The sequence below is a fragment of the Lagenorhynchus albirostris genome, chromosome 12 (assembly GCF_949774975.1).
Source record: "Lagenorhynchus albirostris chromosome 12, mLagAlb1.1, whole genome shotgun sequence".
NCBI classification, from domain to species: domain Eukaryota; kingdom Metazoa; phylum Chordata; class Mammalia; order Artiodactyla; family Delphinidae; genus Lagenorhynchus; species Lagenorhynchus albirostris.
The window spans coordinates 21,589,887-21,661,975 of NC_083106.1; the positions used below are offsets into that span (position 1 = coordinate 21,589,887).

At 39.7% G+C, this 72,089-nt stretch overlaps 1 protein-coding gene and 1 long non-coding RNA gene across 2 annotated transcripts; both read left to right on the top strand.

The window, feature by feature from the left end:
* The first annotated feature begins 20,614 nt into the window (after window positions 1–20,614).
* On the top strand, window positions 20,615–27,682 carry LOC132530729 (uncharacterized). The gene is made up of 3 exons (XR_009543870.1): window positions 20,615–20,710; window positions 26,814–26,858; window positions 27,565–27,682. It is a non-coding gene; the product is annotated as an uncharacterized LOC132530729 (long non-coding RNA).
* A 143-nt stretch (window positions 27,683–27,825) lies between these two features.
* Window positions 27,826–54,420, top strand: HIVEP2 (HIVEP zinc finger 2). The gene is made up of 6 exons (XM_060168073.1): window positions 27,826–33,120; window positions 34,153–34,307; window positions 41,382–41,557; window positions 44,931–45,032; window positions 45,811–46,706; window positions 51,960–54,420. The coding sequence occupies exons 1-6, from the start codon at window positions 27,952–27,954 to the stop codon at window positions 52,782–52,784; spliced, it is 7,323 nt and encodes a 2,440-aa protein (XP_060024056.1). The 5' UTR covers window positions 27,826–27,951; the 3' UTR covers window positions 52,785–54,420.
* Window positions 54,421–72,089: the final 17,669 nt, after the last annotated feature.

The following is a 72,089-nucleotide window of genomic DNA, read 5'->3' on the forward strand; positions in this document are numbered from 1 at the left end:
TTTCTTCTTTCTCTATGTAATATAGTTTTTTATCCTTAATAGTGGGTTTGGGTAGCAAGCCACTAGCATTAGGAAAAGAAAGGCAAGCAGTGAATTACATCTAAATACTATATTTTAGATACAGTAGATTTTTCTCCTTCATTACTACATGGCCAAGACTTGGGTGTACCATTCTTACATGAGGAAGCATCCCTGAAGTTCTAGTATGAGCATGGCAGAGAGAGGCTGGCTCTTCACCGAGCCTCTGTCCTGTTCTTCGGGGCTCACAGTTAGACTGCATTTCCCAGCCCCTCCTGCAGTTAGAGGAGCCGTGTGGCTGAGTTCTGGTGAATGGAATGAAGTAGGAAGTGCTGGTACCGCATCCATGCCTGACTCATAAACCCTCCCATGGGTGACCCTCCATGTTTTCCCTCCTTTGCCAGCTTGAGGCAGATAATCATGGTGGCCTTGCAATCCTCGTTTCAGATGATGAGCTGTAAGATTGAAGGAGCTTAGGTTCTTGAATTGAGGGGAACCACCCATCTGTCAGGACACTCGTTTTAGATGGCTACTGTGAACGAGTCGTTATGTGTTTTGGATGCTGTTTGGTACAGCACCCTGGAGTACATTAACAGATACAGATAGAATTCCTGCCTCCAAGGACCCCCCCCAACTCTAGTCTGAGACATACATACATCAAAACTATGGCACAGGGTGATGAACCATTAGTAGATGTCTATCCTGTGGGGTCACAGAAGAGGATCTGGGGTACCTTCAGGGAGGCAGGACATATTCAGACTTAAAGATGAATGGGGATAAACCAGACATGTCCCTAAATCCATGAAAGATCAAAATCCTATTAGAAATTGAGTCATGACACAAAAGGCCTGGGATGGGGACATCTATAAAACTGTGACTGAAAAGGGCCATGGAGTTAATATTCATATCTTCCAATGATTTTCATTTTATTATTATTTTCAAATGTATAGATTCATTTAGTTCTTAAAATAACTAAGGCAAGTAGCAGGGCAGGAATTACGGTGTCCATTTTATAGGTGGGAAAACAAAGGCCCACTGATTTGAAGTGATTTATCCGAGGATACATAAACAGGAGAGCTGAATTCATGTGCTGAGAGGCACCATGGCTGAGTGGAAATATTTGGGGTACTGGAGTAAAAGAGAATTAGCTTAAAATTCTGTGCCTGGTCTGTACTATCAGTGTGATCTTTGGCTTTAACATTCTCAGCTGTAAAAGTGTTAAGTTTCAGTATTATCATGAAAATTCAATGAATTTGGGTATTGTAAAGTGTCCTGGTACTTGCTTTAACGTAGCATTCTTTTCCTATTGCTATAAGACCTGTTACCTACAGCTGTGCCTCTTGTTCCTGCTTTTTTGATACTGGCCACTGCTTAACCTCATTCATACTCGGTAAGGCCCGGGGAAGACCCTCTCTTTTCAGATCTGTGGAGCATCAGAACAGGGTGGCAGGACAGGCTGGGCCGCTGGATAAGCCATCCAGCTCCTCTTCCCCGAGCAGGCTCTAAGTGCGCAGTGTTCTCCATGCCATGCACTGAGGGGGTTCCTGCCTTCCTCGGTCTGTTCAACATGTAGGGGTTTCTACACAATGATCATTATGTAACTGGTCTTTGTCAAGCAAAGCCAGCATTTACCCATTTACACCAAGAAGCAGCAAAGGATAAAATGGTGATGCCTCCAAAGCTATTGTCTGGTACCATTTGGATTGCCTGTCGTTAGCAGGGAGAAACACTCCATATTAAACAAGGATATTTCCAGTTTCAGCAAAGAGGACCAGTTCTTTTAATTATTTCCATGGATGTTAATACCTTCTATGCATTTTCAGGGATTCCTCCTCCTAAATCTTCCCAATTCTCCCTTTTTCTTCTGCTCATCATCTCTCAAGACAGTAAAAGGAAGCCATTTCTAAAATTTTATCTTCTGGTTTTACATTTTAATCTCTTTCAACAACTTGAAATCTTTCTCATCAACTAGATATTCTAAGTAGAAAATGTGTTGTTTTATAAATTTTCATACATAAATTTACTCTTGATGATCGCCATGCATTTCTTGTTCCTAAGCATATTGGGCGTATATAAAAATGAAGGCCGGATACTTTGAAACTTGAGGCGATTCACTTGGAATGGAAGCAAATTCTCATAAAGAAGCATAAATCAAATGAAGATGCCATCTGGCAGTTCGAGCCCTACCTTATTAAACTTGAATTCTGCACTTTGCACAGAGGTGCTTAATAAGTGTTAACAGTGACTCATATCATATCATGGATGTTAATTGAATGTTGATAAGTATCTAAAAATTGCAGTGATAGAGCCACACTGCAGTAGCTGAGTGCAGTGATGCTCTCTCCCTCGGCTTCATGCCTCAGTGATTTGCGAGCTTTGAGACGGTTTTTTCACACCAGTCAAATGCAGACATTTTCAGAGTTTTTTGCTGCCACCCAGCTGTACTGCAACCCAGGCACTAAGTCTGAAGTTAAGGGAAAATACATGCTGCTTAATCTAATTTCTGGGGGAGTTCTTGGGCAGCAATAAGGTTTTAAACATACAGGGGAGGGGGTGGGGTGTGGAATAGACTAGCAGTTTGACCTGCATTTGAAGAGAATCCGTTGTTCATCGGTGTTAAGTGATCTGTGGATTTTCAAGTACAAGGTGAGTCAGGTGAATTCCAAGCTAATCAGTGGTGCTGGGTCACTGTCAGGGGTGTTCCACCTCTTGCCAGCCTGCACAGGTGCTCTTTGCTCCCACTAACTGGATCTTAGCCCAGAGATTTCTCTGCTTTCTGATGTGACTAGTTTGTTCCTCCACCACCTAGAACTTTCATTACAGTTTCAGGTTGCATGATAGAAGTTAGCTGACAAAACTGATGTTGGGAACTTTAATAATTTGGGGGGGGAATTGCTTTTAGCATGTGCTAATTTTCCAAATAACTTGTCGACTTTGAAGCCAACTATTAATGACCAGAAATTCACTAATTTTTAGTCACTATTCTATAGGAGCAGAGGAAACAATAAATAGCAATATAGACATCCAGTTTTTCCAAGAAAAGATGATCCCTGATTCTCTCTCCCTCCTCCTTTTCTTAGCATTTTGACCTCTCGAGAGAGATGGCGTTCCTGAAATTGACAAGATACATATTCACATTTGCTTTTCAGGGATACTTAGATGTCCCTCGTGGGCTGCACTGGGGGGCCTGAATGGCTTTCCTGCTGACAAGCAAAGAAACGAGCTACATGTGATGGCTAGCCATTCTGCCATATGTATATATATATAAAAAACAGAAATGCTTACAACATTGATATTCTACTTAACAAGCTTTACTTTACAAAATACAGTTTTTTAAAGTTTGCCTTTTGAATATTTTCACGCTTTAAGTTATACCTGCACTGAGACAATATATTCACACGTGGTTGGACACAGGCAAAATTAAATAACCATTTTCAACGAATTTGATACATTTGTTATTCATATAGCTCAAATAGTAAAAGTCAAGTACCTACTTTTGTAAATATAATGTTTGCCTATATTTACAGCTGCTGGAAATTTAACTCTGATAGTATATCAATAAGAATGCCAGTACTTTATGGGTATTTTTAAGTGCTGGGTATTGTTCTGAGTGATTTACATGTGGTATCTCATCTAACACTTAACAACCTTCTCACATAAGAACTATCGTTAACCCCATTTTATAATGAAGAAGCAGATGTTAGTAGCATTAGTAATTTAACTAAGGTCTCACAGCTGGTGGGTATGTTAGACTTGAGACCCAGTTCTCTTCCAGAGTCCATGGACTTCATCATCCTGACACAATCTTCGTGGGGTCATCTGTGACCCTGAGCAGTCAGGAGCAGAATACTTTTTATTTTGAGAGAGTGAGACAGAAAATTGCAACCCAGGTGAAAGACTGTACACCTTTCTTTGGTGTCAGGCCTTCTTCAAGTTCATGGAGGTAGATCTAGGAAGTGGGAAACACCAGCCCAGGTGTTTTAATCATAGTATTTGTATAATGCCTTTGATAGCAAAGAACAGAGAACCTGACCCAACTCTCTACAACAAAAATGGAAACGTTATTGGCTCATGAACCTCAACGGTCCAGGGGTCGTGTGCTTTCAGGCTAGGCTTGATCCAGAGACTTGTGAAGCCTTCAGGATCTGGTTTCTGCTGTTGGGATTTTTTGACTGTGTCTCCTCTGTGTATCAGATTTGTCATTAGGCTCGCTCCCCTCATGGTAGCAGCAATGACAGACGAGATCCCTGACTTCCTCTCCTCACCACACAAATCGAAGGAAGAGACAATTTCTTGTGGCTTTTCAGGATGAAAATCTTTTGACAGGCACTACCTGCTATTACCTAGAAGCTCAATTCATAATTACTTATAACACTCTTCTTAACATAATATCACCACATTAGAAACAAAGGGAAGGATTTATTTATTTAGTTAGTTAGTTAGTTTTTGGCCGTGTTGGGTCTACGTTGCTGTGCGCGGGCTTTCTTTAGTTGCCGTGAGCAGGGGCTACTCTTCGATGCGGTGCATGGGCTTCTCATTGTGGTGGCTTCTCTTGTTGCGGAGCACGGGCTCTAGGCATGCGGGCTTCAGTAGTTGCAGCACGCGGGCTCAGTAGTTGTGGCGCACGGGCCTAGTTGCTCCGTGGCATGTGGGATCTTCCTGGACCAGGGATCAAACCCATGTCCCCTGCATTGGCAGGCAGATTCTTAACCACCGTGCCACCAGGGAAGTCCAGGGAAGGTTTCTTGAGGCACATATATGGTATTTGGTATTTGGGCGTACCAAACACATATGTACACAACGGGAAAACTGCTATTCCAGAAAAATAGCCCTTTGTTTACAATTTCGGATGACATTGTCTCCATTCCCTGTCTAGATGATTTGTGCCAATTTTCGCTTAAAGTCCTAATTGCTGTCTCCTTGAAGAAAGTATTTCAAATGTATTGCTTTTTGATGAGTTACAAGTATTTTCTTTGTTCCATGCAGGAAAGGGCTGCATGGAACAAGTGGAACAATTGGAACAATTTATAACTAAATGGAACAATTTATAACTAAATATTTCAGTTCGATGTTTGGATTCACTTGTGTAGGTCAAGTTTAATTAATGCCTAATGAAAATAAAAATACCAATTTCCCATCCAGAACTTCGAAGTATAACTATTTTACACTCTACCCTTATTTTGTATCTCATGGAAATTAAATCACATAGCAATATAGTCACTTGAAAATTTCTCTGAGATGTTTTTGTCAGAGAAAATAAGCTAACAAGAATATGGAAACCCTCCATTTATAGTAAACCCTTGGTGAGGAGGTACTATTTATAAATATTTTCCATATGATGTGCTTGTATTTTTTGGTTCTGAGTACTATGTCCGTATTATTTCTTTTCTCTTGCTTTTTTTCTTATGAGTAAGGAGTTCCACTCTCTGTGCCCCTTTCTCCATGAGGAGAAAAGAAAGGAAGATCTATTTTATGAAACAAGTCATGGTAGCAGGGAATAAAAGAAGGTTTTCCACAGGCTTATTTATTGCACTGTTTCTGCCCTCTTGTTCACACATCTTCAGGTTCTGAAAAATGGATTTTATTGTTAACAGATCTGAAGAGAAGGGACCGTGATAGTCAAAAGGGCCATGGTCCAAATATAGAAAAACATAAAGGGTGAATATGCCATGTGTCTGCAAACGCAGAGCCCTGTCCTTTTTATGGACTACATATCACTAAGCAGATGTGAATATTTCAGGGTTTTCAAGGGTATCAGTGACTCCCTACAATTAAAAACACTAGTGATCCTAGTGTTTTTTTCATGTGTCCCCTCCCATTTACTAAACTAAAGGTTGATGCTTACTGTAGACTGTGCCTGTAGGCAGGCACAGCTGAAATAATGCCGTTTTTAGCTTCTGGGGTGAAGATGTCACAGGGCCTGCACTAAGACGAGCCGTAAACCTCCTTTCACTGACGCATCTTCCCACCACAGCCCAGCAGGGCTCACGTGTCTGCAGCCTTTCCAGCCTTTGCAGGTCCTTGTCAATGGAATCTCACTGTTGGGTGTATGCTGAAGTCATTTCTCATTAATGCATAAAATGAATATAAGTTTATTGTTGGTAGATGCGTACAGAAGGTTTTGGCTGACCTTGCTTAACCATCGAGTAGTCACATTATTATGTAGAAAGCTTTCTGACGGGTTACTGTGTGTTGATAGAACTTGGTCAGGGCCATCAGGGAAGTAGGAAGTATTAGTTAAGTCTCAGGCCTTTTAATTTCTTCTGTTTTTGTTTCTTTACCAACAAAACTGATTTGCCCATGAGTATCAACAACATTAATATCTACTAGTCGGTGACTTAAAATTTTCATGTCACCGACTTTCACGTCCTCTCAATTTTTGACTCACCAACTGAGCGGTAGAAAAATGGGGCCGGCACCTTTATTATTCCCATTTTGTATATGAGGAAATTTAAGCTCAGAGAAGGTAAGGGAACCACACCCAAGGTCAGTCCATGGCGGAGGGGATCTTAAACCTATGTCTCCTGCCCACGAATCCCATACATGCTCTCTTAAAACTGGTTTATAGGATCTTCTGTGGTCCACGGAAGTAGCCTTGGGCTAGGAGACAGGAGGCCAGGTTTCTGCTCACTGATTTGAGAGATTGCTTTGAGAATTGCTTAACCTTTCTAAACCTCAATTTCTGCATGCTCTTCTCACCGTATAAGGAAATTATGAAGATGAAATGATAAGCTGTGAAAAATAAAATAATGTACGTACTCAAGACATTATTAAAACATTTTCTTCCCTATATTGCTAGTTATCAATTAAAAGAAATACTATAATCTACTTGTACACCCATGTTAAAACCAGAGAGCAGACGCTGCAGTAAAATTAGTGCTGGCACCTAGTCCAAGGCCTTTAATGAAATCAGAGCAAGCCTGATAAATTAGACAATATGATAAAATAGTTAATTTTGTAATCTTCTTTGTGTTTTTGTTTGCTTAATTGTTTTTGCTTATTTTTCTCTACTTTTGTTTGTTTTGATGAGAATCTGTGCTAATGAAGAATTCTTAATAAAATTTCTAAACAAGTTATTTTCCCTTCAGTGATATATCAGGGAGAATGAAAGTGAGATTCCAAATAACATCAGTATACGTGGAGTCAATGAATAATGTGTGAATTAAGACCATTTGTAGCCCTGCAGGTTTTGGCAAACGGCTTTAAAGCTGAAACCAAAGCATATTTTTCAAATTTATTATAATTTTTTTCAGGGTGAAGTATTGCTGGTTGCATTATTTAAATTGTGTTCCTCAGTCGTTTATATAAATGTGAAGAATAGAGAAATCAAGCTAATATGCCCATATTGGATACTGGTCAATGTTGACTGAAACCCAAAATTATGAATCCAAACACACATTCTCCAGCATTTAGATTTATTTGAAAACAAAGGGCAAATTAAATCACATATGATGGGCTAATCAAATCCTCACTGAAAATGGCTTTTATATTCTAACTTATTGTTTAAAATTTTAGTAACATTTATGATAGACGATGCTTTTACCTTTAAAGTAGAGGTTGATTTGAGACTTGAAATGCTTTCTGATCAAATGGATTCTAAACTTGTTAAAGTACATGTGTGAAAATCTGATTTTATACCCTATGGATGTTCAACAAATAAAAAACATTCATCCAACCCTTTCAATACTCTGCACAGGATCTGCGTGTAGAATCTGCCAGTGTAAGTTATCTGTGTCCAAGAATATGTCAGATGCATTTACCACGTCTGCTGCTGAGCCTTGACAGTAGCTGGAACTTTGATCATGTCTCAAAGATAATATAATTTGACCATATTATTTCCATATTATTCATATGCAATTCCTTAGAGAAGGAAAAGTAATTAATGTTTTTCTTGAGTTGTGTTATATGTACCTTTTCTGTTGTATTTATGAAATCCTTTCTCTTCTTGGAATCAATACAGTGGAAGGCTGAAGGAAAGAAAAATACTTGGGGAGTTTCCACATTACTTTTTATATACCTGGAACCAATTAATTTTCACAGTTGTGCTGCCCAAACACTCTTGAAATATACAAATAGATTCAATTTTGGAAGCAGTTCCCAGCTACATTTATTATGTCTTTGTAATATTCCTCATTATTGAGGTGTGTATGTGTATAAATTAGTAAGTGTGAGCATGAGACAGTAGAAAAGAAAGGTATGACTAGTATTTGAAGCTAGAAATGATGTTAATGATCAGAATACGTGCCAACAAGGCCTAGATACTTCCTAGAGAAAGGCCCCAGATTTAGATGTTTGCTTTCTAGCAGCCAATTTAAAAAGTGACACTACATAGGCTTAAAATGTAGTGTCTATAAAGTCAGTTTTCAGCAAAAATAAAATTCTTCTTAATACTGATACCAGATACATTTCTCTCATCTGTCTTCACTTTAAATAGGCAATTAAAACTTGTAAATTGCACAGCTCCTTTTTAATTGCTAAATAAACTGGAATAGACACCTTGCCTTGTCCACAGTAGCAAGCAATGCATATTTTCATTACCATTGAATTTGGAAACCAAAACGTGGCATAGAACCATCATCAATTTTCTTTGATGAATTATTGATTAAAACACTGAAACAAATCATCACAATCACTAACAATACCATAAAAGTGAATATTCAGGCCATCAATAAATATTTCCTTAATGTTAATAGAATAAAGCACAGCATGACTATTGCAATGTTCTGCTTTAGGTAGTAATATAGAATTATGAGATACGATATCTGTAGTTATTGTATTCTCTTCCTCGCAGGATTCCCCCTTAATCTTACTATCTTTTAAAAATTAATTTATTGAGTACCTACTGTGACAGACATCCAGTTACAACAACCCTGATTGGGAGGAATTATTGTTTTCATTTTCTGAGAGAAGAAAGAAGGATCAAAAAGGTTAAATAAATTGTCCAAGATTACACAGCTACAAGATATTAGAACTAGCACAGGGGTAGGAATTTCCTGAATCAAAATGCAGTATTCTTTTCATTGCACATTTTCTTCCTCATCACAGCAACTTTATGTACTTTTGTAAAACTGTGTTAAATTATTGTATTAGTCTGCTCAATTTGCCATGACAAAATACGACCGACAGGATGGCTTAAACAGCAAATTAATTTCTCACATTTTGTAGGCTTGAAGTCCAAGATCAAGGTGTCGGCAAGGTAGGTTTCATTCTGAGATCTTTTCTTGGCTTGTAGACGGCCACCATCTCACTGAGCATTCACACATGACCTCTTCCTTGTGTGTATGCAGAGAGAAAAACTGAGAGAGAACTTTCTGATGTCTCTTCTTATAAAGACACTTCAGTGTGGGAGGATATAAGCCCACTCTTATAAGCCCACTCTTTTTTTTTTTTTTTTTTTTTTTTGCGGTACACGGGCCTCCCACTGTTGTGGCCTCTCCCGTTGCGGAGCACAGGCTCCAGACGCGCAGGCTCAGCGGCCATGACTCACGGGGCCCAGCCGCTCCGCGGCATGTGGGATCCTCCCGGACCGGGGCACGAACCCGTGTCCCCTGCATCGGCAGGCGGACTCTCAACCACTGCGCCACCAGGGAAGCCCTATAAGCCCACTCTTATATGACCTCATTTAATCTTAACTACTTCCTTAAAAGCCCCATCTTCAACTGTAGCCACACTGGGGACTAGGGCACCAGCACGTGAATTTGGGGAGACGTGAACATTCAGTCTCTAACAGTTATCAATTAATGAGAAAATTTCATTAAGGAAGTGCGACCAGGCATCCCTTCCTCCTTCCTGTGCCCCTTGTGCATGATGATCTCAACCTAGACTCAGGGTCTTAACTTAGTACCAAGGCAGCTTGACTGAGTCATGGTCATCCAGTGCAGTTGCTTCACATTCTAGGTTGGCTCTACACCCTGGTACCATTTGGAATTGGAGTGACCAAGGGCCCGGCAAAGTCTCTGAGAGCAGTTATAACCCATAATAATAACAACGATAATATTTGCACAATTGCCACGTGCCAGACACTCTACTAATTGCTTTGGGTTCATTGAATTCAGTGGGTCTCATTGAATTCTCGCAATTAAATGAGGTTGATAGGTGATATTTGATATTATTACTTCCCTTTGTGCTAAGATTTTCATGGTCACATATCTAGTAGATGCTTCATTCATGATTTATTTGAACCTAGACAGTCTGATTGCAGTGCCTTAAATACTACCCCATTCTGCCCTTCTAGTTAGCGAGTAGACCAGCATCTTGAGAGTCAGTGAGGTAAATGTACGCTAAGACTGCAAAAGTAAAAATATTCATGACCAATGCCAAGTGATGACTTTTTATATCACGAGGGTCATTGATGTCAGCATTGCCTTACTCATCTTGACCACCATTCAGGGCAGAGACAAAAGTTTGTTGCTATGTTGCCTCCATGCTTCAAGCTCTAATCCAGGAACAATCTTTTCCCCTGGTTTTCAGTGACCTTCACATTTACATATTTGACATAAGTATACATAGAATCAGCTCAGACCTCACAGGTATTTAGCAGTTAAAATGACCACTCCAATCAGTAAGGAGACAGGAAAGAAAGAGTGAGAAATTGGAGAGAACAAGTTAAATTAATATTTTATTGTTTACATCTTGGGTAAAGAGATTTAAGCCTAACTCTTAATTACTTACTTTAGTTACTGTGTTGAGATGAGATTCTTAACAAAAGGTAGAGTGATTGGATGTTTAAACTTATTATTTGGTAAAAAAAAAATATATATATATATATATATATTTTTCCTACCTAAACTTCTAAATAACAAATAACCTCTCTGCACCTTTCAACATTTGCAAAAAATTTCTCTTTGTGTTTGGTAGCTGAAAAAGTGCCAGAAATTCTAAAACTAACCCTTTTTGAGGTTTTGGGATGCCCAACTTTCATGAAGTCCACTTAGGTCAGTCACTTAGGTCAGTCACTTAGTCCTGAGGGGTTTCCATGTCCTCAATTGTTGCACATGGTGGTGGACTTACCAAGATCCTATCTGTGTTCGATGTCTGAGGGTTTATGAAGCTCTTTTTCAGTCGTTAATCAAGAAGAGTGTTTTCTCAGGTGCTGGGCACACACACGTGGCATATTCACACTCATTCATTATTTCATTCATTTATTCATATTTATTTATTCATCCATTCACTCAACTGACAAATATCTATTGACTTCCTACTCTGCCAGCCAGTGTCCTATATCCTGTGGGACATTCAAATGACTTGTTTAACCTTCAGTATATTTCATATGTGGTTGCATATATGTAGTTAATTCAATAAGGTAAGGAATCTGTATCCAGATATTAACTAACAGTTTGATCTTTTAAACTCTACAACATTTCTACGATCAGTATAGATAAGTTTTCATGTTTATAGTAGAAGATCGCCACAGCTGTTCTTTTAAAGAAACAGTAAAAAAAAAAAAAGAGTGTATAAAGTTTTTTTAAATTGTTTTAAATCTACTATTCATAGATAGTGGCTTATATAGTTCATCATCTTCAGAGTTTTACTGAAAAATAAAAGATAAATTTATATATTTTATTGTATTATTAGATATAATTATGTTATTTAGATATATTTATCAACTTAGATAAGTTTTACATATATTCTGGTGCAAAATATTCTTTTAAATAGCCTAATAAGAAATAGTATTCTTCCTAAGCCTGTTAAATGCATTAAGTACTCAGGGAAAATAGCTGTTTAGACTCAGCAAGCCCCTCAGCGACTCTAGCTCCCTCACACCCATCAGATGACCAGCCTTCTACTTTTCTGAGCAGATTAAGAACATCTTAAGGGGAATTCTCAGTTTCTTTTCTATCTAAAAGGTCATCTTGCTTCATTATTCCTTCCTCTCCTCCAGTCTAAAACAGAAGTTTTCATTCTTTCTTCTGAAACCGATCCTTTAATTTATGCCTTTGAGTTCCCTTTTCTTTCCTACTTTTCCAAGAGTTTATTCCCTAATGACCTTATCACTTGTATCTTTTCCCCCTTAGCTTCAAGCCTTCTTTATCTTTTTTTTAAATAAATTTATTTATTTTTATTTTTGGCTGCGTTGGGTCTTTGTTGCTGTGCGTGGGCTTTCTCTAGTTGCGGCGAGCAGGGGCTACTGTTCGCTGTGGTGCACAGGCTGCTCACTGCGGTGGCTTCTCTTGTTGCAGAGCACGGGCTCTAGAGCACAGGCTCAGTAGTTGTGGTGCACGGGCTTAGTTGCCCCGTGGCACGTGGGATCTTCCTAGACCAGGACTTGAACCCGTGTGCCCTGCATTGGCAGGTGGATTCTTAACAACTGCGCCACCAGGGAAATCCCAAGCCTTCTTTATCTTAAAGCAAATTTCGTCTCAATCATGTTTCTTTTTCAGGTAACACATTTGTAGTTTGCCCAAGAAGGGATGGAAAGAGATGAGATATGTGTGAACTTTCTAAAATGTCTGATCATGGCAGTCTCTGATGGCAATCACTGTCTACCAAATGAAGTTCCCTTACCATCTGTCACCACCTTTCCTTCTCAGCCCTCACTCCCATTACCTCAGTATGCCAAATGTTCTAGTCACACCGGCTATTTCTTCAGCATCCCCTGCTCTTCTCTGTTGCACAGTGATATGTTCATATTAAATGCCTTTCCTCTGCATCTCTACTTACCAAATCCTAGCATTCTTTTAAGACCTAAGAGAGTGTAGCATGCCCAGTCTCTTGTTTCTGTACTCCCATAATATCATTTTATGCCTCTGTAGCTTTTACAACTTGTTGTTTATATGGTTTTCTCACACACTGGACAGCAAGCTCTTTGAAAAAAGGATTCTTGTCTTATTTATCTTTGAATTCCACACGTGTACATTATTTTGAATTCATACTTGGTGTCATTGAAATGGATATAAATTATTAGATGGATAACTGAGACAATAATATCTAGATTCAAACTCAAAGTAATATGAAATTTGATTTCCAATAATATTTTATTTCATTACATTAGTATATATAAGCTTTGGAAAAAATATCATTTGACTGAGTGAATGAGCCAGTAGATGAAATTCTGGAACTGTCTGACAGAGTTTGCCTATTAGGATATTATAAACACCTGCTTGAAACTTGAGCATTTTTCTAGCCTTAAACTTTGTAGGTGATGACATACTCCAAGATGAGGCTGAAAATATAAATGCCATCCAGAGTTTATCAAAGTGCCAGGGGAGTACCTGAATAACCACATAGCAGAGGTGATTATAAAGCTTTTCTGGTTACGTCATTTGGATGAAGCATGGCTTCCATGTGAACCACTTACCTCTATTGAGTCCTACCTGGTTGTTCAAACCCTTCTTGAGCATATGCTTTCTTAAACTCTGTTAATAACTGATATTCAGATTATTTGTTGTTTTCTAACTTTATGTCCATTTCTAAACTCTTGAGGTTTGGTACCCTGTCGTTTATTTAGCCTGTTGCCTCACCAATCCTTGGACAGCGTGTAATCAAGATTTGAGGCTGGGGCTTCCCTGGTGGCGCAGTGGTTGAGAGTCCACCTGCCGATGCAGGGGACACGGGTTTGTGCCCCGGTCCAGGAAGATCCCACATGCCACGGAGCGGCTGGGCCCGTGAGTCATGGCCGCTGAGCCTGCGCGTCCAGAGCCTGTGCTCCGCAACGGGAGAGGCCACAACAGTGAGAGGCCCGCGTACCGCAAAAAAAAAAAAAAAAAAAAAAAAAAAAATTTGAGGTTGTATACCTCTACACTGGCCCATGAGTCAATTTCCCCATTCCCTGTAAAGCTTTTCAAGAGAAGAGACAGAATTGATTATTTCAGCAGCTCCGTTCCTAACAGTGGATGGGGCCCATCTGATTAGGTTACACGAAATGCCATAGGCCTTGCCGTGATTTCTTTTTGAAGGATTTTTATTGTATCGTGGACCTAGGGGAGGGAGACTGAAAGCACTTTTTTTCATTACATCTGAGAATCAGTTGTAGCATGAAATATTGGAATGGAATTCAAGTTTTCAGCTGTGCTTTCATTACTTTTGGTATTATTTCCATTGATGTGGGAGGCTCTCCCCTAAGAGATGGATTTTCCTTCAGGCAAGGTCAGCCTGTTTTATGCATACTCAAGAATATAATGCATATTTTATCATTTGATTTCTTCATTCTCTTTGTTTACATACTCCAGAGTTAACATTGGCTTTTCTGTATGCTAATCTTGGCACGTCCAGGAGTAAAAGGAGAATTGGAGAAAGAGTTATGACCTTATTTAAGTATACTGAAATAGTAACCAACTAGTAGCCATAAGTGCCATAAAAGATAAAACTGGAGAAAACAATACCTTGGAGTTATGACTTTGTTATGTCATATTTCTCATTAGAGTATAGTAGTCAAATAGTCCTCCTTTGGTTTTATCCTCCAAATATCAAGTTAAAGAATAAATATTTAAGATAGCTTGGCAAGAAGGAGTTATTTACCTGCCATAATGTTATTAAGAGATAGAATAGAGGGAATTGAAAGGAAGGGAAAGAAAAATGAAAGTGAGAATATAAAAATAAAATGTATCACACATGAGAAAACAAAAAAAATTTTTTTTAATTATACAAAACGTCTAATTGGCCCTGTTCTTTTGCAAAAGCAAGTCAGCAAACACCATTCTGCAAGAGAAGTAGTACCTGTGGAGATGGGGTACCATATGTCTATAGGCCTTGTTGGTGAAATTTTGATTTTATGAACCGAAGGGCTTACCTCCATTGACTGTCGATGAAAGAGCTGTCCTTGCTTTGGGAATAAAAATTGATAAACAGTTTAATGGAACATTGGTTTTTAACTACTGTTATTTTCTGTTCATTTGACTGATTACCTTTAAGGTATGGATGATAAATGTCTTTGCTCATTCTAAGTTCAATTTTATTTATTCTTCATTTTTTTATTCCTTTATTCATTCAGTCAGTTTCTGCAATGGGGCCAGATTAATAAACTTTAAATAAGATAGTAATATGGATAATGGAAAATAGTTGACTTGAAAGGTTGAAGACCTAAGCTATAGCCCAGACTCATCTATAACCACCTATGAGTGCTTAAGCAAGTATTTTAACTTATCTGGTTCTCAGCTTTTTTTCCTCTATTATTTGGCTGATGGAGTCAATGATTTCTAAAATCTTTCACAATACTAAATACTCCCTATATGATTTAGAATAAGCTCAACAAGTAATTGTGATAGAAGTGGATGGTTATATATTTGCTCCTAAAATAAGTTAGTCTGATGTCAAATATGTGGTCAGGAAAAAAAAAAATCTCAGTTACAACCCTGATCTTAGAAAACTTGACATGTGTTTAAGAATACACGTGGGGGAGAAGTTCGCATTGCCAGTACCAGACAATCACAGTCCAGATGCAGAGTACGGAGCAGAGAGCACTATACGATCCTGAATCATCAAAGAAAGATTAAATTATGTTCAGGAAACTATAATTAACTCAAGGAGAAGGCTAATGTACTTTGGAAAATAATCACTAGCAGATGTTAAAACAAAAATTATTTCTCTGTCATCTTTACCTAACCACAAGGTTGTATTAACTAGAACATTCACCTTATTCCTAAGCTTCCCCATGAACCAACCTTTCACCACACTAAAATAAAGTGTATGCAACTCAGGAATGATAGTCTTACGTTTTTATTTCATCTGATAAATGTATTTATCTCTAAATCTAACACTGAGAACTGTGGACTTTAGTATATTAGCACACATAGTTTTCTTTAAAGACTTACTCAGTATCACTGCCTCTCTAAAGCCTTTTCTACTTCTTTTGGTAGGGTTGGCCACTTCCTTGTTTGTGCTCCCCCTGTACTGCGTTTATATTTTTCTCAAAGCGCCTAAAACACTTTGTTGCACTTATTTGTTCACAAATGTTTCCCTTCTAGGCTCTGAGCTCTTAACTATAGAGCTTGCCTTTTCCATTTTTGTATTTTGTAAACTTAGCTCATTTTCTGACAAATATGGACATTCTATAAGTTTCTAAAAGTATCATAAAATAGTCAGAAACCCTAGCTAAGGAGGCTTAAGTTACAATCACTAATTCACATGTACCTACTTTTTTGTGCTTTTAGTAGTTCTAATTTACTCAGTGCTTTTATTTTGTATCTTTTCTGTGCTCCAGCACTGAGGACCTGCTGAGAAGTGGCAATAGACCAAAGGTAGCTCTAAGATCATTTTTACGGCAGTTTCCAGAACCGGAACCCTAAACAAAATGGCAGAGTAGGCGAATTTTGACTCAGTTTGCCCCATCCTCCTCTTGTGAAAACTCCTTTTTCCCAGACACATTTTTGACTTTTCAAAGCCTTCTACTTAGTTGTCCCAGCAATGAATTGCCCCATGCTCCCAGATTAACACTCTTTCCCATTCCTACTTGTATCTCTTTAACCCTTTTTCATCTTCTTTACATTCCGAACTCAATCCCAACATTTACCTTCATATCATAAATGTTTCTAAAGCTCTGAGCTTATAATCAAATCATCATACTGATCAGGGTTTGTGTGCGTGTGTTGTATGTGTGTGTGTGTATGTGTTTGTGTGTATCTTCCCAGCCTATAACTGCCTTCTCTACCACCTCCTAAGTGCCTCTTACCTTGCCCCTCCAGATACTCCAGGTGGAACAGTGACCCCATTTAGAGTCTTTTTTTGTAGCAGGGAAAAGTTACCTCTTTTGGTACACTTTGATAAAGTGTATCTTTTTTTCTTTTTTTTTAAATTTTTATTTATTTTTATTTTTGGCTGTGTTGGGTCTTCATTGCTGTGTGTGGGCTTTCTCTATTTGCAGAGATCTTCGTTGCGGTGCATGGGCTTCTCATTGCGGTGGCTTCTCTTGTTGTGGAGCACGGGCTCTAGGTGCCCAGGCTTCAGTAGTTGTGGCTCGTTGGCTCTAGAGCGCAGGCTCAGTAGTTGTGGCACACGGGCTAAGTTGCTCCGTGGCATGTGGGATCTTCCCGGACCAGGGTTCGAACCCGTGTCCCCTGCATTGGAAGGCAGATTCTTAACCACTGAGCCACCAGGGAAGCCCTGATAAAATGTGTCTTGAGCGTGCATTTATCTTTCAGTACTCTCCTCCCATCTTTACCTAGTGCTTTTGAATCCCTTCTACTCCCTTCTATAAAAGAAGTATCTCTTCTCTAGTATATGTAGAGTGGTGTTCATTCTTTTAAATGTTCCTTTTAACTAAGAACTATAAAGATCATATCTTGTTTCCAGGTCCTATTTGCCACTTTTCCCATAGAGTTGATGCACATAATTATTACTTTTAATTGTGACAACTCTCATCCAAAGTGTAACTGGAATATCTTATTGGCTTTTCTACTGAAATTATGATCTAGTTTGTATGTGTTTAACCTCAGTAAAAGGAGTGATGAGAGGCACTTATATTTGCATGAGAAGTTTGCCAATAAAGCCTTAACCGTAGTAAACCATTAAGCCATAACTTGTCTTAAAATAATTTGGAAGAATAGAGAAATGAAATAATAAAGAATCTTACCAACAATGGATATTTTTAAAAAAATCTGTCTCTGCCTATCTATCTTCTATCTATCTACCTACTTATCTAATCGTAGCTCAACATGACCTTTGCTTAGCTTAGTAATAATAACCTGTAAGCATCCAAGAATAAATATCTAATGCCAAGGATTATTTTTCTAAAAATGGAAAGACTGAGAAACAATAATGCTTAAACTTTCCAAGTGTTTGTTACAAATAGTAGATGGAGTATTGGAAAATATTTTAAAGGCACTCTCCTATAAACCTGCAGACAACAGAAAAATCAGTCTTTACTTTGTTAGTAAAGTGAAGGATAATTTTCACCTCATATTTAGGAATGAATTTTAAATGACTTGGGGATATTTAACAAGATCTGTTAACACAATTTTCTGAAAACTTGTTAATTTTATTGAATATTAAGTTTTCATTGCATAGTGATTTCTTATGAATCTAAAAACCTAAAAGTAAAGTTTAAAAAAATGAAAAGTCTCTCTTTCCTTTATTCCATTGTTTAAAAAGTATGCTATATGAACTGCTGATTTCTAGGAAACATAAGCATGAGTTATAATACCAAATTCTCAAGAACTGTTTGAGGAAATATTTTTCTTTTATTTTGATGAAGAAACTGAGGCACAAAAACTCAATTAAAATTAATGCAAAAACAAATTTCTGAGATGGTTATCTCTATGTCTTTATTTTAATAGTAACAAGAATTACCTCCCTTGTAGAGGCCACTACTAATTCAACTGCAACAAAATGATTTGTGCAAAATCCCCAAACTTGGTGTCACATCTTTCATGTTAATATCATTTAGATCTTTGCTTTAAAATCACACTAATTACCTGGAAGTTTCTGTGAGGTAAAATATAAGTACAACATTACGACCACCGCTTTTTTGTTCTTCAAGGGAAAACCAATCATTGAAGAGGTCATGCATAGCAATCCAGACAACAGAAACAATTTTCAAATCCTCTGAGTGAGTGAAAAGAGGGATCTTCTAAATCTAAAATTCCAGGTATATGTGCATATCATGAGACAACTATTTTCTATTTCCAGGAGCCATAGTCCTGGAGATTAAGACTGGAAAAGTAGAGTCGGAACTGGGAACACTGCCCCTGACACAGCTTGTCTGGAGGACTTACGTGCTCTCTTTTGCCTGTGGAAGCTGTTGGTAGAAATGATGGTTTCTGGGTTAGGGAATGGTTGGGTGCTTGTCTATATTTGCAGCACAGCTGGAAGGAGTGGGTGTCAGTGCTAGCCTTCTGAGGATTAAGTTCTCCTTTTCTCTTTTAAGGCTTAGTTCAATGACTGTGGGACTGCCAATCATAGGTAGTCACTGAATACTGCAAGTTGTTGTTCCCTATAAATAGCTGTATCTATAGAATCTTGGCCCATTTATGTCTTGGGTGAATTCTGTTCAGAGTGCAAAATAGCTCAGTGATTTATTCTTTTTTTTTTTTTTTTTTTTTTGTGGTATGCGGGCCTCTCACTGTTGTGGCCTCTCCCGTTGCGGAGCACAGGCTCCGGACGCGCAGGCTTAGCAGCCATGGCTCACAGGCCAGCCGCTCCGCTGCATGTGGGATCTTCCCAGACCGGGGCACGAACCCGTGTCCCCTGCATCGGCAGGCGGACTCTCAACCACAGTGCCACCAGGGAAGCCCTGATTTATTCTTTTTTATCTGCGAGATGCCATGCTTTACTTTAGCTTAGGTCGTGTTGCTAACGTACAGTTTTGTTTTGTTTCTTTAGCATTTTGACTTGATTTTTTTTTCCAAAAGAGGTGCTCTTTTGTTTGTTAATATGGATGTGGTTAATTATCATATATATATATATATATATATATATATGAAGGACCCCACCACTATTCTCTCAGTGTTTAATCAATCATGTTCTTTGTCTTTGATGAAGCTTTCAATTTTGAGAATGGTAGAGCTTGTCAAGAGTCATTTAAGTGCCAGCAAATGGTTGATTTGAGGCAAGAAGAACAAAGTTAAAAAAGAAAATAAATCTAGCTTTCGCTTAATAATTTGCCCTTTGCAGCAACAGAATCTTATCTGACCACCCACATTCATCTGGCTGCTGACGTGGTTCTTGCTTCAATTGCAGAAGCTATTTTTGCACCTTTTGTGTCTTTTGAGGAACCGAGTGGGCCTACTTGCTTATAATGATTCATGTTGCAAAGTGCACAGGGTGTCCTGAAGTGCTACTGCAGTGATGTGCAGAAAGGAGGAGAAAATGAAAGCTAACTGCTTCCTTTAAGCATTTTGAACATTCACATGACGTGGTAGTAGATTAAGGCACATTTTAACTGTCCTGTCTTGATGCTTTAGTCCTTCCTATGAAACACAACTTGTCTGAAAGAAAGAGCAATGTTTTTAAAAATGGACAAATATACAATAGATATCTATGGATATGTAGTAATATTTTTATATGGGCCTTTTTTACCAGGAGATAAACCATCTTAAGATAGTTGACTGATTAATCTATTTGGATTAAGTACTTTGACTGACCTTCTATGCTTTTTTTTTTTTTGGATCAGACTTGAATAAATTAATTCTAAGTATGAGAAAGTTCCTTTCTTTGTTACTTTCCAGAGTTTGTTATGTCTCAGGATTTTACTTTGGTTGGTTTTGGCTTCCTATTTTAGAAATTAATTTTAGCACAGAACATAACATTACTGAAATAAACTATAGAAAAGAATTTTCTATGAGGTTCTTCATCCTGTGGAGTTTAGTTGCTGATGCACCAAAAGAAGTTTTGTGGGAATCTCAGCTTTAAGACAGAATTGTATCGTGGATTGCAGTGGCATAATTTCTAGTTCCAATACATCGTTTTAACTCTAGCGTTATTTTCCAAATTGCTTCCACGTTTGCTGTTACAGACAATTCTTTTATAATGCAAGTACTTATTCAAAAGATTTAAACTATGTGAAAAGAAAGGGAATTTTTTCTTGAAAGAAAAAGTCTTCTCGAGAGATCCAGTTCCAGATTTTCTTTTCTCATGGAAGGCATTTCTATGAGTGAAGAATAAGCATGTCTGTTAAATTCACTACAAGTGTCATCATTTAAAAACTCTTCTTGTTCATCTTTCAGATTCCCAGAAGTTGTGCATGAGTTCCTGTGGAGAGAGTTGGCATCGTGGATAGCAAAGACGGTTATGATGCAGTCTTTTGATACGAGGATAACAGGTTAATAACTAAAATTTATTGTTTTATTCTATTGTTTTTACATTGAACTTGAAAAGCACTTTTAACTTACTGCACAGCAGGATGTGAATTTACTTTGTCTTCCAGTCTGGGAAGAAACAAGGTATATGCTATTTGGAGAGAAATATAGTGAAGGTTTTGTTTTGTTTTTCATAATAGTCCAGTTGTAATTATAATTTGCTTAATTGAGATAGCCTCATTTAAGAGAATTTCTTTCTGGCACAGCTTACTTTCATGCAAAATTCTATGTAGCAAATCCTAATAACGTTTGTTATAGAATGGGGACACGTTGCACCAGAAGAGCAAAATCACAACTGTAAAAAAATTGCCAAGAAAAATTTATGACCAAATATTAAAATTAGCATGCTAGAGTCAAAATAAGTCACAAATACTCTGAACAGATATGCAAACTATACAACTATCTGCACTCATTGTAGCCAACATGGAAAAAATATAGTTCAGTTTTCCATTAGGCTTTAGATGTCAAATTAGATTTTAATGTATGTCCGCTTAGAGGGTGATCATCACAATCTCTTTACTTTTCTCCAGAAGTTCTCTGAATCGTTTGGCAGGGTTTTGTATCATATACAGTATCCTCCTCATACTGGCGACTTGCTCCGTTTAGGGAGAACTAAGGTTGTTATGGGAGTTTTTACTAATAAAAGAAGCATTTATAATGAATTTGGCTCTCAGGAAGGTGCCTTTTTTTAATCATCCCGTGTAAATAAGTCAGTATTCAGCTGGGCTCTGGCACTGGTCATGGTTTTTCGGTAGACCCTTGTTTCCTTCATCCGGTACTCATATGTGGTAGTGACTTGTGGGTCCGTCAGCATTAAAGCAATGGTGCTCCGAGATGCTCATGTATTTCCTAAAATATTTTGTAGTTGATCTATGGCATTTTGAAAGCAAATATATGGAAATGGCCTCTAGCTTTTTGTCTAGTAATTGCTATCAGAAGACATATATTTTTTTACACGTGTAATACCACCTAATTCTCAACAACAAAAACCCAAATAACCGTTTTAATTTGTTTGAAATGTTTTATTATTAAAACATTGGAAGCAGAGAAGTAGTGTTTGTTGCCCATCATTTTATACCATTATTATCTAGGATGTTATCATTTAATGCTCACTTGACTTTTGCCACCACTCAAGTAATGATTAATTTCCTGAGGTAAAGTTTTTTTCTGAGATAGTGTTTTTCTAAGCAAAAGATCCCAGATTGACAGCCCTGGATACTGTAGGCCTTTATTCATCTGCAGAGCTAGGCTGCCCTTCTGCCAATCCCACCCAGCTGTTATCCTGAAGAGACCTCTGTGGAGGTCTATAAGGGAGGCTGTTTCTGTGCCTTTCCTTTCAGGGCCTGTCTGAGGAGATTACTTAACTGGGTTCCAGATTTATTTGAGTGGGACTGAAGCGTGGCCAAGGGAGTGGGCACACTTTTAGAAAAATGGCAACTCTTCCAAGTAATATCATTTTCCTTTCTTCTGCTCAATTCCCTTATTTCCATTACCACTGAAATAGCCACGCAGAGGGTAGTGTCTTTTTCAATATTACCCCCCTCTGAAAAAGGCACTGAGCCTGCTAGACAATGCCTGCCTTTCTTTACCAACCGAAGGACTCCTATGGGCTGGAGCGTCATCCACAGGAAAGCTAAAAGTCATATCCTCTTGCAAAATATCCTACTCCTTTCAGAGCACTCAAAGGCATTAGGGAAAATCTTAAATGTCAATGTGAAGCTGTGTTTGGAATACCGTTCCGTGGTTGGCAATGGATGCCAACAATGAATTTGCGTGGGTTTGGTTACCATATAAAGAAATCTCAGAGAAGGAAATGATAACTGGCTGTTTTCTTTTCATATGAGGATTGCTCGAATATTGCATTTTTAGACATATCAATCAATTGGGAAAACCAGAGATTTACTTTTAACACACAGTTAGAGTATGAAAAATGAAATGAATCTACACAATCATAGAGAAGTAATGTAGCTGTAATGAACCACATTACCATGGATCTTTATAGCTCCAAGTAGATCTTTATTGAGAAAATTTTGGTAAAATTGCAGGTATATACAATAATACATTTGATGGTTTATAATAATATTCTGAGATCCAAGGAAAATATTTCCCTATCTTATAAGCATTTTCATACATTTAAGTAATACAGCACAAGCCCAGGAATTTACGCCATTGTTGGTAGAGTAAGATGGCTAAGTAAAAGTATCACCTAGCAAAAAAAGACAAATGTCATTATCAAACTTTGGCTTAAACTTTGAAAGCCTTATGGATTTTCAAGTGAATTTTTTTCCCTAAGTGTAAGTTGAGGAGAGCAGCAAAGAGACTTTGAATACTAGACAGACATGCCATGCCCAGGAATAGATCTATGGTGCAAACAGTCTGCATTGCAGAATTTTTTTCAGTTTCCAAGATAAAGCAACTGAAGACAAGAGATTAATGAAAAGAGTCCATGTTCTTATTGGTTCATGAATATGAACCAGTATCCCAAAGGACCCATTACTCCTGTTTTCTCCAATCTACCTTTCTATACGCCTCAGAAACTCCAAGAAGGAGAGTGATTTTATGGATAGAAGTTAGTTGAAGGCTGTCCAAGGATGGTGTTGGAGAGAATATTATATGCTCAGATATGTTTAAAATCTCATGTAAAGGGTTCATGTGAAATAGGAGTGATTTCCAATTCCCTAGTAATATTCTTAATTAAGCCTTTCACTGAAGTGAAAAGTTAGACACTGTAGTTCAGAGGAATGTAGACCAGAGGTGTCCCTGATACTTCTGGGATCTCCAGCTCAGACAGAAGGACAGAAGCTCTTCTCTAAACAGCAGTAGGGAGCATGGCACTGGGTTTATCTAATTTCATGATGAAATGGTAGGATATCTTAGGCAGGTTTGTCATAGAAATTTAAAAGGAGGAGGTTTTCCTGACCAAAGCTATTTGCATAATTGTCATTTTCTACTGGGATCAAAGCTGTGAATTTTAAAACATTTTCTGGATAATAAATGCTATTGGAATACAGGACGGTCTTCTGTTAAGATCCGCAAAATTGATTTTTTTTAAATAAAATAGTAGGTGTGACTTTTTTGACGAGCCCTTTTCTAAAATTTAAACCCATCAAAAATTAAATAACTATTTAGATAATTTTTGTTCTGACCATTAATTGTCTACTTTTGAATTTTATGTAAATCGCTTTTCTTCGTCTCTGATCTGTTCTTTAATAGCAAAATATTATTGCTTTTGCTTGAAGTTTATTTGGTGATTCTCTTTTTATGATATGTCCTTAGTGAATAAGAATTGTATATGTCTGGTTTAGGGTGTAATAGTTTTAATTTTTTACTATAAACCATAAAAATTAAATCTGATTTAAAAAGTTATTGCTTTGTTGCTAAATGAAAACACTACATTCTATTTAATTATTAAATATAGTATCCCAGTCCTGTTTTTTATAAAATTTTATGTACATGTTTAACTTGAAGTCCATGTTTTAAGCAAAATTATATATTTTATGTAAACCAAGGAATGGGAAGTGACCATATGCCTAATTTTCACTTGTGAGGTTCTTACTTTCCTTAAAAGTAATGCTTCTCAAAGAACAAAGTAAAACAGTTGTATGTCATGAGAATTAATCATGTTCTCACGAGGAGCTGTCTTCATTAATACTTTAATATAAAGATTTTGAACATCATTTACACTATGGGTTTGTTTGAAATCCATATAAAACTCAAATATTCTCCCAGGACCATGAAATATTCAAGCATTGGAAGTATTGGAGTCAAGTGAAAATATTTAGGAGAAAATATTCTTGAAGATGTATTATTTTACATTGTGGTAAAACTTAGCAGTGGAGCTGGGGGTGGCAGGTGCTAGTTGGGGAGGTGAGACCCCTTAGCCTTGGTGGTCTGCCAAACCTGGATTTGATTCTGGTTCTGACCCTAAGTATCATCCTCAACTGTATATATGGGTAATAACACCTGTGGCGTAGGACCGTCATGAAGCTCTATACCAGTATAACTCTACCAGTGCGTGTAGTAAGCACACAGTAAATAGCAGTCATCATCCTTGTTATCACCATCAACAGAACTGCATACATAGATCAATACCATGATAAGATAATAAATATGAAAAGCAACCTAGAAGTTATTCAGTTCAAGCTCTGACTCTGAATTAAGGAAAGATGTGCAAAAGTTTCTGACTTGAGTTGGAAATACACTGTACTTCCATTTTGGAGGGTGTTACCTCTAAAGGTCTGACAGAGGTTGTGTCTACGTGAACCTCAAGTAGGTAGTTCATTAAACAAAAATTCAGCCAATTTGGGCTTAACGATGCTTATTCTTCTTATTTGCATTGAAGTCTAACAAAGCCATCACTTCTCTTTCAGTGTTTGCCTCTTTACCTATAGAGGGATTCATAGGAAAATCACTGTATGGGGAAAAATGTAATTCAATAATAAAACGTTTTAGCAAACCAAAGTTAATATGCTTGTTGTTTAGTTTTCTGACAACTGCTTTACAAACCTACTGTGCTTCATGGCTATTAGCAGAAAGACTTTTTGATTATAGATACCTTGCTACAAATACGCGGGGGCTTCTGATTTCTCATCCAAAAGATTTATTGTTCCTGTGGGAATTTCCATGTTTTCCACCCTTTCTAAGTGCAACTACTATCATCATCAAAGTAGCATTCTATATTAGGGACCAAATTGGTCATGGAAATAAAATCAGTATTTGAGTTTTAGTTTGGAAAAATACAGTACGTTTACATGGTGGCATCCTTTTTCTTAACCAGTATTTTATTTAAAATGTGAACATGCCCGGGTTAAAAAAATAAGCAAAAATAAAGATTACCCAAAATCATAAGGTTAAAAGTAGAAATCCCTTCCTGTGTCCGTTCTTCTGACTCCCTGGCTCCATTTATGTGATTTAACCAATGTAAAAGCTGTTTGGCATTCTTGCAGAAATTTTCTGTTTATTGCTTGTTTTTCTTTTACACAAATGGGATTATAAAATACATTCCAGGGTGCAATAAACTTTTTTTTTCACATCTAATGTTACTATCTCCTGAATGAGCTTTTATATTAGTACTTATAGCTATACTTACTTTTTTTTTAATGGCTGAGTTTATGACTGACTTAATCCTTGTACATATAACTTTGTGCATTTGTGTACATCCATGAGGATACATTTCCAGAAATGGAATTTCTGAGCCAAAGGGTATGAGCTTTCTTACTTTGGTAAGCACTGCTACATTGCCTATCAAGGAAGTACCTCAGCTATCGTCGTAATTGATAGAGTTGAGCATTGAAGTTCTCAGAATCCTCTGGGTACGACATTGGCCATTCCCTTATGGAAATTGAGTATTCACTTAAAATCTGATAGTTTCTAAGTTGTCAAGTTTTCCTGAGCCATTCACAGTCATCTGGAGGACTCCTTCACTTTGCTGTCATGCAAATTTCCTGAAAAGGATATTTATACATTTAAATGTTTAAACCTATAGGTTGAATTTTTTAAAAACCCACTATTCTCTGGGATTCCCTGGTGGCGCGGTGGTTGAGAGTCCGCCTGCCGATGCAGGGGACACGGGTTCGTGTCCCGGTCCGGGAGGATCCCGCATGCCGCGGAGCGGCTGGGCCCGTGAGCCATGGCCGCTGTACCTGCGCGTCCGGAGCCTGTGCTCCGCAACGGGAGAGGCCGCAGCAATGAGAGGCCCGCGTACCGCAAAAAAAAAAAAAAAAAAAAAAAACCACCATTCTCAACTTTTTAATATCTAAAGAACTAGAACCAGGCTTATTGTGCCAAAAGTCTAAGATGTTTTAATATATTAATCTTATATCTTAGAAAATATGAATCTGAAGTTTAAAAAAATTTTTTCTCCTTGAGTTGTTTTTGGACACAGTGTCAATCAGTGTTAGGTTTACTGCTTTAGTGCAGTGTTTTCTAAAGCAGTTACCTGCTGATTTTTTAGAGCACATAACATTGTGAGCCCTACATATAATGAACGTTAAATTGACATTTGCATACAACAATGTTGTAGTTTAATGGAACAATCTTTCCTAACTGCATTTATTTTCTACCCAGGAAGCGTCAAGACAATCATGCCCATGAGAACTCTAAACCATTCAGGTAACCATTATATTTTCTAATTGTCCCCAAAATATGTTTTGTTGCCCATATTATGAAGGTTTTATAACTATTTTATTTAGATGCACTTTTCTGCCTTTTCCAAAGTTCTGTGACAATCTTTGATTCTTACAGGTTTAGTCTAGCTCTAATCACTCCTAATCACCAATTTTAAGCTGTAAAATATATCTATATTTTTATTAACATTACATATAATATATATGACATTTTATATTAACTGTTGTATTATATACTTATAAATTATATTATATTATATATTTAACATATATTTTATATTAACCTATGAAATATATCTATATAGAGAAATATGTAGTACACTTAGCATGTAAGTCATAAAACTTGGTTAGAAATAGCTCTAAATTTATTTTAATGAAGCCTTTTAAAAATCTTATGATTTTATAAATAATATGTATCAAAAGTTTTCCTTTAAATGCTTTTCTGACCAAAATTAAGGGGTATTTAAAAGGATGACCAAAAGTTAAGCATTGAGGAGATTTATGCTTATGACTTAATGCTGTTTGCAATGAATAACCTTTCATTGTGGGATTAATGTAACAACCATAAAAAGGATTTCTTGGAGTAAAAAACATTTCAATTTATCCAATTTCAGGCTGTTTATTTAGGAACGGTTTTGGTTTCTTGCTTGATAACTACTATGACAATCTCTTTGTGTTTCGTTCTCTTTCAGACCATTTTATCTTAGTGAAACTGGCAACTGAACTTTGCTCTAGTTGATGGGCAAAATTTCTCCTAGAATATTCATCACCCCAAGTTCACCCTAGTTGAAAATATTCAAATGCCGTAAGAGATCTTTATAGATTTGCACTTAGCTTTTGGATGGACATTTCTACAATGGAGAGAACTGTGTTATAGCCCTGGTCCAAGGACATTACCATCTAATGCCCATAGACTACGGTGTGGGTGTGGAAGGTTCCAAAGAGAAGGAACACTCAGCAAGTTTGCAGACACCCTGGAACATGGAAGCAAGCAAGCTTTGAAAGGCGCAGCTTTGAAGACACTCCATGAGTCTGCACGGCTTTCAAGCGAACTAGCACTTGAGACCTTGTGTAACAAAATGGACACTGGGGACACAGCTCTAGGACAAAAAGCTACCTCAAGGTCTGGAGAAACTGATAAAGCGTCAGGTAGATGGAGACAGGAACAATCAGCTGTTATTAAGATGAGCACTTTTGGCAGTCAAGAAGGACAGCAGCAACCACAAATAGATCCTGAGCATATCGGAAACACAGCATCAGCACAACTCTTTGGTTCTGGGAAACTGGCCTCACCTGGCGAAGTGGCACAGCAAGTCACAGAGAAGCAATACCCACCGCACCGTCTGAGTCCTTATTCATGCCAACATTCCCTCTCTTTTCCTCAGCACTCATTGCCACAGGGGGTCATGCACAGCAACAAGCCACATCAGAGCCTTGAAGGCCCTCCGTGGCTTTTCCCTGGCCCTTTGCCATCTGTTGCCTCCGAGGACTTATTTTCCTTTCCTATACACGGCCACAGTAGTGGTTATCCTAGAAAAAAGATTTCAAGTCTGAACCCTGCTTATAGCCAATACTCCCAGAAAAGTATCGAACAGTCGGAAGATGCTCACAAAAAAGAGCACAAACCCAAAAAGCCCGGCAAGTACATTTGCCCTTACTGCAGCAGGGCATGTGCCAAACCCAGCGTATTGAAAAAACACATCAGGTCCCATACTGGTGAGCGGCCATATCCATGTATACCTTGTGGTTTCTCTTTCAAGACAAAGAGCAATTTGTACAAGCACAGGAAGTCACATGCCCATGCAATTAAGGCAGGATTAGTCCCTTTCACAGAGTCAGCTGTATCTAAATTGGACCTAGAGGCCGGTTTTATTGATGTAGAAGCAGAAATACATTCAGACGGTGAACAGAGTACAGACACAGATGAGGAGAGTTCTTTGTTTGTGGAGGCTTCTGACAAAATGAGTCCCGGCCCACCCATGCCGCTGGATATCGCCAGCAGAGGTGTCTATCATGGGTCACTGGAAGAATCACTGGGAGGTCCGATGAAGGTGCCGATTTTGATTATCCCCAAAAGCGGGATTCCTTTACCTAATGAAAGCTCTCAGTATATTGGCACTGATATGCTACCAAATCCGTCTTTAAATACTAAAGCTGATGACTCTCACACAGTTAAACAGAAACTTGCACTAAGACTGTCAGAGAAAAAAGGACAAGATTCTGAGCCATCTCTAAACCTTCTGAGCCCGCACAGTAAAGGAAGCACTGACTCTGGTTACTTTTCCCGCTCAGAAAGTGCAGAGCAGCAGATAAGCCCTCCAAACACAAATGCAAAGTCTTATGAAGAAATCATCTTTGGAAAATACTGTCGGCTTAGTCCGAGAAATACACTCAGTGTTACAACCACAAGTCAGGAGCGCGCCACGATGGGTAGGAAGGGCACCATGGACTCATTACCTCACGTTAACACCAGGTTAGATGTCAAGATGTTTGAAGATCCTGTTTCACAGCTGATCCCAAGCAAGGGAGAGATCGACCCCAGTCAGACAAGCATGCTGAAATCCACTAAATTCAACAGCGAGTCAAGACAGTCCCAGACTATTCCATCATCTATCAGGAATGAAGGAAAACTTTATCCGGCCAGTTTCCAAGGCAGCAGCCCAGTTCTCCTAGAAGCTCCTGTTGACTCTTCACCCCTTATTAGAAGCAACTCAATGCCAACTTCTTCAGCAACGAATTTAAGTCTTCCTCCTTCTTTGAGAGGAAGTCACTCATTTGATGAACGGATGACTGGTTCTGATGATGTGTTCTATCCAGGGACTGTAGGAATACCCCCTCAGCGCATGTTAAGAAGACAAGCGGCTTTTGAGCTGCCTTCGGTACAGGAGGGGCACGTGGAAGCAGAACACCATGGCAGGATGTCAAAGAGCATCACGGGTCCATCCTTGAAGGAAAAGAAATTGATTCCTGGGGACAGGGTTGGGTATGACTATGATGTCTGTCGGAAACCCTATAAGAAGTGGGAGGATTCTGAGACACCCAAGCAGAGCTACAGGGATGTTTCCTGCATCAGCCCCTTGAAACACGGCGGAGAGTATTTCATGGATCCCTCGGTGCCATTGCAGGGAGTGCCAACCATGTTTGGAACTACTTGTGAAAATCGAAAACGCCGGAAAGAGAAGAGTGTAGGGGACGAGGAGGACACCCCGATGATCTGCAGTAGCGTCGTCAGCACGCCCCTGGGCATCGCGACTTCAGATTTCGAGCCCAAATTGCAGATGCAGGAAGGAGCCAGGAGTGGATTCGGCCTGGCTGGACAGGAAAACCCTTCTCATGGTCACTCGGAGCGCTTTGACCCGTGTCGACCCCCGCTGCAATCTGGAAGTCCATCGCTTGGGTCAGAGGAGTCACCCGCAGCTGCTGATTCAGACAAGCCGTCAGACGGAGGGGGCAGGAAGCCTCCCGGCAATGTGATCTCTGTGATTCAGCACACGAACTCGCTGAGCCGCCCCAATTCATTTGAGAGGTCCGAGTCCGCTGAACTCGCCGCTAGCGCCCAGGAGAAAGCCTCGTCACCTTCCGAGACCTGTGACAGTGAGATCTCAGAAGCCCCGGTGAGCCCAGAGTGGGCTCCGCCCGGGGAGACCACGGAAGGCGGGGGGAAGCCATCCCCTTCGCAGCAGGTCGCGCAGCCGCCCTACCACGCGCAGCCCCGCCTCGTGCGTCAGCACAACATCCAGGTCCCCGAGATCCGCGTGACCGAGGAGCCTGACAAGCCAGAGAAGGAGAAGGAGGCCCAGAGTAAAGAGGCAGAAAAGCCGGTGGAGGAATTTCAGTGGCCCCAGAGAAGTGAGACCCTCTCCCAGCTCCCGGCCGAGAAGCTGCCGCCCAAAAAGAAGCGTTTGCGGCTCGCGGACATGGAGCACTCCTCCGGGGAATCCAGCTTTGAATCCACAGGCACCGGCCTCTCCCGCAGCCCCAGTCAGGAAAGTAACTTGTCGCACAGCTCCAGTTTCTCCATGTCTTTCGAAAGAGAAGAAACCATGAAGCTTGCGGCACCTCCCAAGCCGGATGAGTTTGGGAAGCACTCAGAGTTTTTGACGGTCCCTGCTGGTTCGTACTCGTTATCCGTCCCCGGCCACCACCACCAAAAGGAGATGCGACGCTGCTCGTCCGAGCAGATGCCTTGTCCCCACCCAACGGAAGTCCCAGAAATTCGGAGCAAATCATTCGATTATGGGAATCTGTCCCATGCTCCGGTGGCAGGGGCGTCGGCATCCGCGTTGTCCCCATCCCGGGAGAGAAAGAAATGCTTTCTGGTGCGGCAGGCTTCCTTCAGTGGCTCTCCCGAGATCGCCCAGGGGGAGGCCGCCGCGGATCTGAGCGTAAAGCAGGAACAGCTAGAACATCTGCACGGCAGCCTCAGGGCCACGTGGCACCACGCCCCGTGCTCTGTGCTTCCTGCCCTTCAGGCAGAGGACCCAGGGAAGCAGGTGGTGGGTCCTTGTGCCCAGCTGAGCTCAGGACCACTCCACCTGGCCCAGCAACAGATCATGCACCTGGATAGTCAGGAGTCTCTGAGAAATCCCTTCATACAACCGACATCCTATATTCCAAGCAAGCACTTGACTGAACAGCCACATTTATTTCCACATCAAGAGACTCTTCCGTTCTCTCCAATCCAGAACACCTTGTTTCAGTTCCAATATCCTACCGTCTGTATGGTTCATTTCCCAGCTCAGCAGCCCCCCTGGTGGCAGGCACACTTCCCCCATCCCCTGGCTCCGCACGCTCCAAAGAGCTATGGAAAGCCTTCTTTCCAGGCAGAAGTTCACCCCAGCTACCCCTTGGAGCCCGTGGCGGAGCACACTGGAAAGAAATCCGCTGATTATGCGCACACGAAAGAGCAAACCTACCCGGGTTATTCAGGAACATCAGGGCTACACTCCAAGAACCTTCTTCCAAAGTTTCCGTCAGGGGAGAGCACCAAGTCAACAGATACTCCCTCCGAGCAGGTTCTTCAAGAAGAGTTCACCTCAGCAAACGCTGGGCCTTTACAGTCCTTACCAGGAACAGTGGTTCCTGTTAGGATCCAGACCCACGTACCGTCCTATGGGAGTGTCATGTACACAAGCATTTCTCAGATGCTTGGGCAGAACAGCCCTGCCATTGTCATATGCAAAGTCGACGAGAATGTGACCCAAAGAACACTGGTAACCAACCCGGCCATGCAAGGGATAGGATTTAACATTGCCCAGGTGTTGGGGCAGCACGCAGGCTTGGAAAAGTGCCCCATCTGGAAAGTACCTCAGACCATACCCCTTGGCTTGGAATCCTCGATCCCCTTATGTTTACCTTCCACCTCTGACAGCGTCGCCACCCTGGGAGGCAGCAAGCGGATGCTTTCTCCAGCCAGCAGCTTGGAACTCTTCATGGAAACAAAGCAGCAGAAAAGGGTCAAGGAAGAAAAGATGTATGGACAGATCGTGGAGGAGCTCAGCGCCGTGGAGCTGACCAACTCAGACATCAAAAAGGATCTCTCCCGCCCACAGAAGCCCCAGCTGGTTCGACAGGGCTGTGCTTCTGAGCCAAAGGATGGCTTGCCATCAGCGTCATCGTCCTTCTCCTCGCTGTCCCCCTCCTCATCTCAAGACCACCCGTCCGCCAGCGTGCCCTTGAGGGAGCCCTTCCCTCCAAGCTCCAGGGCACCCGCTCTGGGGCAGAAGTCCAGTGGGCCTTCTGAAAGCAAAGAGTCCTCAGATGAGTTAGACATTGATGAGACGGCGTCTGATATGAGCATGAGCCCGCAGACTTCCTCATTGCCACCCGGGGACAGTCAGCTGGAAGAGCAAGGGAAGGGCCAGAAGCTGCCTGCCGGCGTGCTGGTCCCCAGAGCGTCCGACCCAAGCGGGAAAGTGGCAAATTCGACTCTTCTTTTCACGGACGTGGTAGATTTCCAGCAGATTCTGCAGTTCCCCAGTCTGCGGACAACAACGACTGTGAGTTGGTGCTTCTTGAATTATACAAAACCCAATTACGTGCAACAGGCCACCTTCAAATCCTCGGTATATGCTTCATGGTGCATTAGTTCCTGTAACCCAAACCCATCAGGATTGAACACCAAGACCACGCTGGCTCTTCTGAGGTCCAAGCAAAAAATCACCGCAGAAATTTATACCCTGGCCGCTATGCACAGGCCTGGAGCCGGCAAGCTTACGTCATCAAGTGCTTGGAAGCAGTTTGCTCAGGTAACAAATATTGTTTCTGAAAGCACTCTGTGTTGTGGATTTGACTGCTGAGCAGAATACGTAGTGAAGGACGTACGGAAAAAAACATAAAGTAAAATGAAGACCAGAGCTGGGGAGGGGGTCCTCTGCAAACGGGCCTTACCCACTGACCCTGAACTTAGTTATGAGGGGTCAGTACCAGTCAGTACTTAGGAAAGTACCAAGCACAAAGTATCTCCTCAGCCGGGTGCAGTGAAATTCCACCGCAGGGGCTAATTCCTTGGAGTTCCTCTCCGTTCCAACCTGTGTTAGTGACCTAGCAGACCAACTTTCCTTTGATGTGAGGACTTCAGGAAATTGTGAAATGAGGACATAGAACAGGGAGTGGACACAGGAGAGGAAAGATCAGGAAGGAGGCTGCAGGGTGTTAGAACTGAACTTTGTGAACTTCTGAGGGAGGGGTTGTTCCCATTGGCTATTGTTTTACTAAAATTTATTTTTAATATAGTTCTCTCAAAACTCATTTTTCCAAGGGATTAGCAGGTTCGTTCCTACATGAACAATTATTGCCTTACATGTAGGATTATAAAAATATTAATAAGGGCCACTTTGGAATTTATGCTAAATTAATAAAGAAGTACATGGAGGTCTTAAACAAAAATATATAATAAATAAAATATAAAATATATTTACTCACTTCAGTTACCATTCTCTTTAATAATTTTTGAGAATATTTTCTAAACGCATAGAGATTGCTTGAATTGCTACTTCCAAAAACAGAACATGTTTTTAACATTGTTATTAGTGTTGTACAGTGTACATGCTAGTGGGGTCTTGTTGGTTTTTTTTTTAACAGAATGTTGAATTTATTCTGTAGAAACTGTCATCTTTTCTGATTTTATCCCTGTTGTCCCTTATTTTATGTAGCCAGCCTATGGCCTTTTAGCATGGAGTTTAGGCTGATTTTCAGAGATCATGGAAGAGTGGGATGTGTGCGCTTCCTCTGTGTCTTAGGGAATGCATACGAAATGATTCTCTCTTTTTGGCCTACAGATGAAACCTGATGCGACCTTTTTATTTGGCAGCAAGCTAGAAAGGAAACTAATGGGAAATATCTTAAAGGAAAGAGGGAAAGGAGATATTCATGGAGATAAGGATATTGGATCCAAGCAAGCTGAGCCGATTCGAATTAAAATCTTTGAAGGAGGGTAAGGAAACACATGTGCAAATGTAAAGTATTCCATTAAATTCAGCATAAATGGTCCTGAGTGTCTGCATGGAAAAGTCGTATCTCCTCTGGTCTGAAGCATAAAGCAAATTCCTTTTTCTATACACATTTCTGAAGTCTGTCTGGTAATAGATAATGAGCTCGTGCCCTTGCTTTCATGACTTGCTTTTAATGAAAATGTCCCTATTGTATATGGTTCGAACTTCTGCCTTAAATTTTCATACCTCTAATTCCATATGAAATCGACTAAATTGCTGGACTCTTGATATTGTCTAAGTTTGTTCATTCTTTGGTATTACTTTGATAGGCATTTGTTGTGTTAGTAATGGACATATTTTTATTCTTTGCTTACAAAAATGCAGTCATGCACACTCATGTATAAACCTAGAAACTAGTTTTATTTTATTGTTTTTATTATTACGTAAAGTCCAGACCTTATTGGGATTTCACCAGTTCCTTTAATACCCTCTTTCTGTTCTAGTATCCAAGCCAGGGCACCACTTCGCATTTAGTTGTCATGTTTCCCCAAACTTCTCTGGTCTGTGACAGTTTCTCTGTCTTTAGGAATTTCTTTTTAAGTGTTGAATTCTGAGTTGCAGAAACTCAAGTAATAAGGTTCAATGATTTTGTTGTCTATCTAGTTAAGAAACACTGCATGTATGTGTAATGTCCAGTTTTAGATTTTGATAGAAAGGTATCTTAAATCTAGTCACAGGGGAGAAAAAGCCCAGACTTCTGCTTTAAAATTTAAAAATTTTAAAGGACGTTAACCACATTTGGGGATGGTGATGTGTCTACCTTATCTTTGCAACAGATCTACAATCTACATATTTCCATGAGCATGATTTTATTCTAATTATATTTGGAGAACAAAATAATGTTATCTGTTTGACTCTAAAATGTTGAGTGGTTGGTGATATGAAGTATCAGTTTCTCACATAGATTTACCAGTTTGGAGATGGTTTATCAAAGTTGGTTCCCTGGTAAGGTTGACCCCCTTGGATGAATGCCTAGTATTGTCACCACTCAAGCCACAGCTGTTTGTAGTCATGAAGCTTGTCTCAGTATTTTTTCACATTCCTCATCTTTTAATACAAACAAGAGAAATAGAGATTTTATCTTTATAGAGACTGAGTGATCCCTGTGACTGAATCAACGCTTACATTCATCAGTCTTCTTCATAACAGCGCACTTGTACTAGATTAGCGAGACTTTCACAGTGACTGTATGATTTGGGGAGCCCATCTCCACTAACGAAGGACACAAATGAAAAAGCATATGTGAACATTTTATTGCTGTGTTTTGATGATCCAAAAGGATTGGGCCATATTTAATTTTCTCCTCATTTCATTGTCCAACGTTATGGGCTATGTCCCAATCATTCTTTTTTTTTTTTTTTTTTAAACATCTTCATTGCAGTATAATTGCTTTACAATGCTGTGTTAGTTTCTGCTTTATAACAAAGTGAATCAGGTATACATATACATATATCCCCATATCTCCTCCCTCTTGCGTCTCCCTCCCTCCCACCCTCCCTATCCCACCCCTCTAGGTGGTCACAAAGCACCCGAGCTGATCTCCCTGTGCTATGCGGCTGCTTCCCACAAGCTATCTATTTTACATCTGGTAGTATATATAAGTCCTCAAGTCCATTCTCTACGTCTGCATCTTTATTCCTGCCCTGCCCCTAGGTTCTTCAGGACTATATACATATATATATATATATATTTTTTTTTTTTTTTTTTAGATTCCATATATATGTGTTAGCTTACGGTATTTGTTTTTCTGTTTCTGACTTACTTCACTCTGTATGACAGACTCTACGTCCATTCACCTCACTACAAATAACTCAGTTTCGTTTCGTTTTATGGCTGAGTAATATTCCATTGTATATATGTGACACATCTTCTTTATCCATTAATCTGTCGATGGACACTTAGGTTGCTTCCATGTCCTGGCTATTGTAAATAGAGCTACAGTGAACATCGTGGTACATGACTGTTTTTGAATTATGGTTTTCTCAGGGTATATGCCCAGTAGTGGGATTGCTGGGTCGTATGGTACTTCTATTTTTAGTTTTTTAAGGAACCTCCATACTTTTCTTCATAGTGGCTGTATCAATTTACATTCCCACCAACAGTGCAAGAGGGTTCCCTTTTCTCCACACCCTCTCCAGCATTTATTGTTTGTAGATTTCTTGATGATGGCCATTCTGACTGGTGTGAGGTGATACCTCATGGTAGTTTTGATTTGCCTTTCTCTGATAATTAGTGATGTTGAGCATCCTTTCATGTGTTTGTTGGCAATCTGTATATCTTCTTTGGAGAAATGTCTATTTAGGTCTTCTGCCCATTTTGGGATTGCATTGTTTGTTTTTTTGATATTGAGCTGCATGAGCTGCTTGTAAATTTTGGAGATTAATCCTTTGTCAGCTGCTTCATTTGCAAATATCTTCTCCCATTCTGAGGGTTGTCTTTTCATCTTGTTTATGGTTTCCACTGCTGTGCAAAAGCTTTGAAGTTTCATTAGGTCCCATTTGTTTATTTTTGTTTTTATTTCCATTTATCTAGGAGGTGGGTCAAAAAGGATCTTACTGTGATTTATGTCATAGAGTGTTCTGCCTATGTTTTCCTCTAAGAGTTTTATAGTGTCTGGGCTTACATTTAGGTCTTTAATCCATTTTGAGTTTATTTTTGTGTATGGTGTTAGGGAGTGTTCTAATTTCACTCTTTTCCATGTAGCTGTCCAGTTTTCCCAGCACCACTTATGGAAGAGGCTGTCTTTTCTCCATTATATAGTCTTCCCTCCTTTATCAAAAATAAAGTGACCATATGTGTGTGGGTTTATCTCTGGGCTTTCTATCCTGTTCCATTGATCTATATTTCTGTTTTTGTGCCAGTACCATGCTGTCTTGATTACTGTAGCTTTGTAGAATAGTCTGAAGTCTGGGAGCCTGATTCCTCCAGCTCCATTTTTCTTCCTCAAGATTGGTTTGGCTATTCGGAGTCTTTTGTGTTTCCACAGAAATTGTGACATATTTTGTTCTACTTCTGTGAAAAATGCCATTGGTAGTTTGATAGGGATTGCATTGAATCTGTAGATTGCTTTGGGTAGTATAGTCATTTTCACAATGTTGATTCTTCCAGTCCAAGAACATGGTATATCTCTCCATCCGTTTGTATTATCTTTAATTTCTTTCATTAGTGTCATATAGTTTTCTGCATACAGGTCTTTTGTCTCCTTAGTCAGGTTTATTCCTAGGTATTTTATTCTTTTTGTTGCAATGGTAAATGGGGTTTTTCCTTAATTTCTCTTTCAGATTTTTCATCATTAGTGTATAGGAATTCAAGAGATTTCTGTGCATTAATTTTGTATCCTGCTACTTTACCAAATTCATTGATTAGCTCTAGTAGTTTTCTGGTAGCATCTTTAGGATTCTCTATGTATAGTATCATGTCATCTGCAAACAGTGGCACCTTTACTTCTTCTTTTCTGATTTGGATTCCTTTTATTTCTTTTTCTTCTCTGATTGCTGTGGCTAAAACTTCCAAAACTATGTTGAATAATAGTGGTGAGAGTGGGCAACCTTGTCTTGTTCCTGATCTTAGTGGAAATGCTTTCAGTTTTTCACCATTGAGAATGATGTTGGCTGTGGGTTTGTCATGTATGGCCTTTATTTTGTTGAGGTAAGTTCCCTCTATGCCTACTTTCTAGAGGGTTTTTATCATAAATGGGTGTTGAATTTGTCAAAAGCTTTTTCTGCATCTATTGAGATGATCATATGGTTTTTATCCTTCAATTTGTTAATATGGTGTATCACATTGATTGATTTGCATATATTGAAGAATCCTTGCATTCCTGGAATAAACCCCACTTGATCATGGTGGATGATCCTTTTAATGTGCTGTTGGATTCTGTTTGCTAGTATTTTGTTGAGGATTTTTGCATCTATGTTCATCAGTGATATTGGCCTGTAGTTTTCTTTCTTTGTGACATCTTTGTCTGGTTTTGGTATCAGGGTGATGGTGGCCTCGTAGAATGAGTTTGGGTGTGTTCCTCCCTCTGCTATATTTTGGAAGAGTTTGAGAAGGATAGGTGTTAGCTCTTCTCTAAATGTTTGATAGAATTCACCTGTGAAGCCATCTGGTCCTGGGCTTTTGTTTGTTGGAGGATTTTTAATCACAGTCTCAGTTTCAGTGCTTGTGATTGGTCTGTTTATATTTTCTATTTCTTCCTGGTTCAGTTTCAGGAGGTTGTGCTTTTCTAAGAATTTGTCCTTTTCTTCCAGGTTGTCCATTTTATTGGCATACAGTTGCTTGTAGTAATCTCTCATGATCCTTTGTATTTCTCCAGTGTGAGTTGTTACTTCTCCTTTTTCATTTCTAATTCTATTAATTTGAGTCTTCTCCCTTTTTTTCTTGATGAGTCTGCCTAATGGTTTGTCAATTTTATCTTCTCAAAGAAGCAGCTTTTAGTTTATTGATCTTTGCTATTGTTTCCTTCATTTCTTTTTCATTTATTTCTGATCTAATCTTTATGATTTCTTTCCTTCTGCTAACTTTGGGGGTTTTTTTTTGTTCTTCTTTCTCTAATTGCTTTAGGTGTAAGGTTAGGTTGTTTATTTGAGATCTTTCTTGTTTCTTGAGGTAAGATTGTATTGCTATAAACTTCCCTCTTAGAACTGCTTTTGCTGCCTCCCATAGGTTTTGGGTCATCATGTTTTCATTGTCATTTGTTTCTAGGTATTTTTTCATTTACTCTTTGATTTCTTCAGTGATCTCTTGGTTATTAAGCAGTGTATTGTTTAGCCTCCATGTATTGTATATTTTACAGATTTTTTCCTGTAATTGATATCATTCCTTAATCTGTGATCCATCTTCTGCCTGGTGGTAATCAGCTGTTTATTCCAAGAAGTGTGTTACCACCTCTTATTTTGCCGATTGCAAAGTGATAAGTTCAAAAAAAAAAGTATTACTGACCAAATTTTTAAGTGTATATGTTTCTTATTACTATTTAATTCATAGACTTAGTAATTTAATTAAACATACCTTTTAATTATTTTTTTAAATCCATGAATTCTTTTTTCCTTTTAATTTTTAAATTTTATTTTATTTATTTTTTTATACAGCAGGTTCTTATTAGTCATCAATTTTATACACATCAGTGTATACATGTCAATTCCAGTCGCCCAATTCATCATATCTTTCAATTATTTTTTCAAAATCCATTAATTCTTGTATCAAGTAAATTCATGGGTCTGCAGAACTGTTGAAGGGTAAATATTTTATTTGTGCAGACTTTTCTAATATGGTTATATTTTATACAAAATTCACTCTATTTTCATTCTGGAAGCAAGTTAATCAGCTGAGACATTAAAATAGTGTTATTTGAAGATAATTCATTGTACATTAAGTACAATGATGGGCCTAGGCCACAGTAAGCTTAAAGTACCCTTCCCTGAAGAAAAGTTGCTTTCTATAAAATTATTTGTTTTATTCTATATTCCTTAGGTAATTTCATCCTAAGGTAATTTCATCCTTAGGTAATTTCATGCCCTAAGTTTGGGGCAGAGAATAGTGATATTAAAAGATGAAAGATATTTTGCATCTTTAAGTTCTTTTCTTCTTTATTACAAAAGACAATGTGAGATGAAAGATAAAGTTCAAAATAGTTTTGAAGAAAAAGTTGACTTTGGAAATTCCTTGTCCCTAAGTGGGAAAGATTTAAAGGAGCAGAAAGCATGCAAAACTGACTATTCATATTTCTGATACTAGTCAATTCTCACCTGGATTGGTACTGAACAAAAGATAATCTTAAGATTAAATAGTATCCATAGCAGAGTGGATATTTAAATATGTTGGATGGATTTTCTCTCTTAAATATTCTTCAGTGGATTTGACAAATGAATTTGAACTTGCTTTTATTTCTGATGATAGATTAGCTAGAACAAAATAGAGAAGTTTGCAATGCTCTTAGAATGTAAGCCGAAACAAAACAAAACTGTAAATCTAGTGCCTTTAAGTCAGTCCCCACTGAGTTAAGGCATTTTGTAGGTCACTTTACCTTTTGAAGTTATAAAAAGAGCCCTTCGAAAGGAATATCTTCCCAAGAATGACATTAGACCCATAATTCTAGCCTGAGATTTAAGAGATAATGGTATTCATTGAGTTATTCAGTAGAATGCTGCTATACTGTATGATAGGTCATGTTTCCCTGTATTCTAAACAAAATGTGATGGATGGTGAGCACTAGATAGGTTTCTTCCATTGATAATTACAGTGAATACCTAAGACTTTGCTCATCTAACTGATTTAATTAAACTAGAGGACCTCATTTATCCTTTCAAACTTCTCTATTAAATCCTTCCAGAAACGAATGCAAATTTGATTGAAAAATAGAATGTCTAGTTTTCATTATGTAACAGTACCTTCCAGAAGCCACTTGAAATTGAGACTTCACTTTAGTACAGATTCATGGTCCTTGGGAAGAGCAGATCAAATCTGTAGGCAACAGTTGGTGAGCTCAGCTCAGCCTGTGTAAGCTAGAAATTTCTGACTCTCGTGCCAGGATTGTAAAAATAGAGTAGAAACTTGCAATGAAGAATTCTATAATCAGTCATATTTATTCTAGCAAATTCAGAGGGGTATGCACATCTTAGATGATGGAATATTAGCAAATGATATGTGATGATTTAAATATGCTAGTATAACTTTTTGGATGTTTCTTGGCCAGAGGCAGTGAGGTGCACAGCTCTGCAACTCTTTGAGGCTTATATAAGCCCATTGGACATCTGTACGGAGTCCATATATTTACACTTCATAGAAGAGCCAATTCCGTTTTGAACTCCATGTAGAAAAAAATTCCCTTTTATTTACAATGCCAAATCTGTTCTTTCAGGACTTTACTGCATAGATTTCACAGGCTTTGTAGAAATAAAGTTGAATAATTGTAAAAGTCCCTCCTAAAAATTTGTCTTGCAAATGATTAGCTTTTGGTTTGATGTATAACGTGCAAAAGTATTTGGAAACACACTGTATTTTCCCTTTTTTAACAGGTATAAGTCAAATGAAGATTATGTATATGTCAGAGGACGTGGACGTGGAAAGTACATTTGTGAAGAATGTGGAATTCGCTGTAAGAAACCGAGCATGCTCAAAAAGCATATTCGCACTCATACTGATGTCCGGCCTTATGTATGCAAGTTGTGTAATTTTGCCTTCAAAACAAAAGGTACGGGTCTGATTTTTCTTTCTTTTTTTTTTTTTAGAGGAAAAACACTCTTTTTAATGGCTGCTCCAGATTCTGAATACTATTTTATAACCGTCATCGACAATTAGTTGGTTTTCTTTGTGAAAATGTGACCCCACAAAATGTATTTTCCTCTTCCTGTTAAGTGGTCTGAGGATGTACATGAGACAGTGAGGCTCCTTTTATGACCTAAGTAAGAGCTACAGACTTAGGTCCAGGCTAGTTGTCTCGAAGGAAGTGGCTAAGAATTGCCTGGATAGCTATTACCTCATGTTGGAAATGTTATGTGGTCTAGAAAATCTTTGCACCGGTATTGAAATACTGCAGGGAGATAATCCGTGCCATGGCATTAGAAAAGCAAGGCGGCAGCCGGAAAGAAAACATGTGCCCATGGTCAGTCTCAAGATTATAAATGATGTAGAGACCCGCGGACTCCCCGGTGGGCCCCTCCATCCACACTTGCATTAATTATGCATAGAAATTTGATAGCTTGTATTCTGTGTATTTATCAGCACGGAGACAATTTCTTACTCTCAGGCCATGGCTATTAATCTCATAAAACTAAGACTTGCCTTGAAATGATATTCTCTTTTTTTAAAAAATATCTGTTTTTAGAAGGTAGATTTATATGAAAATATTTTATACTAAAAGGTTGCTTCAATTATATTTCTATCATTTTATAAAATTCTGAAAATGCTTATAAACCCAGTGTTCTCAGAATACAAACAGTAGTGAATTAGAGGTGGATGACTTCTGTAGAAGTATGTTTTACTACTTACTGTAAAGTACTAATGAATCCTCTAGACACACCCTCACTAACCTCACACTAACATTTTCCAATGTTTTAACTTTAGATTTGCATGCCAATTAATCTGCTCCACTACCCATCAAGAAAAATAAATATCAAATAAAATAATCTTTGGTAGAGAAATGTGTACCTATTTTCTCTTATACACAAAATCCTAAATTGTCTTTATTCGTTTGTCAGAAGTAAAAATGTGTAGCCTCTCAACGTATCTGTTTCTTCTTTATTAAAAAGATATTTATATTATAAGTATGCCTCTTTGTAAGCCAGAAAGAGGGGGAGGGAGTGTTCATTTGCATTTCAAAGGAGATAAACATAATGTCCTTTAAATACCATCCACTTTTGCACAATCAAGACCTTTTATGTAGAACTTCACTGAGAGACTCCCTAGGACACAAGAAAATATAAACTTTGGTTTTAGGAAATAATGCAAATCCACCAGTCGTTACAACTGATATTCCCTGGGCATATGAGTTAACTGTAGTTATAGCTGCATGAAACACTGCGTGAAGAAACGTCACATAGCTATTTCTTTTTACCCAAATTAAATTTGGCTTTGAACCATTGTCTTGGAGTTTTAGCAGGAAATAATTTATTCTTGGTCATTACTGGAGTTTCCTTGTCACCCTTCGGGAATGTACAAATGTCTTGGAATCTTAAAAAGAGCAGATCATCCTGGGAAACCCCTCGCCAGCCAGTTTTCACTTCCGGCTGAAGTGCTTGTTGTTATGTTATCTGAGCACAGAATCAGAGCACACTTGTAGGACCGGTACCTCCTCTGTGCCTGTGTCACTTCTCCAGGTGCCCTTTCCTGCCATCCTGCTCCCCTCTCTTTGCTATAATCCTTCATATGTTCAAGGCTTTAATAAGCCAAAGTCAGGGCGGGGTTGTTTCTGAGCCCTATTTCTAACTACAAAACTACCCTGAGGATGAGAGCGCAAAGCCTCACTGCCTACTTGAAACGAGTGGAAAGAAAAATATAGAAGAAGAAACACATACTAAGCTCTAAATAAACTATCTTGACATACCTAACATCTACATATGTCCACATACTCAGATCACTTGCACCCTTATAGAAGCAGATGATTTCCATTAATTTATAGATATATTTAATTAATTTACAGATTTTAGAATTCTTGATCATGTATCTATAAAAATTGTTTAGATCTTTAGAAAAATTGTAGATATAGTTTTTTTGATAAAAAAGAGCAATAAGGGCCAGGACATATTTCTATGTTTGGAGTTATCAAAATACCACATAAAATTTGTAGGTATATAAGCAATAAGCCAAATGTTAAGTAAAAAATAAAATAATATAAATAAAATAATAAACAACAGTGCCCCAGTTTAGAGTTGTGGCTCATATATTACATTAATAGTAAGCTAGACACTCTTACAAGGGGAATAAACTATTTCAGCAGGCTGGGTTTCCATCTAGATTCAATGAGCCTACTCTTAAAAATAAAGCATTTGCTGCTGTGTTACTAAAGCAGCGTCAGAGCGCAAAGATAATAATATGGCCCTTACAGCTGAATTACTTCCTGGATCTCTTTCGATAAGTTATATATATGACATGGAATAATATATATATAATTTCATAGATCCTAAATCAGAGGTGGTTGGATCAGTGTTTTCATAATTTCTCACATTCCATATAGCAATTATATAAATCTATAGAAACACACATATGTACTTAGGTACACGTATAACTGTATAGCCAGCTCTTCATATCTGTGAATGCTGAACCTGTGGATATGGAGGGCCAATTGTACTACACCATTTTACATAAGGGACAATTGTGTATGTCTTATCATCATCATAATACATATTTGACATAAAATTCTTTCTTTTTTCGTAGAACAGTGGGAGTTTCAAGATAAATAAGAAAGGAATTTTGCTGCTCCAGAACTTTAGAAGCTGCTGTCATAAACTTTGCTGATATATGCCAGATGGATAGATGCTAAATACTGAGACTAATGCTTCCTATAAGTAGTTAGCTAAGTATTTGTGTGGATCTTTGCATTCATTTACAGGATTGGCCCCAACATTAGTTTGCATATATTTTTTCTTCTGACAAGTGAGGATCCTGTGAGTTTAATCTATATCTGATCAATGCCAGAAGGTCTGGGGTCTGGTGGATATGTTGATGACAGTATTTCATTGTGAAGTTGCTCAGAGAGGTGTGACCCAGCTTGTGCCATCCTGGTTATATGGAATCCAAGGAGGTGGGCCCAACTGGGCCAAAGATATTAGATCCCTTCTCAGCCAGGAAAGCCTGGGATTCCCAGTTGTACTTGAGCCTACTCTTGAAAAGCTGTGACCCTAGACTTCGACAAGTCTTCTAGAATGCAGAAAGCCTGAGATTGGGCTGAAGCTGTCTGGGGTTAATATCTTCAGAAGCCAAATTGTTCCTCTTAAGTTTGAGACAAGGGGTAGGGGCGAGAAACAAATCTTTATTATCTCAAGTCAGTTCATTTCACACTGAATTTTGCAGCAATCATCACATTTTGGTAACCAATTCATTGCTCTTTTTTTGGCTGTATTTTCCAGGAAACCTAACGAAGCATATGAAATCTAAAGCACACATGAAGAAATGCCTGGAGTTGGGGGTCTCAATGACATCAGTGGATGATACCGAAACCGAGGAAGCAGGTATTTCATACTTTAGTTGACTGAACTCTTTACTGTGCGTGCTGGAGCTTTGTGGCCAAGGTGGTAAAATAAATTTAGGTATTTAAAAAAGATACTGATCACATTTCATTTTACTAAATACTAAATATAGAAAAGAAGTCTGACACATTGAATTGGTTGAAACTTACTGAGAAGAAATGCATTTCAGTTCTGGCTGAGGAGGTTGAAAGGCCTTACTATGGAAATACTTCTATCTGGAACCATAAAGGAGATCTAATTGCACCTAAGTTGTGATGGTGATTTAAAGTTTATGAAACTTTTTGGGAAACTTGAAAAGCATTTTGTCTTATTTTTCCTATTAAGAGGAAATCTAGTAGTAAAAATAATCCATCACTAACCTCAGTAGAAAACCTGAGGGTCAGCTGGGCCTCGTGAGGTCTTATACCTGTAGAGACAAGTCTTGCTTCTCTTTTTCCTCTAATACCATCATTAACAACATTGCATACCCATTTATTGAGGGTTTTCTATGAGTGGTATGATGCCTGAGTTATAAGGTCCTACTATGGAGTCCGTATTACAGGGTGGAGATGAAACCAGATAGGTACATAAAAAAAAAAAAAAAGAACCAATCTAGAGTCACAGAGGTATGTGCCCATGTGTGTTATAGGAATTCAGAGATAAGACTGTCTCTAAGGGCTGGAGGGTTGAGGAAAGCTTTTGGAAAGAGATGGGGCCTAAATTAGCTCCTAACCTTCGTATTTGGATCTTGATCTTCATTCTCTTTGTTCAATTGCTTCAGAAACGATGGAAGATTTGCACAAAGCGGCTGAGAAGCATAGCATGTCCAGCATTTCAACTGATCATCAGTTCTCAGATGCTGAAGAATCGGATGGTGAGGATGGAGATGATAATGATGATGATGATGAAGATGATGATGACTTTGATGACCAAGGAGATTTGACACCAAAAACAAGATCAAGAAGCACCAGTCCCCAGCCTCCTAGATTCTCCTCCTTACCTGTGAATGTTGGCGCCGTGCCCCATGGGGTTCCTTCTGATAGCTCCCTGGGGCATTCTTCATTGATCAGTTATTTGGTTACTTTGCCAAGTATTCAGGTTACTCAGCTTATGACACCAAGTGACTCATGTGAAGATACTCCAATGACAGAATACCAGAGATTATTCCAGAGCAAAAGTACAGACTCGGAACCAGACAAAGACAGGTTAGACATCCCTAGTTGTATGGATGAAGAATGCATGCTGTCTTCAGAGCCGAGTTCCTCCCCAAGGGACTTCTCACCCTCCAGCCACCATTCCTCACCAGGATATGATTCTTCACCCTGTCGAGATAATTCACCAAAGAGGTATCTGATACCCAAAGGAGATTTGTCGCCCAGAAGACATTTATCACCTAGGAGAGATGTATCGCCCATGAGACATCTTTCACCAAGAAAGGAAGCTGCCTTGAGAAGAGAGATATCACAAGGAGATGTTTCACCAAGAAGGCATCTGTCCCCAAGGAGGCCAGTGTCACCTGGGAAAGAGATCACGGCCAGAAGAGACCTCTCTCCCAGAAGAGAGAGAAGATACATGACCACCATAAGAGCACCATCTCCCAGAAGGGCTTTATACCACAACCCACCGTTGTCCATGGGACAGTATTTGCAAGCAGAGCCAATTGTATTGGGGCCTCCTGTAAGTATAATTAGCTTTCTCTTTCTAATATAAAAGTCCAAGCACATTGGAGTCTCTTGATGACACACTAGTGTGAAATGTATTATGACATGGGTCTCTCTCATGGGGAGGAGTAAATTTGGTTACTGAAAATAGAAGGAAGACATTTTTATTGCATGCTATTGTCAGTAACATGTCTGTGGTATTATCCCAAGTGTAGTATTACATCAGAGAAGAGCATTTCCAGCTGGTCACAGGGGCGATCTTTCTAAATGCTTTCTAAACCTAACTCATTATTGACAGGAGTTGAAACCTTTGCATGAGTAGAAAAGGTGAAGTCTTTGGAATAGCATGGCTGCCTAGACAGACATTCTCAGGGACATTTAGGTGTCATTTATGTAACTCTTTGCCAGGTAAGGATTCTGATTCAGGCATTAGCATTGACTTTCAAGCAAAAAAATATTTTAAAATAAACATTACTTTGCCCACAGTGAGTGGACATGTGAAACCAGTGAGGGATCGGAAGAGGGGAGAATGAACCCCTTGGTATGTTTATAAATGAAAGGCATGAACATGTATGCTTTTCTTCCTGGTACCACCACTTCCTGCTACTGAGTGCCCTTGTAAAGTGAGATCTTGAGCCCACAGAGAATGGGGAGCTGGGAAAGCTAAGGGAGAAAGCACCAGAGGCGATTTCTATGGTATGCCCTCATTATGGATTAAGATAACAACAGCAGCAATCATGGATGAAGTTTAGGCAGTGGGCTTATGCAGATCCACAGAAAAGCACCTGCCCTGCCTCATTCCACCAGCGTGGTAGATCTTGATGTCTCTTTCAGCTTGTGTAGGGTTTTAAAAAATGAATGAAGCAGGCACCTAGTGTAGACAGAGGAATGATACCTTTGGAGTTTGGTCGCTTTAAGTGTGCTTTTTGTTTCCTGGGCTCTATTCTTTGCCATTCTCCTTTTGCTCTGGATTTCCATCATGTGGGTCGGCACTGTCCTTCACAGCCAAAGGAAGCACTACCAGCTCCCAGCTCTACCGTCTTATCGTTGCCCTAGTGGTCACCTTCCTCCCTCTCATCACCTTTTCACCACCCTGAATTATATGCTTAGGTTGTCATTTTTGAACTTTAGGAAAACTCCCTGCTGCATTCCACTCCCCTGCCCCCAGCGCCCTCTGTTTACAAGCCCGCCACCAGCTTAGTCTTCATGGTTCAACTACTGCGGAAACATGTGTAGCTATCAGGACTACTTGTAACTATTTGTCAAACAAATAAATTAACAAGCTAAGAAAAAGAGGGACATTTCCACAGGTTTTTTGTGTCTTGGTGGTGCTAAGTAGAAAGCAGGGCTTTTCTGAAGTTCATGCTATTGCAGCATGAATAGAGTGAGAAATCCCTCCGATACCAGGATACCACATCCAGGGTGTAAAATGCTTTTTCTGGTATAGACCCAATGATGCTGATGAAGTGTGTGAGATGAGACTCTCCTGTTCCTGATCAGCTACAGCCACAAAAAATAACTCTTTGGTGCCAACACACTATTGTTATTAAAAAATAATAGCAACTCGCAGCCAACTTGGGCAAAGGAAGTAAAGGAGTAGACTGAAGGACTTCATCTAATTTTTAGATCTATGGCCAGAAGGTTGTTGTTGGAAGGAGATTGGTTTTTATTAGTCATTGACTTTGCACCAGTTTTTTTTTTTAATACCAGTTCACCTGGATACTTAATATTATTGTTGAACTTTACCATTTATGAAGCCCAACTGTTGAGCCTTTGGTCTATTACCCAGTTTAATTCTCTGTAGAGAATTCTTAGCAGGCTGCTTTGTTCATGCGATAGAAAGGAATAGACCTTGGAATCCTCCCTGAGGATCCTCCCCAAGCAGAGACCCTTGGTCTCGAACGCTTCCCGTTTGATGCTTTACCACACCTTTTTGGAGGGGCTGCAGAGGGTTTTCATGTTTCTATGATGTATGGACAAGATTTTCATTGCCAGAGCAAAGAAGAATCAATGATCCTATGAGAAGTACGTCTCCCGATTGCTGTAGTAGATGAGTGCTTCCCCCTATTATTTTGGAATAACCCTAAAAATAATTCTTTTTGATGGAAATTCTATTAGCAATACCTTGTTGTTTAACATTGACCAAGGGCTCACAGGGCAGTGACCGTGGCATGAAAGGACCCTGTAGTCCAGTGTGGCATGCTCATTACCTGGTTCAGTCTGGAGTGGTAGGTCCCAGGGAGCAGGTTTGGAGGAGGTGATATGCAGTCACTGAGATTCTAGTATCCTGCTGTTTCCTCCCTAATGCCCTCCGGTTAGTGTTAATTTTAAGACAGATGATAGATAGGTAGATATATGATAGATAGAAAGGTAGGTAGATAAACAATAGAATGGGAAAGAGAGAGAGGGAGGAAGGAAGAGAGGAAGAGAGAAAAGAGTTTTTTATTCATTCAGTAAATATTTTTTGAGGGTTTATCATATGTGGCTCAAGGATGATGATGAAAAAATTGTACAGTTTCTGGCCTCATCTTTTTTAAACAAAAAGTTTTCCTTTTCCATTTTTAAAGTTTTGGTAGATAGATAGCAAGGAGACAAAGAAAGTGTGTCCTGGTCCTCGGTACAGTGTCCGTGAACATTGTCTAGTAAAAGTGTCGTCCTACAGTTCCATCCCTTTTGCTCTCTGTGTGATCTTGAACAAGTCAATTAACCTCTTGGCCACAGTTTCTTAATCTGTTTGTGGCAGTCAGGGGGCTGGGCCAAGCAGATTTCTGTCCTTGAAAGAACTTGCCATTCAGCTCTAAGGAATGCAGTGAGCTGACAGCCTCCAGCTGTTCATACCTTCAGGCTAGGCCTCCATTTTCAAGCCAAGGTCACATTCTCCCCTGCAGCCCCCAGTCAATGGCTGAGCCTGGATCAGCCCCAGCTGACCACCTGCTTCCTCTTCCCATTACCTTCCCATACATGAACTCCCCGCTCCCCCATCACCACCCCCAGCTGAACCTCTTGCACCCCTACCTCCTTCTGAGCCTTTGCTTCCAGAGGACCTAGTGACACTGTTGAAAAGATGAGTGGGGTAAATATCTGGTACATGGGGTATATGTATAGATATACACACACATATGCATGCACTTAACACAACCCACACATGCATTCATTATTCATCTTTCCGTATCGAGATTTTTAAGTAAGATGGGAGTGTGTTCACGATATTACAATGATAAGGTCCAAGTTATGAGAATAGTGTTGCAAATGGAGTAAAAATTAGAGTAGAAAAATCTTCTTGAGAGTTTATTTGGAGGGTGAAGAAAGGGTCAATTCAAGGACAGAGGATATGTGGAAAAGGCTGGCAGTATTTGGAGCCATGGAAGTGGTTACATGATAGGAATTGTACTTGTGCACTTGCTTCTGTGACTATAGTCATTTAATTTCTGGTCAGTAAAGGTCTGACTATAACACTTTTACTCTTAACACAAAATTCTGTTGGCTATTGAACATATTGAATACCTCCTATTTTTAGAGGACAGTTCACCACTCCCTTTGTTAGACTTGACTCAGAGATCTCATGAAATGGGACAGCTGTGTCTCTGGCTGCCTCACAGACCCCCATTCTGATTAGGTGTATGCAGTGGACATCACAGAATAGCAATCAAAAGCAAAATGGAAAAATAGCCAAGCTACATTTTGTTTTAAACTTTGCATCTGTGATAATCGTGATTAAAAGAAGATTCATTTGGTTAGCTTCAAAGGTCATTATTGTAGGCATTATGTTCTTCCACCTTACGTGGTGATGGATGAAGGAAACATGCCTTTTTTCTAAACCAGAGCAAGTACAAGAGGCATTTTTTTTTTTTGGTAGCATTTAAATGATTCTTTCTCATACCATAAAATTCTCCCCTTACCTAGCTTATGAGATGCTTGTGGTTATAGGGTTGATGATTACATGATTTCTCCTGCACTTTCAGCACAGGTCATTTGTTTTTGGCTTGAATAAGGTGAAGCCCAGAACAGGGTAAGGGCCAAGCCTGGTACAGAGTAGCAGAGACGATGCATAACTTATCGTTCTTGAGCTGGTCTCACGATCCAAATAGAACTGGATGAATCATTAATGGTATAGAGCATACCTTGAATTTTAGAACTGAAACATCCTTGAAATGAGTTAGAACATTTTTTGGTCCCTCCTGATTACTACCGTATTTGCCACATTTGTATCTCTCTGATTTTAAGTTCTCAAAAAACATAAAAATAAAAATACAGTGAGTCTCTTTTAGATGACGGTTCATTAAAAGAATGAATCTCAGTAACTGAAACCTCATCATCTCGTCAAAACCTGATAATCTCACGGTATAAGTTGGGTTTTGCTACAGAAACAATTATACAAAATAAGTTCTCCATTTTCAGGACTGGGACCATAACATCTGGAATACTGGCCCCCAATTTTAAGTATCTTAATCCATTAATTGCCAAGAAGATATTTAAGTGGAAATAGTAGTATAAACAGAAGAATTAAAACACAGTCATCTTTGGTTCCCAGCTGTGTAGTTGAATGCAAGTTGTAACGATTTGAAATATTTAATATTAACTACTTTGATGCATAGTTTCCATACTAAATCTGGCCTTGAATTAAGATTTGATGGAGAAGCTGTGATCTTCTGCCTCAATGTCTCCTGAGCAGGCATTTATTCCTTTAGACCAATGTCTTGCACATTGGAGTAACCAGTTTGTGTTATCACCACCATTTTGTCATCTGTTCTGTAGAAAACTAAAAAAAAAAAAAAAAAAAGCAGGCTAATTTTCAGGCTTGTCACTCCATTTCTATTCATCAACACTTAAGAAAAATATTAAAAATCTGCCCAGTATGTAAACAGATGGTAATCTTTTAACTTCCTTTTGAATTAAAAAATCTATTATTAGTGTTTTTTGGCTCAGTAAAGTGTTTTTGGTAATTATCCATTATTTTCTTTTCATTCCATCTTATGAACAAAACAGAGCTGGAACATGTCTCTGTACCTAGTGGAAAACACATTGCATGATTTATTACATGGCTGTTTAACAGCAAAGGCAACTTTTCACAGACCCACCGCCTCACTCAAGAATCCTAAAAGATCACTGAGAAATTCTCTTTTGTCTTGAGAAATAAAAAATGGATAAAAAGATTAGGGAGTCGCCACGTGTCTTGAAAGAATGAGTGAGTGAGTGAATGAATGAAACAGCTTGACCTAAGCGTGAAGTGTGATGGGTCCTAAGCGTTGTGCTCTGTTTCCCGATGCAGAATTTAAGAAGAGGATTACCTCAGGTTCCTTACTTCAGTCTCTATGGAGACCAAGAAGGTGCTTATGAACATCCAGGCTCCAGCCTTTTCCCTGAGGGTCCTAATGACTATGTCTTCAGTCATCTTCCACTCCACTCTCAGCAGCAAGTGCGAGCTCCTATCCCCATGGTGCCAGTTGGTGGGATCCAAATGGTTCACTCCATGCCGCCGGCCCTTTCCGGTTTACACCCTCCACCCACATTGCCTCTGCCAATGGAGGGCTCTGAGGAGAAGAGAGGAGCTTCAGGGGACTCCTTCGCCAAGGATCCCTATGTGGTTTCTAAGCAGCACGAGAAGCGATCTCCTCACGCTCTGCAGTCATCTGGTCCACCTAGCACACCCTCCTCTCCTCGGCTACTGATGAAACAGAGCACTTCAGAAGACAGCCTGAATGCAACAGAGCGGGAACAGGAGGAAAACATACAGACTTGCACAAAAGCCATCGCCTCCCTCCGGATTGCCACAGAAGAGGCCGCTCTGCTGGGGGCAGACCAGCCAGCTCGGGGGCAGGCGCCCCATCAGAAACCCTCGGAAAGTGCACATGTTAGCATTAGACACTTTAGTGGACCTGAGCCAGGTCAGCCCTGTACCTCAGCTACCCACCCTGACTTGCATGATGGTGAAAAGGACAATTTTGGTACATCACAGACTGCATTCGCTCACTCCACGTTTTACAGCAAGAGTTGTCTAGATGACAAACAGTCGGGCTTTCAAGGCAGCAAAGAATTACCCTCAAGCACAGAGGAAGGCAAGGAACCTTTGTCGGAAAAGAGTCAACTACATTGATCTAAGATGCATGGAGACTTTCATTTCCACATTTTCCCCTTTGTTTTTGTTTTTCTAGAAATAGAGGTAATCAAGTTTATAGCATGCCTGTCCTAAGTTACAGTAGTTTGCTATTATATATACTTTTGTTATATCAGAAGAATTAGGTAAATTAACAAGTCATCATGAGCCTGACCAAAACAAAATTTGAAATTAACCTATTGGGTCTGGTACTTTTAAAATTGTACAGATGTTTGTGCCTTTTCTTTACTTTGCTTATATTCTTATAAGCATTTTTTAGCAGTAATTTGTACATATTTTAGAATTTGTGTATCTGCTTTGTAATAAATGTAATTTCTTTCCTTTTTTGGACACTTGGATCTAAATGATGTAAAGCAAAACAGCATCAATATATATGTGAGGTTGCACTAAAACATATTTTTATATGATTAAAACTGAACAGCTTTTATGTACAGCTCTGATTCTGTAATACTAATATTTATTTACTTTGTTTCATAAATTGTACATTTTTTCTTAATGTTGTGGATTGCTTTTCTATGTGAAGCATGGGATTTACTGTTGCGTAACTAGAACAAAAATGTATATTGTAAACAAGATATTTAAACTAGAGTATCTTATTCTGCACTTATGCATTAGTTTAAAAAAAAGATAAAGGATGTATCAGTCAGTTCTTAACTCTTGTAAATTTTTTTGTCTCTTGTTTGCTGGATTGACTATAACTTAAGTGCTGATTGTGATTTTAAACTGATAGTACCGTAAAGCATTAAAGTAAACAATGTGCTATTGTGAGTTTTTTCAAAGCTTTATAAATCAGTTATAAATAATATTAAAAGTATTTGGTCTTATGTGAACATGTTGATCTATATACTCATCTAAATATATGGGAAAACATTCCACCCCATGTAAATATGTACAAGTGCATCACTGGTACAATTTTATGTAACTCAGTTGGACACTAGGTTGCCACAGACCTATGCTAGGGTGTCTTTAAAAATTAAAGTGACAAAGCACATGGGACTGTGTTGAGCTTGGTTATCGGCCGGCCCGGTGGCTTGGCAGGCAGTGCTGTGCGCTGCCCATGGAGAAGACCTGGGCTTAGCAATCTCCTTGGTTCTTGCTGCACGAGATGGTGACTGGAACTAAGGCTACTACAGAGGGGTCGCGCTTGGACTGAGGGGTGGGTGTGGAAGTGGGGAAGGGCACGGAGACCTGGTCCCCAGCCCTTCCTGTCAGCCAGTCTGCACGGTAACAGGGTTGGCATCAGCTCTAGGGGAAGCCACTTGACCCTACTGCAGAGGGGAAGAGTGTCACACTCCTGGCTATCTCAGGGGGAACGGGAAAGGACCTTTCCAGGGAAAAGAACTTGTGGGAGGATAATGTCTTTTGTAGATAACATTTAGAATGGGTTTTTGTTAGTGTGGACAGTGGGCAGAGCCTTTGTAGGTTCAGAAGAATGGAAGGAAGGGAAGGGGTACAACACATGCGTGCGCGCACACACACACACACACACACACACACAATCTGGGTTATCTTTGTGCTATATAGTGGATTATAATTCTGTGAAACCAAGTTTGTATATTGAATTACATTAAGGAGTGTTCTTTAAAAAGAGAAATAAATATACGATTACCTGCTTGAGGTGTCTAGTTTTTATGTGTTGTTTTACATTTTAATCTCCCAATTTTGTTGCTGCAGAAATTTTGAGGCTACCAACATACCATCTGTGCTTTTAATTGCTAGGCTCTGCCTATCCCGAGGTGTGCAGAGTATGAACGCTTTTAGCATGTGAGAAGGCAGTCATTGGCTTCCATATGTCATCCGATTAGAACAGAGAGTGGTCAACACAGTGCGAGCTCTAGAAATGGGGTCCTCAGAACCTGGGCATGGGAATGGGTATCTGAGAAGAGTCATGAATAAATCAAATGATCATTTCCCCTTCTGCTTCCCTCCCAGTATGCATACATGTCTGACATTCCCCCAGTGGGGAAACCTCTTTATTTTTGCTGAGGTGACTGAAGGTAAAAACCAACTAAACAAATACACCATAAAATCATAGAAATCGTAGTTCCAGAAATCATAGTTCTTTCATTACAAAAAAGTAGAACCTTTTAATAATGGAAATAGCTCATTAAAGGTCAAACTCTGTCAGTATTTTCATTCCAAAAATCTCAAATTGGTGGGTTTACAACTTACCTATTATGTTTTATGAGCAAGACTGTCTTTTTAAAACTGTGTTTTACAAAGGTGAATTAAAGGCCACCACAGCTAGCCTAATATCTGTCTCTCACAGAGAATAATCCTTGCAACATTTAGTTGCATAGGGTGATTTGTGTGTCTTACTCCTCACTGGGGGGGGGGTGTGTGCACGTGTGTGTGATCCCTGGCCAAATCAAATACTCTTCTTCCTCTGTCTAACTCATTTCATGTATTCACTTGTTCATAAAACAGTTTTTGAATGCCTACTATGAACTGGGTACTATAATTGACATTTAGGATGAATAAGAGAGTATTCCTGCCATCAAGGAGCTCAAATAAAGAGGAGAGATGTATATGTGAGTAAATATATACAGTATGCTGTTAGTGCTAAAATAATGGCGCATTTGGTGTGTTTTGCAATCACAAAGGAGAGAGCAATCACCCTGCTGAGAATGAAAGGAAGCATGGAGCAGGCTTCGCTGCAGAGGTGGCCCTGGAACTGTTACAGATCAGGGTTCTTGGCCTTCTTCATCAATGGAAATTGATCAGAGGCCAGACAAGAAATTCAGGTAAGGCTTTTTGGGGCCCCTGCTGCAGCAGGGGGGAGCGAGAACAAGCAACAGGTTCCCTCCCTTGCTTGCTCACTGAGGGGAAGTGAGCTGGTTCCTTATATGGGGTGAGTATGTGCAGGTCCAGCGGTCGGGCTGGAGTGATGGCTCAGGTTGTTTGCTCCCGCCTTTGGTGGTGTTGTGTGCAGGGGGCATGCGCAGGACCCTGCTTTTGCTCCCGGCTCTTCAGAAGTGGCCGTTGGTCCTTTTGGTCTTTTTTTTTTTTTTTTAATTTTATTCAATTTATTTTTTAATACAGCAGATTCTTATTAGTCATCCACTTTATACACATCAGTGTATACATGTCAATCCCAATCTCCCAATTCATCACACCACCATCCCACCCCGCCACCACATTCCCCCCTTGGGGTCCATACGGTGGTTCTCTACATCTGTGTCTATTTCCACCTTGCAAACCAGTTCATCTGTACCATTTTTCTAGGTTCCACATATATGCGTTAATATACGATATTTGTTTTTCTCTTTCTGACTTACTTCACTCTGTATGACAGCCTCTAGATCCACCCACATCTCTACAAATAACCCAATTTCGTTCCTTTTTATAGCTGAATAATATTCCACTGTATATATGTACCACATCTTCTCTATCCATTTGTCTGTCAATGGGCATTTTGGTTGCTTCCATGACCTGGCTATTGTAAATAGTGTTGAAATGAACATTGGGGTGCATGTGTCTTTTTGAATTATGGTTTTCTCTGGGTATATGTCCAGTAGTGGGATTGCTGGGTCATATGGTAATTCTATTTTTAGTTTTTTAAGGAACCTCCATTCTGTTCTCCATAGTGGCTGTATCAATTTACATTCCCACCAACAGTGCAGGAGGGACTCTCCTGCACCACATCCTCTCCAGCATTTGTTGTTTGTAGATTTTCTGATGATGCCCATTCTAACTGGTGTGAGGTGATACCTCATTGTGGTTTAGATTTGCATTTCTCTAATAATTAGTGATGTTGAGCAGCTTTTCATGTGCTTCTTGTCCATCTGTATGTCTTCTTTGGAGAAATGTCTGTTTAGGTCTTCTGCCCAGTTTTTGATTGGGTTGTTGGTTTTTTTAATATTGAGCTGCATGAGCTGTTTATATATTTTGGAGATTAACCCTTTGTCTGTTGATTCATCTGCAAATATTTTCTCCCATTCTGAGGGTTGTCTTTTCATCTTGTTTGTAGTTTCCTTTGCTTTGCAAAAGCTTTTAAGTTTCATTAGGTCCCATTTGTTTATTTTTGTTTTTATTTCCATTACTCTAGGAGGTGGGTCAAAAAGGATCTCGCTGGGATTTATGTCAAAGAGTTTTTTTCCTATGTTTTCCTCTAAGAGTTTTATAGTGTCCAGTCTTGCAATTAGGTCTCTAATCCATTTTGAGTTTATTTTTGTGTGTGGTGTTAGGGAGTGTTCTAATTTCATTTTTTACATGTAGCTGTCCAGTTTTCCCAGCACTACTTAATGAAGAGACTGTCTTTTCTCCATTGTATATCCTTGCCTCCTTTGTCATGGATTAGGTGACCATAGGTGTGTGGGTTTATCTCTGGGCTTTCTATCCTGTTCCATTGATCTGTATTTCTGTTTTTGTGCCAATACCATACTGTCTTGATTACTGTAGCTTTGTAGGATAGTCTGAAGTCAGGGAGTCTGATTCCTCCAGCTCCGGTTTTTTCCCGCAAGATTGCTTTGGCTCTTCAGGGTCTTTTGTGTCTCCATACAAATTTTTAGATTTTTTGTTCTAGTTCTGTACAAAATGCCACTGGTAATTTGATAGGGATTGCACTGAATCTGTAGATTGCTTTGGGTAGTATAGCCATTTTCACAATATTGATTCCTCCAATCCAAGAACATGGTATATTTCTCCATCTGTTTGTGTCATCTTTGATTTCTTTCATCAGTGTCTTATAGTTTTCTGAGTACAGGTCTTTTACCTCCTTAGGCAGGTTTATTCCTAGGTATTTTATTCTTTTTGTTGCAGTGGTGAATGGGATTGTTCCCTTAATTTCTCTTTCTGATCTTTCGTTGTTAGTGTATAGGAATACAAGAGAATTTTGTACATTAATTTTGTAGCCTGCAACTTTACCAAATTCATTGATTAGCTCTAGTAGTTTTTGGTGGCATCTTTTTGGTTTTTTTGTATCTTCTTGTCCATAATTTGCCTCAACTGTGCATGCACAGTTATTTTTAGTCCCTTATAGTTTCTTTGTATTTTGTTGCTCAAGGAGAATTTGTCCAAGTGTAAGCACTGCAGCAAAGGGTCCCAGGTCTCAGCCTGTCTCAGAACAATTTATTGACTTACTCATTCAATAGATAAATTTCATCATGTACTCTGGGACACTGTTCTGTGTGCTGGGTGCATGGTACTGCACAAAACACAGTAAGTCTTTGCCTCCATTTTATATTCTGGTAGAGGTGAGGCATAAAAGTAAAGTGGAAAATGGCATGTTAGATGATCCAGGTTGTAAAGCTGTGAATGGGAAAAAAGCCAGATGTATTATAGCTAGCTCCCTGAGTCTGGGACAGGGTGGACGTGGTAAAGCTAGAAAGGTACTTCAAAGCCCAATTTCCTAATCCAATCCAAGGAGCGTGGATCTGGCCCTGTAAGCAATGAGGAGCTGAGGTAAGCAAAGATTGAAGCAAGAAAGTACATGGCCATTGTTAGTGTTGCTGTTATTATTCAGGAAAAAATCAATGTGACAGCAAGGAAGACAATGGATTTGAGAAAGAGTGGAGGCAGGGAGACCAACTGGGAGAATTATGAAGCTATGTCGTTTCCCTGGAAATAAGAGCAGCAACAATCCAAACAGACAATGGGGTCAAGGAGATAGAAGGGACAGTTTTACTTAATGAAGAGGAACTGATCATAACTAGTGACTGATTTGGTGTCAGGGAGAGAGAGATAGAGGGGGTAAAGATGACTGGAGTTTTAACCTGGGCAGTGGAATGAGGTGGTCTTGTTAACTAAGAAAAAAGATAGGTTTATATTGCATTTGGAGATGCAGATAAGAAAATGAGTTCCCTACAGTAGTTCTCAAGAAAGGCCCAAGCTGGAGACTGGTTTGTCTATTCTTGTCACTTACTGGTAGCTGAGAGCACTGAATTGGATGTGTACAGAGGGGTAGAAGAGGAAGTTAGAGGACTCTCACAGGAGAGAAGTTAATTCATGACACACAATGGATGTCTTAGGGCATCAGGGCTTACCCTTCTTGTGGAACCCTATTTGTAAAGGGATGGACTGTGGTATATTTTCCAATTCAACTCAAGGCCAGTCATGGAGTCAAACCTGGCTTTCCAGAAATTATATATTGAGTATCACAGCATAGCATAAAATTCTCTCAAATTGTACTTGAGGTGTGGTACACCTCAAGTACATCCAAAGGTGTATCCAAACTGATAGGTGCTGTAAATGTAAAATATATGCCAGATTTTGAAGACATAGCAGAAGGAGGAGGCCAAATATCTTTTATAATTGTTCATATGAATAACATGTTGAAATGATTAAAATTTGGATACAGTAAGTTAAATAAGTTGTTATTAAAATCGCCCACGTTTCCTTTTCTAAATGATGGTCCAGAAAATTGAAAATTGCATATGTGCTCATTGTATTTCTATTGGTTGATGCTAAAGAGAAGATAGATCTGAGGGGATAAGAAGGGAGACTGAGCTTAGCTCGGAGGCTATTTCCATAATTGAGGTAGGAGATGATGGTAGCTTGAAATAATGTGGTAGTAGTTAGGTTAGAGAAAAGCAGATAGCTTTGAAACACATGGTGGGAGAGAGGGAGATATCTGGAATTTATGGGAATGGGGGTTTATTGGATATAGGCCTCTCAAAAAAGAGAAGAGTCACAGATAATGCTCCTTTGCTAGCTGGTCACTACTGGGTTAAACATGAAGCCTTTTCACTATTGATTAAACCCGGGTAGGGGACTTCCCTGGTGTCACAGTGGTTAAGAATCCGCCTGCCAATGCAGGGGATACAGGTTCGAGCCCTGGTCCGGGAGGATCCCACATGCCGCGGAGCAACTAAGCCCGTGCACCACAACTACTGAGCCTGTGCTCTAGAGCCCGTGAGCCGCAACTACTGAGCCTGCGTGCCACAACTACTGAAGCCCGCTTGCCTAGAGCCCATGCTCCACAAGAGAAGCCACCACAGTAAGAAGCCCATGCACCGCAAAGAAGAATAGCCCCTGCTCACCGCAACTAGAGAAAGCCCGCGTGCAGCAACAAAGACCCAATGCAGCCATAAATAAATAAATAAATAAATAAATAAATAAATAAAAAACCCAGGTGGGGGCATGTTTGGGAGAGTAATGGGCAGTTTGTTGACCCTGATCTCCTAAGTTTGAGGGCCCTGTGGGACATCCAAAAGAAAAGATGCAGGAAGCAACTGGATATGTGTGTCTTCTAATACTGTATCAAAAAATAATAATACCATTATCATTTATTTAAAGCCTATCATATGCCAGGCATATCTCATTTAACCCTCACATGTATTCATGGATAAAAAAATATGCCAACATTTCCTTTCTTTTTAAAAAAAAAAACATACTCTATACCCGTGGTTCACAGCCACCCTCTTTTCCTAATACATATTTTATTGTGCCCATTTTATATAATATAATTGGCCTTTACATATCATTTCAAAAATTTCAATATAATATCCTAACTGTATATAAGGGAGAAATGGCAGGAATGTAATCTCTAATACAACTTTATTTCTTTATTCTTAGATAAATGCTCTTTAACTATTACAGTTAAAGGTCAGAGTAGAAGATCTAATGAATATTTTGATACTTGCACCTCTATATAGATCACCAGGAATACGACAGCTACCAATGCAGGCTCATACCAGTGTGTCGTGTTGGGAACTCATGAACCACAAGTGGCATTGCCTCAAGGACATGATTTTCTGGAAAGGTGAACAAATCTTGGAAAGTTCCAAACAAAAGAAAACATTTTTCTTGATTTACATAGCAGTTGCCTTCCTAGAACAATTCAGTCTACAGTTAGTTCTGCTGTAACACTTGCTTTAAAATTTGTTTGAAAGCAATTGATAGGAACAATCTGAACATAATACATTTGCTTATGAGGACTTTTTCAGCGAGAAACACCAGGCAAATCCAGAGAAGTGCACTTTGCTCAATGAGCCATGTAGGAATACACACACGTACATGCTAACACACTAAACACCTACCAGCTACCTCGTTTCACCACACCTGCACACGTAGTGAATGGGGCTGTAATTTTCCATCCAGTTTCACATAACCCTCCCTCCAAGACTTCACAATAACTCACAGATGGCGGCTCTTCTGTTGCCCACTTCTACTAGCGAACTTTAGGTATTTTTCCAGTAAAATATTTATTGTAGTTCTTGTGTATTTCTTAACCATTTACCATGTATAAAACTGTGCTACTATTTTTACTGGGATCCCACCTTTTTATTTATGTCACTCATGAAGTTTTTGAGTATCATGTCCCTAAACCCATTTTTCTCATAAGCCCTGTTGTTTTTATTGCATGATTTTGCATAGCACAGTGATTTTTAGAAACACACATCTTACTATAGCAGAAATGACTTATTAAAGATCTACCCCCCAATTTGTCTTTATAATAAAACAGGTTCTAGATTCATATAGATCTAAATAGATCTTTCATTTTCATGAGTGTCTCCTCTGGAGGGACATCAGAAAGTTGTACAAAACTGTCCTACACGTTGCTGGGACCCCAGTATCCCAGAACCCAGTCCACTAAGTGCCGGTAGCTCCCTGCAGTAATGACACCCTGCAACCATTGAAGTAATTGATAAGCCTTCATACAGTTTCCAAAATACCCTAGGTGTTTATGTGTGTGATACTGCCCCAATTGAGAACCACTGGTCTGTTTCACGCTGGGGGAAATAAAGATGAATAGAAATTCATCAGACAGAAATGTATTTATTTATTCTAAAAAGCTCATCCTCAATATCATGGAATCAAACATTTTGAGTTTTATGTGTGAAACAATTTTTCAAAGCAGTTGACAATTTCTGTAAGTCTATTCTGATTATAGTTGCTAACACACAAATTCACCCATAGTGTGTTAAGAAGACTACTACTATTTGAGTCAATTTAAAAATAACGATGCCAATAACTGCTTTTTTACAACTTTGTGGCTGCTATTACTAAGATGATGAAGTTCAAATCCAAGTAATTTAGACACTAAGATCACTTCTATATCTATTACATTAGTGCAGTCCATGCAGTCTCCCTATTACTATGTTTATTCAGTGTGATAACATAGATTTGTAAAATCTACAAGCAGGCAAACACCACTTTACATACACATTCAAAGATCTTCAAACTGACCTGTACCTAATAGATTCGTAAGAGTACTGCATTTCTTCATTGTTTTCACAAACCAAGCTGAATGCTCAAAGCTGCTCCCTATACATCTGTGCATTTTTGGTGTCACCAGTTGAGTTATCTGCGGTCGAATTTAATCCCAAACCAGTTTATTCAAGTTCTGTGGATTACTGAAGTTACATAATTTAAATGTCCCATAAAACTATGTCGTACGAATGCGACAAGCATAGAGTACTTATATCTATGATGACTAAGTTATATGCTTTAGAAAGACTTAATAAAGATGAGTCGCTAAAAATTTCCATTGAATTATGTGTGGTTGATACAACTGTAAAAGATTCAAAAAATAAAATAAAAAATGATTCTTCCCTCCAACTGATTCTTGAATGTCTTTGAATTCTCATTCCTCTTTAAATAAATTAAAATTCGGATTTTAATTTATTGTGATTGGGTTTTATTTAAGCTACCTGATTAGATTTCCAACAACAGACTCATACTCAAAAGAAAGACGGCACGCTATAGTATTGCTAAAAGATGGTAAGTGTATGAGCATTTTTAACTTTTAAGTTAAAAGGAAATATTTAAAGATGCAATTATGAAGTTTTTATGATTCTTTGACTTTTTAAAATTAATCAGTCAACTACTAGTTCTGGTTCCATTGTATAAGACAAATTACTGTGCATGGCATTTGTAGAATCTGGCATGTGAGAACCAAACCACAACAACCAATAATGGAGTATTCACAAATAGGGCAAATTATATAGATATAGATCATCACTTGTTTGTCTTTAAAACACTGAGAGTCCAGGATAAGTAAAAATAATATCTTTCATCTACCTTCCTGAACCAAAACCAAAAAAGCAAAGTCTAAGGAAAATTCCAAAATGAATCATTTTTAATTGCTTTCTCTTCTAACAACCTCTGTTTTCATATTAATCATCTTCTTTTTCCTGAGATGGACAGGAGAGATTAATTACCCTTAATTTAAAAATGCAAACATCACCACAGAAAACTTCTCTTCACATTCTTTATCCATGAGTGAGATCTCAGAATTAAAATATCTATTTTGAGGCCAACCGGTAACTATAAACACTGAAGTAAACAAATCCTGCCTGGTGGGGAAAAATGGCAAGAATGAGCAGGAATGGTATTTTAGAGTGCCAATTTCTTTCTTTCCAAACTTATACCAGGAAGACTTGCCGATTTTTTAGGTACATCATACACCATCCAATATTTTGGACATGCATGTGTTTAGGATAATCTATATCAGACCACGTTCATTTCATTTTCATTTTCTGTAAAGTTCCAGGAAAAAAATTCTTTGTTTTCTTAGTCATTTTAAATAAGGTGTCAAAAATCTCTAAGGAATGTAGACTTTGGAAAGCATGGGATGTCCCAGAGCCAGCCCTTATACATCTCTCCATCCCACCTTTTTCCAGCAGAAGTGCAGTACTGCTTCCAGATTTGGGTGGACTCTACACTGAGGGACACTCCTGAGAAGGTGGCTGGTAGAGCTGGAGTTGGAAGAAATGGTAATTAGGGGGTATTTATAAGATGCGAAACATTAGTCCTACTCCTTGAAGGAACAGTAACAAGCCATTATCCTTGACACTATCAAACAAGATCTCTTTATTAAATTGGGAACATGTGGGTTTTCAAGGCACAATTGTGCAACGTAGAACTCTTACTATGTCTCTGTGCATTTCTTTCTGACTCAAGGTTTAGAATTGGGGTGGCAATATGAAGCAGCCCTTGGAGGATGTCAACAGTCAAACTTGTTTCTCAACAGGCAGCACTGTGCAATATCAGCAAGTTCAAATGTGTGCTTTGCTACTTCACAGCTATGTGGCCTTGGATAAGTTATGGGAGGCTAACTGCTGGAAAAAACAGCCCCCAAATTTCAGGGGCTGGACACACAAGCTGCCTGTTATAAACTCATGGAAAGTTTCCTAGATCAGCAGGTAGCTTTCCTTTAAGCAATGATTTAGGGCAGGCTTGGTAAACTAAGGCCTGTGACTGAATTTGGCCTGCTGCACTTTTTTTGTACAACCAATGAGCTAAGAATAGTTCTTACATTTTTTAATTACCACCATATTTTAAATGGTTATAGTCGTATCTACATAATACCTTCAATTCTGCTTCTTGGTCCTCAAAGGTATTTACTCTTTGGTATTTTACAGAAAAATTCTGCTTGATCTCTCCTTGATTTACAGACCTAAGCTCCATCTACCTATGGCTCCACCATATGTAGCAGGAGGCTTCCCAAGTCCGTTCATTAATCAAGAAGGATGGTTGGTACATGAGAGGATTTAATGATCCAGGCCCAGAAGTGCTACACTCCATCCCCCAACCATGTTCTCACAGCAAGGACTCAGTCACTTGGTCACACCTAGCCTCAAAAAAGGCTGAAAAACTGTAGCCCAGCTGCCTTCTCAGGAAGCAAAAGAGAGGAGATGGATAATAGTTCACTAGTCTCTGCCACAGCAGATTACTTAACTTCTCTGTGTCTCTGTTTCAACTTGTGTGAAATGGGAATAAAATTTTAAAGAGAATTGAATGAACAGGGCCGGGAACAACACAAATGCTGTGTAAGTGTTTACTGTTATTTCTCTCAGCCTACAGGTTAGAAATCTCGATTTCCTTCTTGACATCTACTTTGCCCCATATGCAATCAATTACCATGTCCTATTGATTTCTAATATCTCTCAGATGTACCCTCTCTTCTCCACTATGCCACTATTGTAAAATATAGTTTTACTGTTATTGAGGTACAGCAAGGCCAAAGAATCAGGAGACAGTTGCCATTGAAAAGATAGTTTGTTATACTCACAGATCCCAAGAGGAAGGGTCATACCGCTCCATGGGAGGTCACGTGGGGAAGCACCAGGGTTTGTCAGGAAGCAGAGGGAGAGAGAATGTAACATGGCAGAAGCCTTTACTGTGGTTTCCAATGGAAGGGATGGGCAAGGCAGGGTAAACAGGTTTAGGTTTAGCTGGTTGAATCATTTCTGTGGGCTCTAGGGCTGTCTGGTTGTCTGGTACCTGGTCTTGGGGTGACTAGGACAGGTGGATAGTGGCCCAGATTGTAAGAACTTGATAAAAAAAAAAAAAAAGACAGTTGGGGGTATGGGCTCTGAATTGTTTGGTTTGCATATAAAGATATGCTTGATGGCCAGTGGTTTACAATCTCTAGGAATTAGCTAATCCTGTGGAGGGCAGTCCCTCCAGGGTCAGCCAGGCCCCAGATGTCCAAGCATCAGAATATAGAAAGTGAGAAGACACAGCCACTGTCCTCAACTGGATGACTTGCAGTATTCTTCCATCTCTCTTACCCTTGTGAATAAGACTCCCTCCCTGCAGGCAGAGTGACCTTTTGAAAGCCTACATTTGATTGTATCACTGGCCAGCTTAAAATGATGCAGGGTTTCCCAGTGCCCTTGGGAGGAAGATCAAAGTCATTCGCATCGCGACAGTGCCCTCGTGTGCAGGCTTCTCTTCTGGTCGCTTCCCACACTTCTCTTTCCCTGGGCTCTGTGCTTCAGGTACACGGGCACATCAGTTCCCCCAAAGTGCCCTGTTCCTCCACCTACTGGGCCTTTGTACTTGCTCTACTTTCTGCCCGAAAAGCTCTTCCTTGCTCTGTGCTGTTGCCTCCTTCTCTGTTCAATACATGTTTCAAATTTCACCCCACAGTCACTTCCTCAGAAAAATTTGCATGACCCCCCTGACACACACATGCATTGTGTGATTAATTTCCTGGGTGCAAAGTGGCAAAGTGGATAAATACTAACCTTTGGAGTCTGACTAAATGGATTCAAATCCCACCTTCATCACTTCTCCCCGTTGGACCTTAAATAAGTTATTTAATCACTCTAAAACTCAGTTTCCCCTCTCATGGCATAAGGATAGCAACGGAACATTCTCTTGGGCTTCTTGTTAGGATTAAATAAGATAATACACATATAATGTTTAATAATTTCTAAGACTTAAATGTTTCATATTAAAATTTCCTATTAAGCCTCAGAATTTTTTGTAACCTAGAATTCTTGCCAGCTACGAGCAATTAGTCAGGATTCAAATTGAGACCATCTTCATATCCCTGATTAAAAGAATGGTTTGTTAAGTAGTATCAATCACTTCAGAAGGTTAATATAAGCTAATTAATAATTTAAATACTGTTATGGAAATGACATTTGCTCACCACGGGCACCAAAATGATTTTTTTGCTTATCTACCATGACATATAACAACATTCTTTTTATTAACCAAGAGTTCTACATACTGAGAATACAGAGAAAATAATTAAACATAACATATGATGGAAACAAATATAAGGGTATCGTTATTAACTTGCCTTTTCTCACTTTCTGCAGACGAAATTTCATTTTTATCCCTGAATTCCTTCTAATAAAGTCTTACTTTTATTAGGGTGAAAGAGTGAGGTATGATGAATGTGTTCATATACTGGATTTGATCGATAGTTGCCCAGGGCTGGGAGTGGAGGGAAGGCTTAACTACAAAGGGTCAGGAAGGAATTTTTGGAGGTGATGGAATTGTTCTATACCTTGATTGTGGTAGTGGTTATACAACTACATACATTTGTCAAAATTCATGGTGTTATACATTAAAAAGGTAAATTTTACTCCATACAAATTATATCTCATTTTTTTAAAAAAGAAAGATTGGATTGACAATTTGGTGTTTTCTTAAGCTTAGGAAATGCTTGTGGCGACACTGGTCTTCCATTATTGAAGAGGTCAAGAGTAGTACATTTGTATATTCACAGAATCATGATCCACTGATAATTTCAAGTTTTAAAACTAATTACAAAATAGCTCAGTTATATGTAAGTGAACGTTGTCCTTGCCATGGAGACAGAATCTGGCATGCTGCAAAGTGAGAAACAGGGGAGGCAAATACGCAGGACATAGCAACCAAAGGGGACCTCCCAGAGGCTACACTTTCTCCTAAATGCATGGAACTTGGAAGTCTAGATTTTTTGTAAAAATGATGAGAGCCCCCTTTACATTGGTGCAGCTACTGTGATGTTAAGGCAGAGTGTGAAGGTGCAAATAGGGCAATCACTACACAGTAGAGTGTATGCTTTCAATACCAAAATGATTTACAGCCTGCTAATTAAATCATGCTGAAACTGGAATTTCATTCTTGTTTTTGATGGGTAAAAGGGGTTTTATTATATTTGCTTGGCTCTCATCCCTAGGGAATCCATAGAGCGAATGCCCTCTACAGAAACATACGGCTTCTTGGGAAGTATGAGTCATCAATTGAACCAGAGGTGTGGAAAAAAAAACCTTCTGAAACCAAACAAAACAAAAATGTTAAGAAGGTGGTTCCTATCCTGAGGCAGATGCTGTCATTGTTATTTGTAATGTTGTTCTTACTCCATGGAGGAGAACTTACCTCTGACAATCATGAGCTCTTTTCCTAGTTAAAAAAAAAAAAAGAATCTGTTTTAATGTTTGAAGGTGCAAAATCAGCCCTCTCTCTTCACTTTCCCTGGAGTGATCCTCTTATGAACAACTGATAGGTTATTTCTTGCATTTGTTAAACATTTATGAGCACTTTACTAGTTTCCGGGTATTGTACTAGATATTTGGAATTCAAGGACCTGTTTGCCCAGAGATTTTCTTACTACTATGCCTATGGATTTTTTACATTTAACTAGGTCAGCCTAATTTAATTTTTGGATTGAAAGAATTACTTTTAAAATGTTTCTCTTTATTCACTAGTACTTCGCTTAACTTCTCTATTATAACAATCTATATTTGATACTCACCGGCAACATTATAATATGTATCATTAAAATTCTTGTCACAAACTAGAAAAGCCTATATAATATGAATGAAAAACAAATAATAAGAATTTTAATTTCTAAGGTTTGGGTTCTCGGGCTTCCCTGGTGGTGCAGTGATTGAGTCCATCTGCCAATGCAGGGGACACAGGTTTGGGCCCTGGTCCGGAAAGATCCCACATACCGCGGAGCAACTGAGCCCGTGTGCCACAACTACTGAGCCTGCACTCTAGAACCCTCGAGCCACAACTACTGAAGCCCGCGCGCCTAGAACCCGTGCTCTGCAACAAGAGAAGCCACCACAATGAGAAGCCCACGCACTGCAATGAAGAGTGGCCCCCACTCGCTGCAACTAGAGAAAGCCCGCGCGCAGCAACGAAGACCCAACACAGCCAAATAAATAAAGAAATAGAAAAAAAATTAAAAAAAAAAAAGGTTTGGGTGCTATAGGCACTTAAACATGTATCCATTTATTCAAAATTACTTCTTTAGGACTTACCATATGCCAAGCCATGTATTAGATATCAGAGATATAGGAGTAAACATGGCGGATGAGGCAACTGCCCTTCTGAAATGTATGTCCCAGTGAGGTGTAATAAGTTAGTAAAGGAGTGAGTAACCATGGTTCAGTTCAGAGAGTAAAGTGAAATAGAGCAGCGTGACTGAGTATGGGCTCCTTCAGGAAGATGTTCTCTGAGGATGTGACATCTAATAAAACACCTGAGTAATGAGACGGAGTGGCCGCGTGAAAAGCGAGGAAGAGCTTTCAGGTGGAGAGCGTGCAAGTGTGAAGTTCTGTGGAGAGAATGCCCTTGGACTCTTCTAGCAGCTGCGCGAGTGCTGGGTGGTGCTGGGCAACTGGGGGTTTCTGTGGCGGGTGAGCGGGACCAGCTGAGGCTGGACTGCTTCTCCTGCTGCAGGTCAAGTGAGGAAAGCTGGATTCACCCTGAATGCATGGGAAACAGCTGAAGTACTTTTAGCAGGACAATGAAAGGCTTTTAAGACGAGGGGAAGATGGCGGAAGAGTAAGACGCGGAGATCACCTTCCTCCCCACAGACACACCAGAAATACATCTACACGTGGAACAACTCCTACAGAACACCTACTGAACGCTGGCAGAAGACCTCAGACCTCCCAAAAGGCAAGAAACTCCCCAGGTACCTGGGTAGGGCAAAAGAAAAAAGAATAAACAGAGACAAAAGGATAGGGACGGGACCTGCACCAGTGGGAGGGAGCTGTGAAGGAGGAAAGGTGTCCACACACTAGGAAGTCCCTTCGCGGGCGGAGACTGCAGGTGGTGCAGCGGCGAGCTTCGGCGCCGCGGAGGAGAGCGCCGCAACAGGGGTGCGGAGGGCAAAGCGCAGAGATTCCCGCACAGAGGGTCGGTGCCGACCGGCACTCACCAGCCCGAGAGGTTTGTCTGCTCACCCGCGGTGGCTGGCGGGGCCTGGAGTTGAGGCTCGGGCTTGGGTCGGGGCGCCGGGAGAGGCCTGGCAGCGTGAACACAGCCTGCTGGGGGTTAGTGCGCCACGCCCAGCCGGGAGGGAGTCCGGGGGAAAGTCTGGACCTGCCGAAGAGGCAAGAGACTTTTTCTTCCCTCTTTGTTTCCTGGTCTGCGAGGAGAGGGGATTAAGAGCGCTGCTTAAAGGAGCTCCAGAGACGGGCGCGAGCCGCGGCTAAAAGCGCGGACCCCAGAGACGGGCATGAGACGCTAAGGCCGCTGCTGCCGCCACCAAGAAGCCAGTGTGCGAGTACAGGTCACTATCCACGCCCCCCTTCCGGGGAGCCTGTGCAGCCCGCCACTGCCAGGGTCCCGGGATCCAGGGACAACTCACCCGGGAGAACGCGGCGCGCCTCAGGCTGGTGCAACGTCATGCCGGCCTCTGCCGCCGCAGGCCCCGCACTCCGCGCCCTTCCCTCCCCCCGGCCTGAGTGAGCCAGAGCCCCCGAATCAGCGGCTCTTTTAACCCCGTCCTGTCTGAGGGAAGAACAGGCGACCTACACGCAGAGGCGGGGCTCAATCCAAAGCTGAGCCCCGGGAGCTGTGAGAACAAAGAAGAGAAAGGGAAATCTCTCCCGGCAGCCTCAGTAGCAGCAGATTAAAGCGCCACAGTCAACTTGATGTACCTGCCTCTGTGGAATACATGAACAGACAACGAATCATCCCAAATTGAGGAGGTGGGCTTTGACAGCAAGATTTATGATTTTATCCCCTTTTCCTCTTTTTGTGAGTGTGTATGTGTATGCTTCTGTGTGAGATTTTGTCCGTATAGCTTTGCTTTCACCATTTGTCCTAGGGTTCTATCCGTCCGTTTTTTGTTGTTTTATTTCTTAAAAATTTTTTTTTCTCAATAATTATTTTTCATTTTAATAACTTTATTTTACTTTATCTTACTTTATTTTATTTTATCTTCTTTCTTTCTTTCCTTCCTTCCCTCCTTCCTTCCTTACTCACTCCCTCCCTCCCTCCCTCCTTTCTTTCTTTCTTTTTCTTTCTTTTCTTCCCTCCTTCCTTCCTTCCTTCCTTCCTTCCTTCCTTCCTTCCTTCCTTCCTTTCTTTCTTTCTTTCTTTCTTTCTTTCTTCTTTCTTTCTTTCTTTCTTTCTTTCTTTCTTTCTTTCTTTCTTTCTTTCTTTCTTTCTTTCTTTCTTTCTTTCTTTCTTTTCTTTCTTCTCTTTTTCTCCCTTTTATTCTGAGCCATGTGGATGAAAGGCTCTTGGTGCTGCAGCCAGGAGTCAGTGCTGTGCCTCTGAGGTGGGAGAGCCAACTTCAGGACACTGGTCCACAAGAGACCTCCCAGCTCCACGTAATATCAAACAGCGAAAATCTCCCAGAGATCTCCATCTCAACACCAGCACCCATCTTCACTCAACGACCAGCAAGCTACGGTACTGGACACCCTATGCCAAACAACTAGCAAGACAGGAACACAACCCCACCCATTAGCAGAGAGGCTGCCTAAAATCATAATAAGGTCACAGACACCCCAAAACACACCACCAGATGTGGACCAGCCCACCAGAAAGACAAGATCCAGCCTCATCCACCAGAACACAGGCACTAGTCCCCTCCACCACGAAGCCTACACAACCCACTGAACCAACCTTAGCCCCTGGGGACAGACACCAAAAACAATGGGAACTACGAACCTGCAGCCTGCAAAAAGGAGACCCCAAACACAGTAAGATAAGCAAAATGAGAAGACAGAAAAACACACAGCAGATGAAGGAGCAAGATAAAAACCCACCAGACCTAACAAATGAAGAGGAAATAGGCAGTCTACCTGAAAAATAATTCAGACTAATGATAGTAAAGATGATCCAAAATCTCGGAAATAGAATAGACAAAATGCAAGAAACATTTAACAAGGACCTGGAAGAACTAAAGATGAAACAAGCAATGATGAACAACACAATAAATGAAATTAAAAATACTCTAGATGGGATCAATAGCAGAATAACTGAGGCAGAAGAACAGATAAGTGAGCTGGAAGATAAAATAGTGGAAATAACTACTGCAGAGCAGAATAAAGAAAAAAGAATGAAAAGAACTGAGGACAGTCTCAGAGACCTCTGGGACAATATTACACGCACCAACATTCGAATTATAGTTATTATTTTCTCCTTGCTACTAACAAACAACCATGCAGATATACTGATTCTTACCAAAATTTACTCCCTAGACTTAGCATTTCTTGATGATTCTTGCCTGCATTTCTCTTTACTGTGATGCTTGCAAATGATGATTTTCCATATCCAGTACTCACCCCACATTTAAAATATTCTCCTGTTAGCAAGAGCCTCTCCTTCCCCTTCATTCTTTGATTCATTATTTATCATCAGTGTGGACTTGCAGATTCCTATTTTTTAAAGGTTTATGGTTAATTACTGCCCTGAATTTTTTTTTTTTTTTCGGTACGTGGGCCTCTCACTGTTGTGGCCTCTCCTGTTGGGGAGCACAGGCTCCGGATGCACAGGCTCAGTGGCCATGGCACACGGGCCCAGCCGCTCCACGGCATGTGGGATCTTCCTGGACCGGGGCACGAACCCGTGTCCCCCTGCATCGGCTGGCGGACTCTCAACCACTGCGCCACCAGAGAAGCCCTGCCCTGAATTGTTTTATTTCTCAAAGTGTCCCAGTGGGAGCTACTTCAAATTTTTCACTTTGTCCTTGTGACAAGTCCTTATCAATTTGAGGCAACATTTCCTTAATTTTTCACATCAAGGGAAAAATTGTATCTTACTGTGTTTCCCTTACCTCAGCCCAGGAAACAATCATTTCTCTGAGATCCGTGATTCCTTTGAGTGGAGGTGGTGTCAGAAGTCAAGTTCTGGTTGCTAAATGTG

What these genes read in the sequence shown, in the direction of transcription:
- HIVEP2 (XM_060168073.1), top strand. Translation starts at nt 27,952, where the DNA reads ATGGACACTGGGGACACAGCTCTAGGACAAAAAGCTACCTCAAGGTCT. An exon ending in TTTTGCCTTCAAAACAAAAG is followed by an intron (nt 41,558 to 44,930) that starts GTACGGGTCTGA and finishes TGTATTTTCCAG; the next exon opens with GAAACCTAACGAAGCATATG. An exon ending in CAATTGTATTGGGGCCTCCT is followed by an intron (nt 46,707 to 51,959) that starts GTAAGTATAATT and finishes TTCCCGATGCAG; the next exon opens with AATTTAAGAAGAGGATTACC.